The sequence below is a fragment of the Callospermophilus lateralis genome, chromosome 3, assembly GCF_048772815.1.
Source record: "Callospermophilus lateralis isolate mCalLat2 chromosome 3, mCalLat2.hap1, whole genome shotgun sequence".
Classification (NCBI taxonomy): domain Eukaryota; kingdom Metazoa; phylum Chordata; class Mammalia; order Rodentia; family Sciuridae; genus Callospermophilus; species Callospermophilus lateralis.
In genome coordinates this window covers 117,914,168-117,977,328 of record NC_135307.1, presented here as the reverse complement: position 1 = coordinate 117,977,328, position 63,161 = coordinate 117,914,168, and the positions used below count along the sequence as shown (strand labels likewise).

The following is a 63,161-nucleotide window of genomic DNA, read 5'->3' as shown; positions in this document are numbered from 1 at the left end:
GCTCAAGTGGCCGAGTTCCCGGGTCCTAAAGGCTCAAATGAGATGGATTGTCTGAGTTTTTGCTGCCCAAAGTGGGGTCCCTACACTGGCAGCACCAGCATTACTTGGGAGCCTGTTAGAAATGAAGAATGGAGCTGGACATGGTGGTCTACACCTGAATCCCAGTGACTTGGGAGGCTGAGGCAGGAGGATCACAAGTTTGAGGCCAGCCTCAGCAATTTAATGAAACCCTGTCACATAATAAATTAAAAGGAATGGGGATATAGCACAGTAAAAGAGTGTTCCTGGCTTCAATCAAAAAAAAAAAGGAAAGAAAGGGAGGAAGGAAGGAAATATTGGGCTGGGGCTGTAGCTTGGTGGTAGAGTGTTTGCCTATTGCCTAACATGTGCAAAGCCTTAGGTTTAATCCCTAGCACTACAAAAAGAAAAGAAAAAGAAATAAGAATCTCAGGCCCTACCCCAGATGGCTGAGTCAGACTGCTTTAGCAAGGTCCCCAGGTGACTGGAATACACACTGCACAGGAGAGTCTGAGATCCATCGACTGAAGCTCTCCCCTCAACCTCTAATTGGGGAAACTGAGATGGGAGAGGCAAAGACAGGACTGAGATCACACAGTGGCAGAGCTGTCCCAGGGTTTTGTCCTCCACTTCATGCTACCATCCGTCCTTCCTCACACACTGTGAAGTCTCCATGTGCCAGGCAGACTTGGGGGATAGGGTTCTGATATGGGTCCCTGTTCTAGGACCTCCATGAGGACAGTAGAAGCACAGGAGGGCAGACTGGCGGCCAAGTCCGGTCCAGCGGGGAGGGTCTGCAGGAAGCCGCCCACACCCACCCTTACCTCCCACAGTGCAGGAGCCCCCCACCACCCTGGTTTTGACCATCCCGCTGGCCCTTCCCTCCCTGGACCCTCCCTGTCTTGGACCCACCTGTCAGAGGAAAGGACAAAGGGAACTGTCCAAAGTGACCAGTCAGTGCTCATGTGTCAGGGCCTCCCCTTGGAGGAGCCTCAATAACCGGCAGAAAGGCAGGAAGAAGCTCTTATGGGCTACTGCCCAGGCCTGGTTAGGAAGGAGGGAGTGGGCCACCCAGAGTTTTCACCTGCAGAGAGTGGGAACCCAGGCTGCCACATTGACCTTTCTGTCCCAGGAAGGAAGGCCAGCTGTGACCCCTGTGGTGTGCTGCCCTGGTGCTGGGAGAGCCAGGGGCTGAGCTCCTAGAGGCCCAGCCGCCCTCCCCTTAGAGAAAACATTGTCCACTTCATCAAGACATCTAGCCTGACCCGGCCACTGCTGTGCCCTGTGCTAGGTCCACAGCAGTTTCAGTCAACACCTATTGCCAGAATATGATGCTTCCCTTCCCACAGAGGTGCCCTCCAGTCAAGAGGCTTCTGACCCCCCAGACTTTCTCTCCCAAGTTCTCATTCTGCGTACACTGGTCTCTCACCTCCCCCAGGGGTGATGTCTGGGCCCTGGATGCTACTCTGGCACCAGAACTCTGCCAGAGCCCAGATGGACCCGGCCCCAAGCTCTGGATTCTAGAGGGCAGGCTTACTCTCTACCCCTCCCACAGACTCGGGGCTCACGACTCCCTCCCTCCTCTTCTTACTGCCCACTCCTACTAGCTCAATCTGCCCCTAACCCTACAGGCAGAACATGGTCACAAATGTAGCTCACTGCATAGAAGCAAAGTTCATGAAGTGCAGCAGAAAAGGAGACAACCCAGAACCCCCTCCCCGCACCTTGCTCCTCACCCCCCTGCAGCTGCTCCCCAGAACTCCAGGTTTGAGATCCCAGTGCTGAGAGGCACCTCCTCGGCCACTAGGAAGGTTTCAAGACACCTCCACCCCCGGCCCCGGGCAACAGCCCTGCCAGTGAATTGCTCACTTCTCTCTCTGGACCTAAGTTTGGGACTCTGAGGAGCTCTGCAGGTCAGACTGAGAAGCTGCATGGAGCCCTGGGCTGACGGGGAGTAGCCCCAGGAAGACACCTGGTGCTGGACCTCCTGGGCATCCTCCATTGCCCACTTTCCCAGACCACCTTTAAGATACATGCCAGGTATGAGGAGTGGGGCTCTAGTGAGCCCCTGGGGCAGACCCTGCACTCAGCTGCCCCCCAGCTTGAGTGTTCCCTGTGGCTCAGAAGTCACCCTAGGAGGCTTAGAAGCCAGCAGGATGGGACATGATCACCCCTCACACAAAAACAACCAAACTGAACCCAGCTGATGCTGGCCTAGCTGCCTCAGTGGGAGGGGAGGCTGCCACTCTGCTGATGGGGACAGCATGGCCTCAGGGTAGCCAAGGAGGGACAGAGAGAAGAGCTCTCTGGGCCTCCAGAGGGCTGAGAATAGTCAATGCACACCTCCCTCCCTCCCCAGGCCTGGCAGAGAAAGAGCGAATGACTCCCTGGAGTGAGTCATGGGTTGGGTGGGAGATGGGAGGTGACGTCAGGGAGGAGGCATCCATTCAGCCACCAGGGGCTGTGGCGCCCCACGTGCACAGGCACACGTTTGCACAGCACTGCCACACGCAGCTGAGCACACAGTATGTGCAGACTCACGGACCCCGCAGCAAGCATGCAAACCAGACCTGCACACACACCCTCCCTGGAGCCTGCAGATAGAGCCACACACTCCTGGAGTCACCTGCTATGATCCAGGCTCGGGGGACACAGCAGTGAGCAAGACACAAATGCCAGCTTCCCTGATGGCTGCTCTCCAGAAACACATCTAAAACAATCACCCTTGTATGCTTGGGAGGCTGGGGCAGGAGGAATGCAAGTTTGAGGCCAGCCTCAGGAATTTAGCAAGGCCCCAAGCAAATTAGTAAGATCCTGTCTCAAAATAAAAAATAAAAAGGGCTGGGGGTGTGGCTCAATGGTTAAGTGCCCCTGGGTTCAACCCCTAGTATCAAAAAAGAAAAATAATAATAATAATCTTTGTCCTGGAGTATATGCAGATGACATTAGGTGATGTCTGCAGTTTTCTGGAAAACAAGGGATAAGGGGGAATAAAATATCAGCTCAGTATTGATTATCATTGGAACTGAGGAATGGGCACACAAAGACCTGTATATGTTTCTCTATCTTTATGTCTCTTTGAAACTTTCCATAGTAAGATGTTTAAAATACAAACATGTGGGGCTGGGGTTGTAGCTCAGTTGGTAGAGTGCTTGCCTAGCAAGTGTGAGGAACTGGGTTTGATCCTCAACACCACATAAAAATAAATAAATAAATAAAATGAAGGTATTGTGTCCATCTTCAACTAAAAAAAATTAAAATACACACATGTTTGTAATTGGCACTTGGTAATAAGTGAAATAAATAAAAATAAAGCAAGGTAAAGGGACAGAGGGACTGGGAAGGCTCCTTAGAGAGCATGGTCAAGGGAGACTTCTCCAAGTGACATTTAAGTAGAGTCCTGAGTTAACTGAGTTGCAAATTACATGCTCCCTGAGAGGAAGGACTTTCCAGACAGAGGGAACAGCAAATGCTAAGGTCTTCAGATGTCAGCAAACATGGCAGAGGAAACAGCAAGCAGACAAGCCTGTCTGGAGTTCCAAAACCAAAGAGGAGAGGGGTCCAAGGTGAGATCAGATCAGGGCCTTGTAGGCTGAGGGAGGAGTTTGGAGTTTGAAAGACCCCATCCTAAGTATGGAGAAACACAGTCTGATTTAGAATACGATTTTTAAAAATATTTTTTAGTTGTAGATGGACACAATATCTTTATTTTGTTTGTTTGCTTGTTTGGTTGGTTGGTTATGTGGTGCTGAGGATAGAGCCCAGTGCCTCATGCATGCAAGGCAAGTGCTCAACCACTGAGCCACAACCCCAGCCCCATAGAATATGATTTTAAAAGACCACACTCACCAGACACAGTGGCACACACCCATAATTCCAGCTAATCAGAAGACGGAGACAGGAGGATGGCAAATTTGAGGCCATCAATTTAGTGAGACCATGTCTCAAAACATTAAAAAAAAAAAAAAGGACTGAGGATGTAGCTCAATGGTGTAGTGCCCTGAGTTCAATCCTGAATACCGAAACAAAAGGTCCTACTGGACCACCAGGGGATGGGAAAGAGCAGAGAGCAGTTTAGGGGCTTCTGCACTAGACCAGGCAAGCACAGTGACAGTTTGTGCCCCAGTGGTGAAAGGGTCAGATTTGGGATCTCTCTCTCTCCCCCCAGCTTCTCTCTCTAGCCAGGGATTGAACCCAGGGACACTCTACCACTGAGCTACACCCCCAGCCCCTTTTATTTTTTATTTTGAGACAGAGTTTTGCTTAGTTGCTTAGGACCTCAGTAAGTTGCTGAGGCTGGCCTCGAACTTGTGATCCTCCTGCCTCAGCCACCCAAATTACTGATAGCACAGGTGTGCACCTGGCTTGGGATCTCTTTTGAGGCACTAACAAGCTTTGCCTATGAATGTGGTGAGGAGTAGGAGAAAAAGAAAAAAAACTAAGCATGATTCCAACGCTGGGCCAGGCTGAGAGGTGTTGCTTTTCCAAGCTGGAAAACACAGGATATGCTTGTGCTGTCAAATGACAATAGGCACCAAGTGTCACTGCAGGGAAATACACAAAGGTGGACACACGGACAGCAACCACACAGGATGCACATACTCCAGGTATGAGGCACAAACACAGACCCTATCACCGCACCTCTGCCTGCCCCTTACTCCATGGAAGCCCCAGAGCCAGAGGCCTTCCCCACTCCCTGGATCAGCCCCAGCACCCACTAGACACCCATCAGCATTTCCTAAGGGTTCTCATTGCCCCCCGTCTTGGCCCCTGGAGAAAAGATGCTCCTAACAATTCTTCATAGAGACTAGAGTCCTATTCCTGCCCCTGTTCACTGTTCCTGTCCTCCTCTGTCTAGTCCCCCCTAGAGCTTGCTCCCACACCTCTGTCTGAGACCCTACAGAAAATTATCACTCAGCCTGACATGGTGGCACACACCTATAATCCCAGCAGCTCCGGAGGCTGAAGCAGGGGGATTGTAAGTTCAAGGTCAGCTTTGGCAACACAGCAAGACCCCAGCAACTTACTGTGAACTTATCTTAACATTTTAAAAGATTTAAAAAGACTGGGGAGGTAGCTCAGTGGTAAAATCCTCCTGGGTTCCATCCCCAGTACCAAAAATAAAAAAGAAAGAAAGAAAATGATTATTCAACAAATATTTGCTCAGCATTCTCTGCGGGCCAAGCTCTCCCTTCCACCTACCGACAGAAGGGCATAGCCATCTCCTCCCAATACCTGCCACCCACCCCCACCTGTCCTGTGGCCACCTGCCCCTCTCCTTCTCCATTCTTCTCTATTCTCAACACCCCTGCTTTCACTCTGAGATAGGACAGTGGCCCTATGCTTGCTCAGTTTCACCAGCCTTGGAAAGGGGACGGCTCTGGTGCAGGCAGATCTCGGCCTGGGCCTGCCCAGGGCAGCTGCTCAATCTCACACGCTCGCCTGACTCAGGGCCTCTGAGCCACTGTCTGCTGGAGAATGTTAGCCAGAGGCATTCTTACTTTCCAGACGTTGTGGGCGATGAGATAACTCATGGTAGGCCCTTTGCCCAAGGCCCAGCACACCTCTCTGGCTTTGAGAATGCTGAACATCTGGGGCAAAGAAAGGGCTCACACTCATGAACCTGGTCACAAATGAGCACCATCACTGGAGTGGGGATGGGGGAACTGAGGCTGAGCGGTGTGACCTTGCCTTAGATCACCTGGTGACTCCATTAATGGAAGTCCTGGGTTGTGAGCCTGGATCTCTTAATTCCTGGGCATGCATTAGTGATATGTAACAGTCAGCGGCCCTATGGGCCCTTCCGCCCAAACCAATGAATCCCATGACAGCCTGGAGATTGTTTCCCATGGAGACTGTGACAGCATGGGGCAGAGCTCAAGGTCTGGGGGTGGATGAGGGCTTGGCCCCAGCCCGGCCCCCCATCCACCATCTGTGGCTTTCCAGGGGTGCCAGATTCTTGTCTCTGCAATGAGTTGAACTTGCTCTAGTTCTGCGCAAGGGTGATAATCCCAGCCACTCCTGGCTGAGCACTTACTATGTGAGCACTACCCAGCTGTTGCTTTTCATTCATGGAACCCTCCCAACAGCCACATGAACCTCCATGCTACAAATGGGCAAAAGGAAGCATGAGCAGTTAAGAACACTCCTGCAGCAAGTGCGCATGGCAGGATTTGCACTTGGCTCAGCCACTCTGTGGTCCTGCCTCTATGGTGGAGGCAAAGGAGTGGGGCCTGTTGCTATCAGTGGGAGAGCAGGGCTACGGATGGAGCCTCATACCACCCCTACCCAGGGCTCTCCTGCCAAAAGACAGCAAGGGGGGTTGGGTCAGTCCAAAAGAGGCTCCAGGGGCCTCCACACTCCAGCCATCTTCCAACTCCTGCCCCAGACATTGGCCATTTGCCTCTCAGCACAGGTGGCCCAGGCCTAACCAGTGTCCACCAGGGGCTGCAAGAGGAAGCCCAGAGAGGTCGGGAGGTCCAGGACTTATACCCCTTCCCCAGGTAGAACTCCTAAGATACAGCCAGGTACCAGATGACAAGAGGATGCCCAGGGTGTCTAAGCAGCCCAGAGCTCCCTGCACTTGTGAGGTGGCAGCTGTGGAATCATGACCACAAGCCACAGAAGGGACCACAGGCCACAGAAGGGACCTTTGCCAATAGGGAAGATGATCAGAAAGCCCAGGACACACCAAAAAGGGCCAGTGCCAAGGTCTAGCTCTGCAAGAATCAGCCTATAACGTTTGCAGCTGGGGGTGGAGGGTAGGGTGGAAAAGAAAAGGAAAAAAAGTCAAAATCAAAATCAATAAATTTTAATTAAATATCTACAAGAAAATACATTGTCGAGGGGTAAACTGAACCCCTTCATGTGGAATGAAGGCAGATTTGAATATGCGGGATTCAGCCTCTGAAATCAAAATCAGGGGGCCTTCCTAAGGTCTCCACAAGTGCCATCCCTGAAACTTACATGCAACCTGGAGGGAAGGAGGCCTCCCCAAATAATAATAATAATAATAATAATAATAATAATAATAATAATAATAAAGCCTATTACCAAAAAAGCCTATTAAATTCTGCTCTGCACCTTCAAAACTGCCCCCAAATTATTTGAGATTACTTTTCTACCATGTGTAGGTGAGGTGGGGAGCAAAAGAGAAATTTAGGGCAGACTAGAAAAATGAAGTTCTGCTCCTCACACGTGTTTCTTTCTAAACGGAGCTTTTGAGTCACTGTGGATGTCACCATGCAGTGCTGTCCTCAGTCTTTTCTCTCTGGGGACTGCTGAAACTCGCCCTACCCTCCAACCCCCCTTCACACTTTTAACAGTTGGTTCACTGGCCTCCCAATCTTCCCGACCTTCAGAGCAGAGGACCTGTCAATTAATTCGTCAATGCAGCTTTAAGGAATGGAGCCAGAGAGCTGGGTTTGAGACCAGCCCTCTGGGGCCTTGCTGAGTGATCCTAGGAGGGTCCCGTCCCCCCTCTGCCAAATCTGTCTCTGTAAGATGGAATGGAGATGCTGACCTGGGCTGGTGTGTGGGTGCAGGAGGCCACAGCCACATGAGACGCTGCTTTTTATACAAACTGGACGGCTTTGGGCTTGGGGTTTGATTAATAAAAGCAAACCAAAAGAGAAAGGTTTGAACCACACGGCTGGGTGTCGGAATCAACCCCTCTGGGGTGTGCCTGGGGGAGGTGAATTTTGATCCCACGCCCAGTCTTTTTGCCAGGACTCACCGTCTCCTCTGGCTTCAGCCCCTACTGGTGGGGAAGCAGGTTGGCGTGGGTGGGGAGCTTCGTGGACTTGGCTCCTGGAGGCCTGAGTCAGCGGGCAGGCGGGCAGGGTGGGGTGGCCCAGTCCTCACATGCTCGGGAGGACTTGACGCAGGAATGTTCCTCCCGCCCAGGCAGAGGCCCTGCCCACAGCATCCTGGCCCCTGCTCTCGTGGACACTAAGCTCAGCTCGAGTTGGAAAGATGGAAGATAGCTGGAACTGTGTTAGGAGGGTTCAGCCAGGAGCCTGCTGATCAGCCTGGCTGTGAGGTTGGCCCAGGGTGGTTAGGGCCAGGCCCCAGAGCCTGGAGCATCCCCCACCCTGGTGGATGAGGTAGCCAGCTACCAGCGTTCATTAGGCCTCAGGGTCACTGTCTCTGCAATGAGTTGAACTTGATGCTACCTGTTCATCCCAACTACACACCCAGACCTCTCAGGGTATGCGCAGAACGTGGTACTTGTAACTTCCTCTATTCTTCCTCAGAGACAACCCCCCTTCAAGGCTGCTTGTCCCTCAAAGTTCTCTTGAAACTCTGATGAGCTGGGTTAGGCGTTATGAGAAGTGGCAGAGATGCATCCAGTACAGCTACGCTTGTGTGACACCTTTACACCTTTGTTATGTCCACGTGTGACTTATGTGTATCACAGTGTAAGGACAGGACTATGCACACAGGACTGTGGTGTAGCTACATGTGACAAAGTGGTGGAGACAGAAGCTGTTAATTGCATGTGAGGCCATGGCTATGAGCATGTGGCAGGTGTGTGGAGGTGTGGCTGGGAGGTAATTCTGGGAGCAAATGGGCACACGTGTCTGTGGCCAGGTGTGGTGTGGTGGGCAGGTGGTGTGACCACATGCAGCTGTGTCTGCTTTGAGCTGTGTGTCTGCCCCTGAGTGGCTCTGTGACTGCATGGATGTGTGGGTGACCATGTGGCTCTGCCACGGGGCTGCCAGAGCCACTTGGCTCTCCCAGGCCTGGCTCTGGTCCAGTCAGTGGCATGGTCATGACACAGTGGCTCACAGCCCTCCTGTGTTCAGGAGGTGACAGGATATGGGATCTGAGGTCTGCCTCTATCCCCAACCCCCACATGAAGGCACAAAGCAGACTCCTCCTGGGTTGGGCCAAGATTGGGGATCAGGGGTCCCCCACCCCCACCCCAGGTCCTGGTAGCTGCCCAAGACAGAAAAAGAGGCCTTGTTTTCCACCCCCCTCAAAGTGAGGGAGGAAACTAGAGGCAGCTGGGCCCAGCTTAGTCTGGAACATCTGCCTGGCATGTGACTAAGGCCAGCAAGCCCTGCCACCACCAGCATGCCCCCCCAACTAGTCCCCCTGGTGTCAGGGGCTCCAGCTAGTGCAGAACAATCCCCAATCCTCCCAACACCCTAACCCAGAAACCAGAAGCGGGGCTGTGACATCCCCTGCCTCACCCACACACACCTGCGCCCCCAGAGACCTCAGGACGCCTGGAGCAGACCTGGCCCAACCCAAGTCTTCACTTCTGGTTCTTCTCCTAGGTCCAAGCCCCTCTTGAGAAGTTGCTCTGAGGATGGTAGTGTGGGAGGTGGTACCCCTCTCGACCAAGAGACACAGAGGGCAACTATTCCCCCAGGGCAGGAAGCATTAATGGGACTTTCCAGGCACTGTGGAAGATGAGGAGTACTCCACACTGCTCAGGAAGGGGACCCTTCCCAAGGCTCAGAGCCTGCTCTGCAGAAGGATACATGGAGGTCAAAGCTGAGAAGAGGTCAAGGGTGGGAAGTTCCTCAGATGGGATGGAAAATGAAGGAAGAAGGGCAGGGAGGGGAAAATTCCTCAGAAAGTCCCAGATCTGACCTAATTTTGATACAAGGCCAGGGGGACCCATTCCAGAAGTTCCTCTAAGGACACTTTGCCCTGAATGGGGAGCCCTACCCTGAGTGGAGCCACTTCCCCATTTCCCTGCCATGAGCTCTCTGGTCCCTGGCCTGGCCAAAGCCTTGCTGGTGGCCCTGACCCTGGAAGTGTGTCCTCCACCTTACCCCACCTAAGTCCCCAACGCTTCTGGAGAAGAGCCATGTTTCTCTCCTCTCTGGAGGAATAATTCCAATCCACCTTGACCAGGGAGCCCCCAGGGCATAGCTGTGGGCACTATTCAGTTTCCAACATGGAAGCCACTGCAAGGTTGAGCACCCAGGACTGATTGGAGAGGGACACAGTTTCTGAGTGTTTCCCTCCCTTCCCCTGGACAGGGGCTTTCCAGCAAGGTCAGGACATGGCTCCCTTGGGACAGAAACAACCTGGGACTATCCTGGGCAAGGCCTCCTCTGCCTTCCTCCTACAACCCTCAGCATAGAGCTTATAGCACAGTCAAACCCCTGCATAGGATCCCAACTATCTTAGATGGTGGGTGAGGTCCCAGAAGGTAGTGAGGCCAACTGGGGGTAAGGCCATCTCTTGCTCCTCCCACCAGCCAAGTCCTCCCTCACCCTTTCAACACTCTATAGTAAATTCTGTGCCAAATCTGGTCCTGTGGTTCCCAGGGACAATTCAGGTTCTACCCTTCCCCAACCCTCACCTCCTTCTAGGATCCAAACAGAAAAAGTCATGCTTCTCTCAACTTAATTGTAACAGTTTATCAAGAGAAAAAAGACAGAAAAAAACAAATGTAAGCAGCAGCAGCTATAGCAGACCATTATAGACCATGAGCTCCCGGGTGGGCAGAAGGGGTAAGGTCAGCTAACCCAACAGCTGCTGGCCCACAGCCTGGCCTTGGTCGGGGGCAGTCACCCTTGCAGGATGTAAACAGGTGGGAGACAGCCCAGCCTGACTAGGAGCAAGAACTCCCTCACAGTGAGGCTGGCCAAGAGCAGAGGGGCCTGGAACCTCTTCTGTTCTCCCCTTAGGTTTCCTACTGTGCAACGTGAAGGACTCAGGAAGAAAGTGCTGGGGGCGGGGGACAGAGACCCTGGGAGCCTCAGATCTGAGCCTGTTTGGGGTACAGAGAGTTACTGCTGGTGAAATCAAATATCTAGGAACTTTGAGACTCTCCTTTGGGAAAGTGCCACCAGGGCCTGGGAGTCCATGGCTTGTCTCAGCACCTGTAGTCCAGACAGGAAAGGATGCTACATGGTCCTCTAGCCAAGAGAAAGTTGGGGCTCAGCAGAGGGGGGAGTCAGGGGCCTGCAGGAGGGAGTTGGCCTGCAGCCCCTCCTGCAGACAATGGGATGGGACAGGAAAATCCAGGGACATATGAGCATAGGCCTTCCCTCTGCCATAGGCCAGGGTCCCCATGAAGAGGGCATCAAACTTGCTTAGGAGAAGTAAGGGAAATAAAAGCCCATGTTGGGCCTCTCCCACAAATGTCCTTCTCCCTGTTTACAGTCTGGTAGGTCCTCGTCATTCTTCAAGACATTGCTGGAATGTCATCTACCAATGGAGTCTCCTCTGACCAGCAAAATGCTGTGGTCTCTCCTGTGTGCTTCTACCTGTCACCTTACATTGACTTTGCCTATTTCTGTGTCTGATCCCCACCTTGGATGGAGACTCCTCCAGGGAACACTCGTCCTAGTTTGTGTGCCCAGGTCTGATCCAGGGCCATCGCTGGGCCATCATGGGCCTCTTGGTTATTTGCTGAATGAACGGGGGTGGTGGCCAGATGAATGTGTGCTACGGGCTCCAGAGGAAGTGGATCCTGGCTTAGCCTTTAGTGACTGACCAGCAGCCCAGGCTTTGGCCTGGAGGGTGCCCAGCTCCATTCTCTTCCCTGTCAAGTCCCATCTCTAAAGGGGGGGAAACATTCCAGGGGCACCTGTGACTCCTCCAAGACCCCTTCTCTGGGGAGGATGAAGAGGCTGCTTACCTCACCCACCCCAAGTCCCCACAGCCATTGCTGGTGCAGGGAGGTCTGAAGTGAGGTAAACGGTAGTGACCAGGCCTTAGGGTGGGGAGGGACCCAGGGCATGTGGTCAGAGGTGGTCGTACATGCGCAGGGTCTTCTCCAGCTGCTGGCCCACTCGCTGGTAGAACAGGATCTGCTGGCGCAGGTAGTTCTGCATCATGTGCTTGAAGTCGAGCTCCCGGCGCTGGTGGAAGTGGTTCATCTCGGCCTGCAGGGCAAAGCCCACCACACGGCAGCGCCTTCGAATGCCATCTGCCTCGTCTTGGGCCATGCGGCCCTCGTCGCTCATGCGCTGGCTCTCTTTCACCTTGGCAAAGGCACCTGGCAGGGCAGAGAGGACCGGCACGTTAGGGCTTGGGCCTCCTCTCTCTGCTCCCTGTGTGCTCCCTGAGCGCCATCAAAGGCAGACAACATCCTCATCTGCTTGATTCAGTCCTTATCCCTGAACTCCACCTGGCTGTTTTCATCAGGGAATTCCCTCAGCACCTCCTAACCGGGACATACCATCTTCTCTCCAAACAGCAGCTGGTCCCAAACAGTCACAGCCTCGCAAATGGATCAATTTCCAGGACTGGGAAATCCCTGACCCTCCCGATTACAGGCCTGACCATCCCACACTGACTCCTAATTCAGCCCAGGTCCCAGCTCCACCAGCAAACCTTCTCTGTGCCCTTTGACCCCCACAGGCCCTCCTGGTGACACCAAGCTCCCTGGCTTTTCCCTACCCCAGTTATTACACCCTGTAACTTCTCTGCCCACCTACCCTGGGCAGAAGTGGCTGGATCAGTTCAGGGCCTGTCTTAGCTTCTGTTCCCTAATTCCCAGAACCAGGCCTGGCCCACAGCAGATCCTGATACAGGTGTGCTGAACAGACTGATCCTGTCCCTGGGCTGCTACAGCAGTCCCCACCCTTGATCCAGCTTGTCTGTCCTGTAGTACCCCCAAATATCCCCCAAGCTGGGTACCTTCCTTGGCTCCCACTGCCTACAGATCAAGGTCCACATCTGTTCCCCTGGCCCAGGAGGCTTCTGGGAGTCAGTCTCTGTGTTCATTCCAAACTGACCCCATGTTCATTAAACCCTCCCAGCTCCTTCAGACCTCTGCCTGCTGGATCCCTATCCATAATTCAAGGCCCGGATCAGATGCCACTTCTACACCAGAGCCTTCTCCAGTACCTCCAAGCAGAATGCCTCCCCTATCTTATCTGTCCTGTCTCCCCCCATCCTGCCCATCATACTGCTGATTCTAAAACAGTACTTCAAAGGCTACCTGATATGTCTCCCCTCCAAAGAGGCTTTGCCCACTCCTCTCCCCAGCCCTTGGGAAACAGAGGAGACTATTGTAATAATCAGGTGGTAGATGGAGGAGAGGGGATAAACCTGAGCAGGAGACCCAATATGGGAGAATGTGAATGAATCAACAAGTGCTGGTTAATGAATTTCAGTTCTGAATTATAAGGTCCTTGACTAATTCTGCCTTTAAGCCAGTGGGGACAGCTACTAGGAAGAGGAGGTGGTTTGCCTTGCCTAGCACCCACTCCTCCAGGGCTGAGACAGAATCCACTGTGCAAAGAGGATAACAGAGGTGGGAACACAGCACCCTCCCTCCGGGTCCTCAAGAACATCCACCGCACACACATAGCACAATCCTTATCTACGCTTTGCTGCTTCTCCTTTAAGGAGGACTCTTGAGGACCTTCTAGACGGTATTCTTTTTATTCTCACTCAAGGTGTCCGATGCATTCAAAGTGCATTTGCTGAGCACTTACTACATCCAAGCCCAGGGCTCTACATGCTGAAAATATCTCTTGAGAGTCACCAAAGCCACTCACACGCATCAAAAAGAAATCCATAGTCCCTATCTCCTAACTTCCCAGGCCACTCCACCTTCTGTCACTCTCCCTCAACCACTTCCTGCCCCCTGTTCCATCCCAACAGCCCAGCCCTGGGCAGCAGAATAGGGATCACCCTGAGGCCCAGGAAACTGAGGTCCTGAGGGACAGGGACTTACCTAGGGGTTCCCAGACTCCTTTCTGCCCCATTAGTGGGGTGTGCTTGGCCCTCCACAGCTGGAAAGTGGACACCATTTCTGCTGCAGGGAGCCTATGTTGGACCCAGACAATGGACATAAGGATCTGAGAAGGTCCCAAGGGGTATGAGGAGCCATAAGAAGAAAGGCAGAAAATAGGGCTGAGAGTGGTGGCTCATGCCTGTAATCCCAGTGACTTGGGAGTTGAGAGAGGAGGACTGCAAAATCAAGGACTGCCTCAGCAATTTAGTGAGACCCTGTCTCAAAATTAAATAAAATAAGAAGAGGCTGAGAATGTGGCTCAGTAACAAAGTACCCCTGAGTTCAATCCCTAGGAAAGAAAGAGAAAAAGAAGAGAGGGGTTGGAGAGAGAAGGAAGGAGGGATGGGGAAAGGAGGAAGGATGAAAACAAATAGCAGGACAAAAAAAAATGGAGGTGAGCTTCAGGCAAAGGGACTTACCTGAAGGGGAGACTTGGGCGCCTGGATTCCACCTGCCTGCAAGAATTTAGGGGCAATGGAGATGCATGGGCTTTCTTGCCCATGACCTTGGTGGAAGGAAAAGTTCCTTTTGTGGATGAGAAGACTGTGACCCAAAGAGCAGGAATGAACCTATTGCAATTGCTAGATATCCATAGGCAGGCTAGGGTCAGGGGGTGGGGGCAAAGGCTGCAGGGGTGGGGACAGGCAGAGGCCCCACCCTGCTCTCTGTCACTTTCTCACCCTGTTGACTCAGTTTTGGGGCCAGGATCAGCTAAGGCTAAGGGGTTCCACCCAACAGGCTGGGAGTCAGGATCCAGGCCTGTCCAGCATCCCCTCTATTTGGGACTTGACCTGGGAATCCTCTAGGGTTGTCTCCTGCCTTGGCATGTTGGGGCCCAGGAATGGGAAGGGAGAGCTGAAGCCCACCAGCTGCACAGTCCCAGGGCCCCAAAATTATTTCCTAAGCTCCAGCCTCAAACCATCTTGCTTCAATCTCATGAAGGTAGTTACCACCTGCCCAAGTTGGGGGAAAGAGGTCTCTGAGTCCTAGTCCCAGCTGTGTCCCCTTTAGCAAACCACTGCTCTCGCCTGGGCTGCTGGTGTCCCTGCTGTCAAATGGGACAAGTCATATTAGATGTAATGCTGCTCACAACAGTATAGAACTTTACAGATTCCGCGTCTGTGAAACGGGATGCTGATAGTATGCACCCTACACAGTTCAGTTGAGGTTTAACTGAACTCATATGTGTGAATTGCTGAGGATAGTGCCTGATATGACTGAGAGCCCAGGATACTGTGCGCTGTGGTGTGCAAAATTGCTTTCCTATCCATGAACTCACAGAAAGCTGCAGCCACTGGTGGCTCATGGCAGCACTATCCTGTTTATAAAACCTAGGAGAAGCTGGATGCACTGGTGCATGCCTATAATTCCAGCAACTCTGGAGATTGAGGCAGGAGGATCACAAGTTTGAGGCAAGCCTTGACAACTTAGCTAGAACCTGTCTAAAAATAAAAATAAAAAGGGCTAGGGATGTAGCTGATAAAATGTGCCTGGGTTCAATCCCTAGTACCAAGAAGGAAAAAAAAAAAAAAAGGAAGAGAGGTAGAGAAGGATTAAATGATAGCTCAGAATCTATAAAGGCAGAACCCACCTACTTGTCTATCTCCCAGGCAAGAGCAAAGGTCACATAGTCCTGGCCATGCTATGAGCTCCTCCACTGTGGTCCTGCACTTAGGATGCCAACTGAGTTAATGCTGGAGTGCCCAGTCCACCCAAACCTCTTTCCTTCCTCTCCGCTTCTGGCTTATCTCTCTCAGCTGTCCATCTGTTGAGAACTGCTTCCTCCATCTGTCTGGCAGTGGAAACAGCCTGGGCTGGGGAGTCAGATACACCTGGGCTCCAATGCCTGCTCTGCTTATCAAATCACCTCAGTGTACCTCATCTGGAAAATGGGGGGATCACACCAGACTGCTGACTTGTGATGAGCCTCAGGACTTAGCCTGCCCTTGTTGGCTCTCAGGAGGGGACCACAGGCCCTGGCTTGCCCCAGGCAGCCACTTTCTTCTTGTGCCTCAAGATAACCTTTACTAACTAGGGTCCCCTTTCATCCCCAAACTACCCCAATTCTGATGTTAATTATATGGCGGTTGTTCCCATGGGAGATCCCTGGACTGGGCTCCGGAGTCTGGCCCAATGGGCAGACCGGGTAAATGGACCTCAGCTCAGCTCCCATTTTATTAATGTGGAGACTGAGGGGAGAAAACTTTCCAAGGTCACCTCAGAGTCAAGTTTGCCCCAATCCTGGTCTGACGCCTCACCTGGGCCTCCTCCATCTGTCTCTTCTACACACTCATCATTCATTCAGATGTCCAACAGGACAGACAGAATCCTAGGGACCCAGGACCCAATTGTCCTGCTCTGCCTGTGGGAGAGCTCCACCCACAGGGCCAGTAGAGGACCCCCCTCAGGCTGTCCCCAAAGCCTGCCCAGGTCTCTCTCTCTCTCTTTTTCTTTCCCTTTCTCTCTCTCTCTCTAATATTCTTTTAGTTGTAGTTGGACACAATATCTTTATTTGTTTATTTTTATGTGATGCTGAGGATGGAACCCAGGGCCTCACACTTGCAAGGCAAGTGCTCTACCACTGAGCCCAAGCCCCAGCCCCCCCAAGTTTCTCTCAAACCAATTCCAAGCCCTAATCTTTGACTCTCACTAGAGCCCAGGCCAGAGCCCAAAACTCAGAGTATGTCCAGGAGAGCTTACTCTGGGAGGCAGGGTGTGTGTGGTGGGGGTCTGGGTGAGGGAAGATGGGCTAAGCCTCTGCTTCAGGTTGCCTAATTGCTCCAAAGGATGATGACCCCTGACTCTTAGAAATACCTCCAGCCATTCCTCAGACATGGCTTCCCTCAGCTCGGTCTCCCTTTCTGGAGTCAAAAAGTCTGATCTGGCTTCACTCCCCACCTGCTTTGATGCAAGCCTGGGAGCCATGGGTGCCCTGGACATGGGGTTGCCCTCCTGTTCTAGCTCTGCCCTAGGCAAGTGTCCCCTGTCACTGCGTGGGAGCAGCTGTTTAATCATTGTGCCCAGCCTCCTGCTGCCCACACAGGAGCCAAGGAGCTGGTTGAACCAGCTTTCCCAGGCCCTGGTGCAGAGTGCAGCTCCACTTTTGCACAGGAAGGCGCCTGCCCTACTGGGCCCCCAGCCACAGCTACCTCCCTTGGCCTTCCCAGAGCATAGAGCCAGATCTAAGGCATCATTTTGCTTCTGAGCCAGACCCTCCCCAGAACCCCTTCCTGTCCTCTCCCTTGAAGGCCTAAAATCTCACTGTCCCCACTCCATCTTTTCTCAGGGGTAGGAAACTAAGGCCCAGAGAGGCAAAGACACTTCCCAGGGACACAAGGCAAACTAGGAATAGCCAGACTAGAATCAGGCCTTGGATCTCCTGGAGCTGAAAGGAGGAAGGAAGGTGGAGATGTGGGGTAGGGAACACACAGGAGGGAGAGGAGGAGGAGGAGGAGAAAGTTAGGGGACAGAGCATACTGGGAACTAAAGTTCTGAAAGTCAATGTCCTGCTGATAAGGAGAGCTGCTGGTTTTCCCCAGACTCTGTTGGATACTGAGGGCGAAGGGGGGTTTGCGGTCCCCCAGGCTCATCTGCCTCTGGGCCCCACCCAGAGTAAAACTCCCCACCAAGCCAGGCCTGACCTCAGGGCCTAGGGTCCAGGGGCCAATCCCACGCCCTGCACAAGTTCTTCCTGAGTTACCAAGCAGCCCCAGGGAGAACCACACCTCTCTTCTGACATGTGCCCTCCCAATTGTCCCCAAGACTCTAACACCTGCCCCCCCCTGCTGGGTCAGCCCCTGACTCACTCCTTAGAAGAGAAGCCTACCTTGGGAAGGGGGATTAGATGGGCTATGTGGACAGTGCCCTGACCCTTGCTGGTTCTCAGGAGGGGACCACAGGCCCTGTTTCTGCTCCCCAGCCCAGCCCAGAGCCCTTGTGTGACCCAGGATGAGTCATTTCCCTGGCAGTTCCTTGACATCCCCAGCAGTAACAGGCAGGGGCCCATCCTGTCCCTCCCCCAGAGAGGGGGCCATGAGAACTGAAAACATGGGCGCCTGGGAGGCAGCCAACATGAATATGTCCTTGGGGAGGTGGCAGGAAAAAAGGACAGTCCCAGCTGGTCCATGGACTCTGTGCAACCACTCTGCTGTGGACACAGGCTCTTTCATTTGCAAAATAAGGACAGAGATCCTCCTGCACAGATAGGGAGCTCTCAGATAGGGTGGAGCAGAGACATGAGAAGGCTCTGAAACTGAAAAGGTGGGTTCTGAGCTTATGAGAAGACAGGAGATAAGGAGAGAGCTGCACATTGTGCTCTTGTTATCCAGGTTTGGTTCTGGGTCCCCCTGAGCCCCTGGACTCATCAAGGGCAAGGCCTGGGGCCTGATCATCTCCGTGTTTCCAGAACCCAGCCTGATACCTTGAGGCTTCATGCATAATGAGATAAATGAGACAAAGAGAAAATGAATGAACTGACAAGAAGTTAAACATAGAATTCTGAGAGGACAGGAACCAGGCCTGTCCACAACATCCCTGTACGTAGAGAGCACCTGCTACATAGTAGATACTCAACTCATTTTTTGAGTGAATGATTGAGATCGAGACAGAAAGACTTGGTGAGCTGCTCCAGTCCATCCCTACATCCCCAGGCTCCAGCAAAGCACCAGACTCGGGGAGAGTCACCTGTCTGCATTGGGTCTTACCTTTCTGCAGGTGGATAATGTCTGGGAAGTTGGAGAGCAGGCCCTGGTAGAGAGAGAGTGTGTCGAGCATCTGGAAGAGGTCATTCTTGGGCTGCTCAGCGAACATCTCACCCACGGCTTCGTAGGTCCGACCGGTGTGAGAAATGGCACTGTTGAGGGCTTCAGAGCTAAAGGGGGGGTCCATCTGGAAGGCATGGCTGATGGCCTGGAAGGCACTGCCCAGCTTCTGGAATTCCTTGCGGAAGCCCCCCACATGCTTCCGCACCAGCTCTGACGCCACAGTGCTGAGCTGCAGGACACTGTCATCCATCTTCTTGCTGAAAGCCTTGAATGTGTCTACACGGTCCTCCACATCCTGCAGGTCCTGGTGCTCTGTGGGGATTTGGAAAGTAAGCAGGAAGCTGGCGCCCACCATCTCGTCCCTTTCTGCCCTGCGTTTGCCCATCTTCCACTGCTTGGCATCCAGGCAGCTGAGGAAATGCTGGAAGCCCTCGTACTGGGAGAGCACCGGGTGGCTGGTCATGTGGTCCATCCAGAGGATAAGACGCCGTTTCCGCTTCTCAATGAAGTCCTCCTCAAAGCGGCCTGTGGCCTGCTTCTCAGGCAGGTGGGGAACCGAGATGACAGTGAACTTGTGAAGTAGGCGGTTATAGAGCCAATCAAAGTGTTTGTAGCGCCGGTAGACTGGCGAGCCAGCATGGGTGGGTGTGAGCTTGTAGGAGATGTAGCTTTTGATGCCTTTGAACTTGGTCTGTTTCGTGGGGTCCTCCACAGAGCACGCAAATGGGTGGGGGTTGGCCTTCCACTGGGGGCCACGAGGGCCCATTTCAATAGAGTATGTCTCAGCGATCTTGGCCATCATGGGCACATCCCCCAGGATGAAGGCCTCCACTCCAGAGCGCACAAAGCAGGAGAAACGGTTGAGGTTGCGTCCCACCACACTGCCTCTCTTGGCAGATGCCAGGCTGTCCTGCCGCTCCAGGGGTGGTTTGGGCCGGAAGGCCATGTGTTGGCTGGGGTAGGCACCCGGGTAGGAGAGGTTGAGTGGGGGGTGCCCATTGGTACCCAGCCCACCAGCCCGAGGCTCCTCCACCACTGTGCATCCATCATCCCAGTCATCCCAATCATCATCATCATCATCCTCAAAGCTGCCCTGGTTTGAGAGGAAGCCACTGCCCACACCACTTCTGGCTGGGCTGGCCACACTGGGGCTGTACAAGCTCACCTGGGTGCTTGAAAAATCTGCAGGGCTGCTAGAGTTGTCAGCATGGTTGGGGCTGATGCCAGCAGGGACGATCTCCACATAAGAGGCAGGGAAGAGTCCTGTCTCACCACGACTATTCTGCCCCTGTAGCCAGCCATCCAGTGAGGTCTCACTAAAGATAACCAGGTCTTCATCCTGTTGGATGCTGATTTCCTCCTTGTTCTCACTGCGAAAGTCATACAGGGCTCGACCTTTCAGTGCCATGCTGGATAAAGAAGGAGTTGGTTCTGCCCAGACAGGGATGCTCACAAGGTCCAAGCACAAGAATGCACTCACAGCTCAATCTCTCAGCCCCTAAAGTGGGGTCTCAGCACCCACAGACTCTGTCCAGCCTCCCTCTCTTCAGAAAAATGTCCATGGCCCAGAAACTACTCTATTAAGTCTCTGGGCATATGCCTGTGAGCAGAGAGGGCTCATGTCCATAGTCTTCCTCCCCTCCCTTGGCAGCCCCTGGGGGGGGGGGGGCTCTGCTTTCCACCACAAGCAGAAAAGTCAAATGACCTCTCCAGCTCTATGAGGGCAAGAATTGGACACTTTCCACTGGAACAATGTTCTAAAATAGACAAGAACCACTCAGAAACAACCGTCCCAGAACCCCGGGGCAGGGCTCTGCAATCCCTCTGGCTCTGGGCTGCTTCTGGCTGCTCCGGCTTTGGGAGGCTCTCACATTCCTCTGCAGATCTGCCCCTTCCTCCTTCCTCCTCCTCCTCCTCCTAGGCCACTGGGTTTTCAAAAATCCAGAAAATCCAAGAGGGGCAAGGAGAAAAGCAGCAGCCTCCTGAATCGAGTCCAAGGGTGGATGTGTCCGGCCTCACAACGAGCCAGGCCGGGAAAACAAGGGCCGAGGCTTGCACAACAGGCCTCCAACTCCACGACCCTGGCGGCTCGGCCGAGCCCCGCCGGCTCCGGTCCCCACTTGTCGCCCCTCAAGTGGCCAGCCCCCACCCTGGGGAAGGAGGGGGCGCGACGGGTCGCTCAGGAGACTTCAGGCCGGTCGCTCAGTGTCCTCTTTTGTTTGCCTAATTCCTCAGCTGTTTCTGCGCCTGAAGCTGACCCCGATCTGAGTCCAAGGACCCCAGTCCCGAGGTAGCCTAGCGGAAATCCGTCCGGGAGCCCCGGAGTCACGACCCCCGTCCCCCACTCCTCGCGTGCCCCAAAACACTCAACAGTAGTTTGCAGAGGGAGCTCCAGTGAGTAGATGGCCAGGCTGGTGATCTGTCCGTCCGTCCGTCCTCCGCTCTGCCCTGCGGGGGCCCCGCTTGCACTTCTCCCGCACTCGCAGCCCCTCCAAGGCGCCGGCGAGAAGCCAGCTCCAAAACAAAACAAAACAAAAAGGCGATTCCGGGAGGTGGCGTCCCAAGGAAGGAGGGAATAGCCGAAGGGGAGGTGAGGGGTGGGGTGAGGGAGGGAGGGAGAGAGGAAAAGCAGGCTGGGGAATTGGGCAAACTCCACCGCACTTCCGCGCGTCCCGCCTGGGCAGGGACAGCCCGGCTCCGCCCTCCCGCGGGCCGAGGGCGCTGGAACCCGGCCCCGCCGAATCTTCCGCACCTCTTTCCTTGTGGCCCTCGCGCTCTGTCTAGGAGGCGAGACAGCGGGGACGATCCGGGACTTAGTGGGTTTCGAGCCGCCACCCAGCCAAGCCGCCCGCGCGGTGAAACACCTCTCGCCCCAGGGCCTTGAGCGCCGCGCGGGGGAGCTCGCCAGCCGCGGCCGCCTCGCCTCCCGGACTCCGTCACCCTCCTGCCTTTTCCGTGACGCAAGTGCAAGAAAACTCCGAAAGTTTGCAAAGCGCCGGGTGGCAACCAGGGCGGCCGAGCCGGGACGGGGTGGGGTGCCTGGAGAGCCGCGCCCGCCGAAGGGGCCTCCTTTCCTTTCTACCCCTCACTAGGGCTGCGTCCGCACCGGGCCGTGGCGCGGCTCCGGGATTGTTCTCTGGACTGGCTACCGCCTGCGCGGCAGCAGCCTGCGCGACCCAGGCGTCTGACCTGGGATACCGTCTACTGCGTGCTCCAGTTTCTTAGAACACCTCTGCTCTGGGCAACTTCTTGGGGGCTGGTTGAAGGGGAGGGGACGGCAAAACCTTACATTTAAATAAGAGACCGGGAACAAGCCTAAGACGCAGCCAGGTTCCCTGTTGCTTTGAGCTGCGGCCGGCTGGGACCAGATGCTTTGTGCTTTATCGCAGCAGCAAAGAGAAACGGTCTTGCAGAGACTTCAGAAGAGGCAAGCGTTTTGGACACTGATTCTGCTAGACACTGGGGAGCAGCAGCACTAGCAGTCCAGGTTCCTGCTAGGCACTTACAGTCTAGTTCCACTTGTCTTTAATTCATCCATTCTGTCCCATTCATTCGGTTATGGATTCAAGAAATTGAAGCCAAGGGCCATGGTGCATGACTGATCCCAGTTACTCTGGAGGCTGAGACAGGACGATTACAAGCTCGAAGCCATCCTCGGCAATTTAGTGAGGCCGTGTCTCAAAATAAAAAATAAAAAGAACTGGGATGTAATTTAGTGGTAAGGCATTTCTGGGTTCAATTCCCAGTACTGCCAAAATAATAATAATAATAACAACAACAACAATTAACTGAGTACCTACTATGTACCAGGACCTTGGGGTACACAGACAAGTAAAATATTGTCCTTACCTGCCAGAAACTCAGTTGTGTCTTGACAAGTAGAGAGATGCTCCTTGCACAGTGTGACCATTGCAACGAAAAGTGCTTTGGGGAATGGAGGCCTGTTGGGGAATGGAGGCTGTGTTCCATGGTAGAACACTTGCCTAGCATGCACAAGGTCCTGGGTTTAATCCTCAACAGCTCCCACCACCACCACCACACACACACACACACACACACACACACAAGGTGCATGGGAGGGCACCTATACTAGTCTGGGTGGAGCAAGAATCAAGAAAGCCGCAGTGCAGGTGCAGCAGTGTATACCTGTAATCCCATCAGTTTGGGAGGCTGAGGCAGGAGGATCACAAGTTCAAAGCCAGCTTCAGTAATTCAGCAAAACCCTAAGCAATTTAGTGAGACACTGTCTTTAAATAAAATATTACAAAAGGGCTGGGGATGTGGCTTAGTGATTAAGCCCTTGGATTCAATCCTATGTACAAAAAAAAGAAAAGAAAAGAAAGAAAGAAAAAAGAAAGCCTTTCTGGCCCGGCTACATAGAAGGCTGAGACTAGAGGATTCAGTTTGGGGCTAGTCTGGGCAAATTAGCAATACCCTATCTCAAAAACCAAAAATAAATAAATAGAGGGCCGGGGAATGTAGCTCAGTGATAAAGTGCTTGCCTGGTATGTATGAGGCCCTGGGTTCAATCCCTGTCTCTCTCTCTCTCTCTCTCTCTCTCTCTCACACACACACACACACATAGTGAAAGTGTTGAACTATTCTCTGAACACCAGGGATTTAACCCAAGGTCTCTCCACCTCTCTCATACACCCTTAACCTTGTAATGAAATATTTTTATCAAGTAACCTTGGTGTTGCTGAATTCCAATGATTCTCAGTTGCTCTCTTATTCAACCTCTCACTAGCATTTTAACCCCTCCTCCCTTTTGGATATACTTTCTTCCTTTTGGATATACTTTCTTCATTTGTATCAGAGAGACCATACTGTAATTGGTTTCCCTTCTATGTCATTGGTTCATCCTCTTCTCTCCAATTATTATTATTATTTTTTTTAACTTAGAGCCTTTCACTTGTTAGGCAAACACTCTGCCACTGAGCTAAATCCCCAACCCTTTTGATGTTTTTTTGTTGTTGTTTTTTTTTTTTTTTTTTTTAATGAGAGAGTGAGAAAGACAGAGAGGGAGAGAGAGAATTTCAATATTTATTTATTCATTTTTTAGTTCTCGGCAGACACAACATCTTTGTATGTGGTGCTGAGGACCCAACCCGGGCCGTACGCATGCCAGACGATCGCGCTACCACTTGAGCCACATCCCCAGCCCCCCTTTTGATGTTTTGAGACAGGGTCTTGCTGAGTTGCTTAGGGCCTCGATAAGTTGCTGAGGCTGGCCTTGAACTCAAAACCTTCCTGCCTCAGCCGCCCCAGCCACTGTGATCACAGGCAGCATGCACCACCATGTCTGGTTCTCTAATAATTATTAACACTAGAGTGACCACGATAGAGTGATCCTTTTGTATTTTCTAGTCAGTCTGTGACCATACCACCCTGAACGCCCAGCCTTGTCTCTGTCCATGCATATATTCATATTCATTCCTTTGATTATCTTATTTAGGCTCATAGCATGGAACACCATATATTTAATATATTTGCTAATGATGTCCCCCTCTCCCCCTCATCCAGTCCTTTTTTTTTGGTGGTGGTGGTACTGAATACTGAACTCAGGTGCTTTCTACCACTAAACTAAAGCCCTAGCCCCTTTTTATTTATTTATTTTTTTATTTGGAGACAGATCTACAAAGTTACATATGCTGGCCTCGGACTTGTAATCCTCCTGCCTCAGCCTCCTCAGTTGATGAGATTATAGGCAAACACCACTGCACTTGCCTTCTAGGATTCCTCTTTTTATCAGCATCTTTCTACTGCTCTCCTGGTCCCAGCTTCCTGGATCACTGGATCACTGTAGTAGCCACCTGATGGACTCTGCATTTCCATTTCTGCTTTCCTAGAATCTATTCTCACTACAGCTTTCAGAGTGATTCTTTTTAAATATGTTAGGTGTCAATTTTCTGCTCAAAACCCTACAAAGTCCTTACAAAGGCTTGGAAGCCGCTATGTTATCTGATACCCTTTAATATCCTCCTTTCCCACTCTGTTTCAGCCAAGACAGCTTTGTAATTCCTCTTCTGGCATGTCAGTTATATTTTTATCCTAATGTATTTGCACTATTTCCTCTTCCTAAAATGCTCTTCCTTCCCCTGAATATGCACAAGGACTAACTATAAAATAGAACTTTCTCAGCAAGACCTACCCTGGCATACCCTATTTAAAATTTAAACCTGCAGAGCAGAGTACTGCCTGCCTGGAATCCTGGTGACTTGGGAGGCTGAAGCAGGTGGATTCCAATTCAACCTCGGTTTCAGCAACTAGCAAGGCCCTATGCAACTTAGCAAGACCCTGTCTCAAAAAATAAAAAAAAAGAATTGGGGGTATAGGTCAATGGTTAGGCACTCCTAGGTTCAATCCTCAGTACCTAAATAAATAAATAAATGGTTGGGGATGAAGCTCCATGGTAGAACAGAACAGTAGCCTCTCATGTTAGAGGCCCTAGGTTCAATCGCCAGTACTACCAAAAATAAAAAATCTATAGTCATTTCTTATTGCAGCAGTAATGAATAATCACAAATGTAATGCCTTAAAATAATACAAATTTATCATCTTACAGTACTGGAAACTAGTATTCCAAAGTGGATCTCACTAGGCTAAAAAAATCAAGATATTGGCAGAGCTATATTCCTTCTCTGGGGAATAATCTCTTTCCTTGCCTTTTCCAGTTTCCTAGAGGTTGTCTACATCTCTTGGCTCTTGGAACACTTTCATTATCATAGTCAGCAATCTCATCAGGCTTCTGCTTCCATCATCTCCTCTGACTCTTCTGACTCCCTCCTTCACTCATAAGGACTCCTGTGACTCTTGTAATTACATGGGACCCACCAGGATAATCTCCCCATGCCAATATTGCCCCCCACTTTTTTTTGCATTTAAAATTTTCAACTGCAGGGCTGGGGTTGTGGCTCAGTGGTAGAGCGCTTGCCTAGCATGTGTGAGGCACTGGGTTCGACTCTCAGCACCATATATAAATAAATAAAATCAAGGTCCATCAACAACTAAAAAATATATTTAAAATTTTTTTTCAACTTCAAATTGCTAAAGTATTATATATATTTATGGCATACAGAGTGATGTTATGATTTATAAATACTATGTGGAATTAAGTCAAGATAATTACAATATCCATTATCTCAATAAACAGTCTTAAACATACCTGCAAAATCCTTTATGTAGTGTAAGGTAACACATTCACAGGTTCCTGGTAGACATCTTTAGGAGGTCATTATTCTACTTACCATACAATCTCATTGAAAAATAAACAAAGGACACAAAGAGGCATTTCCCAGAGTAAGAAACACATAAAGCTTTTATTCATTGAGACAATGCAAATTAAAGTCACAATGAAATACCATTACACATTGGGCCCACGGTGGTACATGCTTATAACCCACTTCAGCACCACATAAAAATAAATAAGTGAAGTAAAGGTATTGTATCCAACTACAACTAAAAAATAAAATATTAAAACAACAAACAAACAAAACAGCTGGGAATGTCGCTCAGTGGTAAAGTGCAAAAAAAAAAAAAAAAAAAAAAAAAAGAAGGAAGGAAGAAAACAGATACACACCTACACACCACATTGGCAAACATTTTAAAAACTAATAACCAAGCCTGGCACAGTGGTACATGCCTGTAATTGAAACGATTCAGGAGACTGAGGCAGGAGAATTGCAAGTTTGAGGCCAGTCTTGGCAATTAGTAAAGCCCTGTCTCAAAATAATAAATTAAAAAGGGCTATGGATGTGGCTCAGTGGTACAGAATCCTGGGTTTAGCTGAGTATGGTGGCAAAGCAGCTCAGGAGGCTTGGGAAGGAGAACAGCAGGAGTTAGGCCTGCCTCAAAACAAAACAAACAAACAAACAAACAAAAACTGGCTGGGGATGTGGCTGAGTGATTAAGTGCTTCTGGGTTAAATCCTTGGTACCAAAAAAAAAAAAAAAAAAAGGAGGACCCCTGGGTTTAAACTCCTGTACTGGAAAACAACAAACAACCTAATAATAACAACAAAAATAACCAAGCATTGATGAGAATAGGAAGCAAAGGGGATTCTTTTTTTTTTTTTTAAATACCTTTATTCTATTTATTCATTTGTATGTGGTACTGAGGATGGAACTCAGGGCCTCACATGTGCTAAGCAAGCACTCAACTGCTGAGCTATCACCCCAGTCCCAGGGAATTCTTATATATTCCCAAAGGAATATAAATTCATACAATATTTTTGGAAACAATTTGGCAATATCTACTAAGGTTAACTAGCAACTCTCCTACAATGTATACTGGAAACTACTGCATATGTGCAACATATGACATGTATAAAAATGTTAATGGCAATTTTGCTGAAAACAGTCCCTCCAAAGAAATCCAACAATAACAAAGCCAACAGGAAAATGGATTAATAAATGAGTCAAACAAAGACTATTACACAATAGGGAGAAAAGCAATTACAGCTACACATAACAAACTCCAATCAATGTCTTGTCTTCTATGAAACACTTCTGAAATATCAGGGTGCACACAAATTAAGATCTTGTTAAAATGAGATTGAGTCTCAGGAATAGGGCCTGAGAGTCTGCATTTCCAACAAGCTCTCTGTTGATCCACAGGTTACACTTTGAATAAACTCAGTCTTCAGGTGTGCGGCTCAGAGGTAGAGTGCTTGCCTAGCATGGGTAAGGTTCTGGGTTCCATCCCCAGCACCTAATATTAAATACATATGTGTGTGTGTGTGTGTATACATATATTTGTATGTATAATGATGAAAAAATTTTTAAACAAAATAATAAACACAAAATTCAGGAGAGGAGCTGGGCAGAGTGGTGCACATCTGTAACCCCAGTAACTCCGGAGGCTGAGGCAGAAGAATCACAAACTCGAGAACGGCCTGGTCATTTGAGTAAGACACTGTTTCAAATTCAAAAAAAAAAAAAAAATTAGATGGGCTGGGGATGTAGTTCAGTGGTAGAGCGCCCCTAAAAAATACCGCCAAAAAAAAAAAAAAAAAAAAAATCAGGACAGGAGATCCCGTTACCTTTGGAAGGAGAAAGAGGTTGGATTAGGTAAATGAAATGGTTCAATTGTTCTGGTGATGTTTACTTAAATATGCTGTTGAGTACACGAATATGCATTATACACGATAACTTACATGTTACATACGTATTTTCCAGCTAGCAAATACTGCATTAAAAAAAAAAAAAAAAAAAGACAATAAAAAACAAAATGATCAGAGTAGAAGCTAGATGGCGTCAGAGGCCTAGTTTAAAAGGGAGTTAGTCCCGCTGCGCTCAAATGTAATTTACATATCTAACTAGCTCAAACAGCGTTCAATACTCGGTGGCCAGAAATCCACCCAAGCTAATTCGTTTGAGGCTAGACTAAAGGGTTAGGACTTGTACTAACATTCCAAGTTTCTCAAATTCGCTGTATTTCGTGAAACCACCTGGCACTTGTTAAAAATACAGATTTCCAGTCAGGCGCAGTGGGACACGCCTGTAATCCCGGCGACTAGCTAGGTTGAATGATGATGGCGAGTTCGAATCGTGGGCAATTTAGTGAGACCGTATCTCAAAATAAAATAAGGGTTGAGGATATATCTCCCGTGGCAGAGCACCCCAGGTTCAATACCCAATACCACGGGGCTGGGGAGGGAGGAGAAAAAATTAAAAATACAGGATTTGCAGACAGTTCCGCAATAGATTCCGATCTTATGAGTGTAGGAAGTGGCCAGGGAATCCGCATGCCATAGGTTTAGTGCAGTCCAGCCCTATTTGGCAAGGAGAAACCGCTCTGCTCGCCTGGTGAAAGACCCAGCAGTCGCAGGCGGAAGGCTGACTGCTCGGTCAGCCTCCGCCGCTGGGTAGTCGTGAGCGCAGTGAACCCAACTTAAAGAGCCGGCCATCACTCCCCTCCCGCGGAATTGGCCTCCCCGGGTTTTCGGGAAAACCCTCTGCTGAGAGTCCCCAAAGAGCAGAAATCTGAGAAGAAATTGTTACTGCACTAGAGGATGCATTCTCGGTTACTATGACCCGCAAAGTCGCCTCTAGACTCTCCTTCACTACCCACCAGGGGCACTTCTCACGCCTCCCCGCGCCCGCCCGCCAACGAGAACGACACAAGAAACGCGAGATACCGATGCAAAGGTGTGGCCCAACTCTGACCAACGGGGTTGGGGGGCGTGGCTTCCAGCCTTTCTTTCATTGGCCCAGGGCCTTCAAGGAACTCGGTATTCAGGCGTCACTGCGGTAGTCGCTCAGGCATCTGAACGCGCTTTCAATTTAGCTTCTCGCTCTTTCGGCTGCCGCCATCATGGTGCGGAAGCTCAAGTTCCACGAACAGAAGCTACTGAAGCAGGTGGACTTCCTGAACTGGGAAGTCACTGACCACAACCTGCACGAGTTGCGCGTGCTGCGGCGTTACCGTCTGCAGCGGCGCGAAGACTACACCCGGTACAACCAGCTGAGCCGCGCGGTGCGCGAGCTGGCGCGGCGACTGCGCGACCTCCCCGAGCGTGACCCGTTTCGCGTGCGCGCCTCTGCCGCGCTTCTGGACAAGCTGTATGCTCTCGGTCTGGTGCCGACGCGCGGATCGCTCGAGCTCTGCGATTTCGTCACAGCCTCGTCCTTCTGTCGCCGCCGCCTTCCCACAGTGCTCCTCAAACTGCGCATGGCACAACATCTCCAGGCTGCCGTAACTTTCGTAGAGCAGGGCCACGTGCGTGTCGGCCCGGACGTGGTTACCGATCCCGCCTTCCTTGTCACTCGCAGCATGGAGGATTTTGTCACCTGGGTCGACTCCTCCAAGATCAAGAGGCACGTGCTGGAATACAATGAGGAGCGCGATGACTTTGATTTGGATGCCTAGCAGATCTCGCCGCGTCTGCCTTTTACAGATGAAAAAGTTGAAGCCTCAAACTGGAGATTCTGAATGCCTTTGCCAAGAACACCGGTCTTGGGTTCTTAAAAACTTGGCTTCTTAATTGCAGGTCACAGAAGCGGGAGTGGGGAGGTTTCTTCCTGTTTTCCAGGACATTTTCTTAGAACTTGGATCACTGACTATTAAATAACCACCTTGGGAGACAGTGGGGATTGTTAGCTGTTTTTGCCTGAAGCATTGTGTAAAAGCTGTAACGCTGCCCTCTCCTCCCTTTCCTTTATCATTTTGTACTAGGAATATTTGGTTCAATTTATTTAACTCAAGTATTTGTTCCCGATCGTCATTAACCTGTGTACATATGGAGAGTTTGGGCTCAAGTTCGCATAAAATGGGTAAGACTTTTCACTTGTAATCCCAGCTACTCTGGAGGTTGAGGCAGGAGGATCATAAGTTGGAGGTCAGCCTGGGGGCTAGGACAAATTAAAAAAAAAAAAATGCTTGCCTAGAATTTGCTAAACCCTGGGTTCAATCCCCAGTCAGGCAAAAGAAAAGACTTTAGTGTTGAAGAGTTCCTTTCCTCCTGTAAAGAAACACTTTCCCTAGTACCAATAAATGGCCCAGCCACTTTGTAAATGCAACTTTTCTTATGGTTTTCTTACATTGGGATGACCTTATCTATAGATCTTCCTGTCCCAAGAATCCAGAGGGGTAGAATCACCAGTGGTCCATCTGTGGGTGGGGTCTGCAATGGGCCACATGTGGAGCTGCAGGATGTTGTACAGGACTGGACAAATTTGCTGCTTTACCAATCGGTTCCTTGGAATGAATGTTTTGGGAGAGCTCTTCTCTGCAGGACTTCCTGTTGATATCCCAGCCCCAGGAAATCTTTGTTTTAGAGGGCTGAAGCTTTACTTTGCCTAAGGAAATAATCACCCTGTGGGTGACATGGCCATCTAGCGGTTAGAAGTGGCCCAATAGGTTCCTGGGAACATGTTCTTAGGAGGGATAGAGCTGTGCTTAGCCATCCCGTGTGCTCAGTCCCCTCCCCTCAAAAAAAAATGGAGTGGTAGAAAATTAAAAAGAAGAGTAGAGAGCATACCAGATTTTACCCTGGACTTCAAAAAGGAGAATAAATAGAATGCTGAGGCTGGTAGGTGGGCTTTACAGTGCCTCCACTTTTCAGATGAAGGAATTGCAGCAGAGATTGGTCAAAATATTAGATTGTATGGCCATAAGTGTCAGACTGGAATCATAATCTTTTATAAGAGACTATCAATGGGATTGGGGATGTAGTTCAGTGGCAGAGTGCTTGCTAAGCATGCAAGAGGCCCTGGGCTACACTGCAAACAAACAGAAAAAGAGCCTATCAGTGTCAGAACAACTGGTCCTTAGGAGTGAGTCAGTTTAAAGAGTCTCTAAACTTGAGTTTCCAAGTCAGCACAGAAAACCAGCAGCATTAGGCAATGTGATTGATCTCACCAAATTGCTGTTTTAAAGGGCTGAGGCAGATGTAAGCATTAAACTGGGAAGGCTTCAGGGAAAAGGTGGTGTTCAAGTTATTCTTCCCCAGAACTCTACAAGCTGTATGTTATCCATATTCTCAATTTGTGAAAAAACTGGGACAAGAATTTATCCCAGGCTGGAGGTCATGTCCAGGCTCATGTGACTCCAAAGGCCGTAATTTTTTTTTTTTTTTAAAGAGGGAGAGAGAATTTTATTTTATTTTATTTTTTTAAAGAGAGAGAGAGAGAGAATTTTTTTTTATATTTATTTTTTAGTTCTTGACGGACACAACATCTTTGTTTTGTATGTGGTGCTGAGGATCCAACCGGGGCCGCGCACATGCCAGGCAAGTGCGCTACCGCTTGAGCCACATCCCCAGCCGGAGAGAGAATTTTAATATTTATTTTTTAGTTTTCGGCGGACACAACATCTTTGTATGTGGTGCTGAGGATCGAACCCTGGCCGCAGGCATGCCAGGTGAGTGTGTTGCCGCTTGAGCCACATCCCCAGCCCCAAGGCCATATTTTTTTCAGTGCTGTCCCTTTATTGTAAGAAAATCTGACTCCTCAGCTCTAGTAGCTGAATACAGTCTCTGCCCATTTGAAGGAGCATTCTCAGAACTTCCAGGCTTATGGATCTTATGGAGGGAGAGAAAGGTGGCTCTTAGAAGGTAGGCCCTCCAGTGACTACACCTTGGGAGTAGTTGGAGCCTGCATCATGACCCAAGCAGATAAAACATCTATAAATTCTCTTGAAGTAAACTGGGTCCAGGGATTGAGATGATAGGAAATATAATGGCTGGCCGCCTATACATGGGTCATCTCTGGGTTCCTTGTTATTCTCACACTCAGAACTTCCAGAAGGTTCAACACAGCCAGTGAAACCAGGCCTTGTGCTATATCTCAAGGTCCTACCGTTAAGAAGCATGATCATAATATTTTCAATAGCCACTGACCACTTACTCTAACTGATGTGTATCAAAAGAATGTTACCCTGCCAAAACAGAGGCCTGCCCTTTGCTTCTAGGAGGTCATTTCTTGTCCCTTTGCATGTCATGTTTAATGGGAGTGTTTTTGTTTGCCTGGGAACCTTGGTTGGACCAGTGAGTAATTACTGAAGGGTGAGCGCTTTGTGTCATGGATCAGATCTCCTGAGTAGCTGGAAACTGGAAAATTCAAAGTAATATTTTTTATTATAATCAAGTGATAATGTACTTTGTGAATTTTCTAGTTGTTTTTGTATTATGGTTAAGCATACATATCATATAATTTACCATTGGGAAAATAAAAGGAAAATTACAATGAAAACATTGAAAGAGCTTTGGAAATTGAGTCTGGAGGCCATTAGGACACTGGACAATTCCAACCGCTGCCTGGAACATGATCTTCGATCACTTCTACCCTTTGTAAGCATCTGGAACAACCAAAATGAGGAGGCTATACAGCTACATAGTACCCAGAGCTCAAAACGAAAATCAAGAGATTATCAGCTAGAGTGGTGCACCATGGCACACGGTGTAATCCCAGTGACTGGGTAGGCAGGAGGATCACAAGTTTGAGGCCAGCCTCACCAACTTAGTGAGATGCTGTTTTAAAACATAAAAAGGGGACTGGGATTGTGGCTCAGTGGTAGAGCGCTTGCCTAGGCACTAGGTTCGATTCTAAGCACCACGTATAAATAAGTTAATAAATAAAATAATGGCCCATTGACAATTAAAAAAAAAAAAAGAACATAAAAAGGGCCAGGCATGGTGGCACACGCCTGTAATCCCAGGGGCTTGGGAGGCTGAGATAAGAGAATCAGGAGTTCAAAGCCATCCTCAGCAAATGGAAGGCACTAAGCAACTCAGTGAGGCCCTGTCTCTAAATAAAATTCAAAATAGGGCTGGAGATGTGGCTCAGTGGTCGAGTACCCCTGAGTTCAATCCCCAGTACCAAAAACAAACAAAGGGCTGGGGATGTAGCTCAGGGGTAGGGCACTTGCCTAGAGTGTGTGAGGACCTGGATTAAATTCTGCCTCTGCACCACCCCCCTCAAAAAAAAATCACAAGAGTGTTACCAACCAGGCATTATGGCACATGCCTGTGATCTCAGCTACTCTTGAAGCTAAGACAGGAGGATTGCAAGTTTGAGGTCATGCATGGGTAACTAAGGGCTGGGGATGTAGGTCAGTGGGAGAGTGCCCCTGCGTTCAATTCCAGTACTGGGGGCAGCGGGGAGTTACTAGACTCATCACTTATGGACATTTCCATTCTGTTTAAACTTTTTTTTTTTTTTTTTCCGGTGCTGGGGATTGAATCCAAAGGTTTTAACCACTGAGCCCGATTCCCAGCCCCCTTTTTTTTTATATATATATAGTATATATATTTTTAAAGTTTAATCTTAAAACTGGGAGCTTTTTTTTTTTTTTTTTTTTTTTTTAGTTGTAGATAAACATAATGCCTTTATTTTGTTTGTTTATTTTTATGTGGTGCTGAGGATCAAACCCAGTGCCTCACGCATGCTAGGCAAGCACTCTGCCATTGAGCTACAGCCCCAGCCCTATATTTTTTTTTGAGACAGGATCTCATTAAGTTGTTCAGGGCCTCACTAAGTTGCCAAGTCTGGCTTTGAATTCATGATCTTCCTGCCTCTGCCTCCCCAGTTGTTGGAATTATAGGCATGTGCTACCATGCCTGGTTTACACTTTTCTTTTTTTACTTTGTAACTGGGTCTCTGGACTGGAACTTTCCATCATGTATCTATGTCACAAATCCTGTGGACTGTTTGGCTTTGGCTGCCTAGAACATAGCGATTATGGAGACAGAACATATTGTGTGTCAAAATTATCTTGTACTCTCTCAGGCCCTTTAGAAAAATAGACATTTTAATTTGTTATTATTTTTAGTTGTAGATGGACACAATACCTTTATTTATGTGGTGCTGAGGATCAAACCCAGTGCCCCACGTATGAGAGGCAAGTGCTCTACCACTGAGCCACAACCCCAACCCTTATTTTTTAATTTTTTTTTTTTTTTAGTTGCAGATGGACACCATGCCTTTATTTTATTTATTTATTTTTATATGAGGATCAAACCCAGTGCCCCTCACATGCTAGGCAAATACTCTGCCACAGAGCTACAACCCCAGCCCGCTGTTTTACTTTTAACCTTTATATCTGACTTAACATTCTCTCAACTATTATTATTATTTTTTTTTAAAGAGAGAGTGAGAGAGAAAGGGGGAGAGAGAGAGAGAGAATTTTTAATATTTATTTTTCAGTTTTCGGCGGACACAACATCTTTGTTTGTATGTGGTGCTGAGGATCGAACCCGGGCCGCACGCATGCCAGGCGAGCGCGCTACAGCTTGAGCCACATCCCCAGCCCTCTCTCAACTATTAGTAAACCTTTCATAATCTGTGTGTGTGTTGGTCCATCTGTTTGGTACTGGAAATATAATCCACGGTGCTTTAATATTCAGGTACATCCCCAGCCCTTTTTTATTTTGGGATGGGGTCTCATGAAATTGTTGAGGATGCCCTGGAATTTGTGATCCTCCTGCCTCAGTCTCCATAGTCACTGGAGAGGAAGGACCACTGGCTTCCACCAACTCTAAAGCTAAGAATGCCAGAAAATAACATCTGGGCCAGGCATGGTGGTTCAGGTTTGTAATCCCAGCTTCTAGAGAGGCTGAGGGAGGAGGACTCCAAATTGAAGGCCAGTATTAACATTTTTTTGTACTGGGGAATGAACCCAGGGATGCTTTATCACTGAGCTACATTCCCAGCCCTTTTTATTTTTTGAGACAGGGTCTTGCTTAGGGCCTCACTAAATTGCTGAGGCTGGTTTTGAACTTGTGATCTTCCTGCCTCAGCCTCTGAAGCCACAGGGGATCACTATGCCAGCCTCCACAATTTGATGAAAAAATTTTAAAAAGGTCAGGGGATGTAGCACAGTAACAAAGCACCCCAAGGCTTAATCCCCGTACCCAAACAACCAACCATGAAACATAGAGATTTAGTTAGGCTGTGCTTTATTAGAAATTCGTCAACCTTAATTTCCTCTGCATTTATCCTCAGAATGAGGAGGTAAAAACAGTTACCAGGAAGTTGCTTTTAATTTTGAAGGGCATCTGCTTCAGAACTGAGGATTGAAGACTGGGGCTCAGACATGCTAGGCAAGGGCTCTACCACTTAGGTACATGCCCAGCCCTTTTTTAAAATTTTATTTTGATGCTGGTGCATGCCTGTAATCTTAGCAACTCTGGGAAGCTGAGGCAGGAGAATCACAAGTTCAAAGCCAGCTTCAGCAATTTAGTGAGACTCTAACAATTTAGTGAGACTGTGCCTCAAAATAAAAAATTAAAAGGACTGGGGATGAGGCTCAGTGGTTAAGCACCCCTGGGTTTAATCCCTGTTTCCCCCCCAAAAAAAAATTTTTTTAAAAATATTTTTTTAGATATTGATGAACCTTTATTTTATTCATTTTATTTTTATGTGGTGCTGAGAATCGAACCCAGTGCCTCACACATGCTAGGCAAGCACTCTGCCACTGAGCCACAACCCCAGCCCATCCAAAAATTTTTTTAATTTGAATTTTTTTGTGGTACTAGAGTTTGAACCCAGGACCACATGGGTTAGGCAAGCATTATCCCACTAAGATACATCCCTGGCCCCAAAAGTTCTAAATTTTGATAAAGCCCAACTTATCTATTTTTCTTTTGTTACCTGTGTTCATAGTATTATACACAAAATATCTTTGCTAAACCAGTGTCATAAGGATTTTCTTCTAAATATTTCATGGTTTAAGCGCTTACATTTAGGTTCTGGTTGTTTTTTCATAAAACTCAGAATAGTTTTAGATTTACAGAAAAATTAATGAAAGAATACAGTACAATGTTTCCATAAACCCCATACCCAATTTCATTTTTATTGTTACTAGGGCTGGGGATATGGCTCAGTTTGTACAGTGTTTGCCTCGAATACACAAGGTCTTGGGTTTGATTCCTTGCACCACAAAAATAAAACATAAAACCAATTTCCCCTGTTACTAACATCTAGCTCATTATGGTACATTTATCACAATAGACCAGCTACTGGTGATATAATGTTAACTAAAGTCCAAACTTCAAGGGCTGGGGATGTGGCTCAGTGGTCTAGTGCCCCTGAATTCAATCCTCGGTATCACCCCCCCCCCAAAAAAAAGTCCAAGCTTCATTCAAATTTCCTTTGTTTTTATCTAATTTTTTTTTTTTCTTTTTTTCTGTTCCAGGATTCCTCCCAGGACAAATGCTACTTTAGATTTAGTTGTCCTGTTTCTTTAGGCTCTCTTAGCTCTGAGTTTCTCAAACTTTTCTTGTTTTTGATGACCTGGAGAGTTTGTTTCATTTTTACAAGACTGGGGACTGAGTACAGTGCTACTCTATCGCTGAGCCAATCTGCAGCCCTCTTTACTTATTTATTCATTTTATGTTTTTAATTTTTTTTTTTTTTTTTTTTAGTATTGGGCTAGAGCTGTAGCTTAGCAGGAGAGCACTTGCCTGTGATGTGTGAAGCCCTGAATTCTTTTGCATATAAATAAGCAAAAGATCCATTGACAACTAAAAACAACAACAACAAAAAATATTACCGGGGTTTAAACCCAAGGGAACTTTGAATTTGAGCTACATCCCAGCCCCCCCACTTCACTTTTTGAGACAGGATTTTCCTAAATTGCTTAGGATTTTGCTAAATTGCTGAGGCTGATCCTGAACTTGTGATCCTCCTACCTCAGCCTCCAAGTGGCTGGGAATACAGGCATGCACCACCACACCCAGCTTCTTCAGGTAGTTTGTAAACTGCCTCTCACCGGGATTGGGTATTTTGTGATTTTCATTCTGTTTTTTTGTTGTTGGGTACTGGGGACTGAACTCAGGGGCACTCAGCCTCTGAGCCACTGGGATTACAGGCCTGTGCCATTGCACCTGGCTGTGATTTTCATTCTTATTCTTTTTTTTTGGTACTAGGGATTGAATTTAGGGGCACTCAGCCACAGAGCCACATCCCCAGCCCTATTTTTGTATTTTATTTAGAGATAGATGATAAACCCAACTTAATTCCCTCTTAAGATTGGGATCCATCTCATCACAAAGGCATGAAAAATTAATTTCAGCTTTTCTATAAATTACTGAGATTTCTAAACTTGCTTGGAATGCCTGCCTGTGCCTTGAACTCACCCAGGCCTGGTTTTCCCTGACCAGATAACAACCCTCTCTGAAACCTTAGTGGCGCCTCATAAATTCTGATGTTGGGATCTAAATTTACTCCCTAAGTGCTGAACCATTTAGTCCATTAACCTACTACCTGCCTTTGTATTATGCTTGTCAAAATCCTGTTATCTGTAGGTTCTCAAGACACCCCTGTTTTGCAACTTTTTGTGCCATAAAACTGAGCTTCTAGAGCCTGAGGACTGTCTTCTGTTCCCACGGATTTTGGGAGAGGGACAGTCCTGGCCACTCGGAATAACAAGCTTGCTTTAATTTGATTTAAATTGGAGTTGGAGGTCTTTTCTTTGTGTCGTGGTTTAACAACAGGGTCTCACTGAGTTATTTGTACCTCACTTTTGCTAAGGCTGGCTTTGCCATCCTCCTGCCTTAGCCTCCTGAGCCACTGTGATCTTCATTCTTATCTAACCTGTTGTTGCTAATCAGGTCAGGGCCTGGTCACCTGGGTGTGTCTAGGTCCACACTGTCCTGGGCTCCCAGCATTGTTCACTGGAGCTGTTATCTAAAGTTCTTCATCTCTGCCCCTGCTTTGATCTCTAGTCAGGCTAAATTAAGGAATATGAAGTTTATTGTTTTCTCTTTCCACAAATTTTCTCCATCACTACTCTAAATGGAAAAGCAATTACAGTTGAAACAAACAAGTATAAATAAGTACAATTTAAACAGAACATGTTAGCTGGGCACAGTGTGGCATGCCTAAAATCCCAGCTACTTGGGAGGTTGAGGCAGGAAGTTCAGCCTGGGCAATATAGTGAGACCCTGTCTCAAAGTAAAAGGGCTGGAGGTATAGCTCAGTGGTAGAGCACTTGCCTAGCATACATGAGGCTCTAGGTTCAATCCCTAGTATGAAAGAAAAAGTCTTGATGTAGGTAGGACTCACTTAAGTATACCAAGGTTGGAAAAAGGGGAAGGGATCTGACAGTTATTTTGCCAGATTCTGGACTATATATTTTACATTTATCATCTCATCTAGTCCTTAGAAAAAGGAAAAGATCATCATCCCGTTTTATACATTTAAAGATTGAAACTAAGGGAAGTGAAGTTCCCTGCTCAAGCACTCACAGTTGATTGATGTATTATCTGTGTCTTTCCCCTTTCATTGAGGTCAGGGGCCATGCCTAGACTCCATAGTTTAGAAATACTAATTATTTAGTATTAATCAAATTAAGTATAATATTTAATCAAATAGTAATCAAATATAAATTTAATACTTATTCATCAAATGAGAAAACATCCTTCACTTGTCCCTACTAGAGCGATTTCTGTGCTGGCACTAGTATTACATTTTTTCCCCCTGGTACTGGGGATTGAACCCAGTTAGCATTTTACCACTGAGCTACATTCACATCCCTTTTATTTTATATTCTGGGACAAGGTCTCACTAAATTGCTTAGGGCTTCACTAAATTGTTGAGGCTGGCCTTGAACTTGCAATCCTCCTGCCTCAGCCTCCCCAGTTGCTGAATTATAGACATGCACCACTGTACCCAGCCCAGGGCTGCTTTCCCATTGAGCTACATTTTAATTTTTAAATTTTGAGATAGGATCTCACTAAATCTGGCCTTGAACTTGTGATTTTCCTGCCTCACACCTGAAGAATAGCTGGAATTATAGGCATGAGCCACTGTGCCCAGTTTGGCCTAATAAAACTTTGACTATTAGTGGACTCTCTAGAATGTAGGCTTTTTTGAAACAGGAAAGAACCAAGTCATCTCTTTGTCCTCACTGTCCAGCAGAGGGCCTGGAACTCAAGATACATGATAAATATGTATAATGAAAGAAGAAAGGGAGGTGGAAACTGAGGGAGGGAAGAAATGCAAAGTTTGGCTGTACAGTTCATTTATTTTCTTTTTTTTTTTTTTAAAGAGAGAGTGAGAGAGGAGAGAGAGAGAATTTTTTAATATATATATATATATATATATATATATATATATATATATATATATATATTTTTTTTTTTTTTTTAGTTTTCGGCGGACACAACATCTTTGTTTGTATGTGGCGCTGAGAATCGAACCCGGGCCGCATGCATGCCAGGCAAGCGCGCTACCACTTGAGCCACATCCCCAGCCCTCAGTTCATTTCTTTCTGAACATAAATATTCTGCATCTTTAAGAATGGACACACAAGAATGGCAAAATTTTTTATTTGTTCTTTTTAGTTACACATGACAGAATGCATTTTGACATGTTACACATACATGGAGTATAAGTTCCCATTCTTGTGGTTGTATATGATATGGAGTTGTTTTTTTTTTTTTATGATACGGAGTTTCACTGGCCATATACTCATATATGAACATAGGAAAGTTATGTCCAATTCATTCTACTATTTTTCCTATTCTCATTTCTACTGTCATTTCTTCATTCCCCTTAGTGTAATCCAATGAACTTCAATTCTTCCCTTCCCCTTCCTTTATTGTGAGTTAGCACCTGCATATCAGAGAGAACATTTGGCCTTCAATTTTTTTTTTGTGGGGGGTGATTGGTTTATTCCATTTAGCATGATAGTCTCTGGTTCCATCCTTTTACTGGAAAATATCATCATTTCATTTTTCTTTATGGCTGAGTAATATTTCATTGTGTATATATACCACATTTTCTTTTAAAAATGTTTTTTGTAGTTGTAGATAGACATCATGCCTTTATTTTTTTATGTGGTGCTAAGGATTGAATTCAGTGCCTCACACAGGTTAGGCAAGCGCTCTGCCACTGAGCTGTAGCCCCAGCCCCTATATACCACATTTTCTTTGCCTGAGAATGGCAAATTTTAAAAGAAAACATGATCCTCTGCTAGCTGATAATGGCTACACTTGACTGTGCCAGGTTTGTGCTGCCTCAGGTATTCTTCACAACAACCCAATACTGTTGTTCTTATGACTTATTTATGTTTAGTATTGGGGTTTGAATCCAGAATTATTATAGCACTGAACTACATCCCTTACCCTTTTTGAATAATTAAAAAAAATTAAATGTCTTTTTGAGACAGGTTATGGCTAAATTGCCAAGGCTTATCCTAGAACTCAAAATCCTCCTGCTTCAGCCTCCCAAGTTTCTGGGATCACAGGCATGTGACACTGTGAAATCAGATGCTATCTCTTCCACCACTGAATTTGTGATTTAGGAGGGAGAGGTGGTAGTGTAACGGGGTTCACTTGATGCTGTATTTTTTTCTTTTTCCTAAACCTCCCTGATCTTCTTTTCCCTAAACTTCTCCTCCCTGATCTTCTCCTTCTTGATCTCACCTCCCTAATTGCATTTTCTTTGAATCACCTCTATAAAAGCCCCATTCGTAGGGATGGGCAGAATCACAGCCTTTGGGACAGGAGTCCCCTGTGTTTCTCCTTTGCTAGCAAAGCAATCTTCTTTTTTCTCAAGACCTTGGTGTTTTTTTTTTTTTTTTTTTTTTGTGAGAGAGAGGGAGATTTTTTTAATATTTGTTTTTTAGTTTTTCAGTGGACACAAGATCTTTTTATTTTACTTTTATGTGGTGCAGAGGATTAAACCCAGCGCCCCGCGCATGCCAGGTGAGAGTGCTACCACTTGAGCTCCATCCCTAGCCCCTTAAGACCTTGTTTTTTTAATTTATTTTTTAGTTATAGGTGGACACATATTTATATGTGCTGCTGGGGATCAAACCCAGTGCCTTACGCATAGTAGGTGAGCACTTTACCTCTGAGCCACAGCCCCAACCCCAAGACCTTGTTTTCATTATTGGATTGGCCTCAAGGATGAGGACAGAGCTTTCGGTTACAGTAGAGAAACTGAGAATTTTCAATTCTAACAAGTTTCCATGTGATTTTTGGCACCTCTGGAAGGAAACAACACTTTAAAAAGCACACGCCCACCTGGGCTCAGTGGTGCACCCCTGTAATCCCAGTGATTTGGGAGGACAAGGTAGGAGGATTGCAAGTTCAAAGCCAGTCTAAGCAACTTAGGCAGGCCCTAAGCAACTTAGTGTGACTCTTGTCTCAGAATAAAATATATAAAGGGCTGGGGATGTGGCTCAGTGGTTAAGCGCCCCTGGGTTCAATCCCTAATACCAAAAGAAAAGAAAAGCACAAGCCTAGCTGGTTATGGTGATGCATGCCTGTTATTTCAGGCACTCAGGAGGCTAAGGCAAGAGGATCTGAAGTTCCAGGCCAGCCTTGGCTGTTTATTATTTATTGGTACTGGGGATTGAACCCAAGGCTACTTTACCACTGAGTTACATCCTCAGCCCTTTTTTTAAGTTTTATTTTTTAAATATTTTTTTACTTGTCAATGGACCTTTATCTTTTCATTTATACATGGTGCTGAGAATTGAACCCAGTGCTTCACATGTACTAGGCAAGTGCTCTACCATTGAGCCACAACCCTAGCCCTTTTTACTTTTTGAGGCAGCATCTTCCTCAGGGTCTCACTGAATTGCTTAGGTCTCACCAAGTTTCTGAGGCTGTTCTTAAGCTTGTGATTCTCCTGTCATAGCCTCCCTGGTCGCTGGAATTACAGGCATGCACCACCATAAGCCTGGGCAATTTAGTAACACCCTCAGCAACTCAGACCTTGTCTGGGAATGAAAAATAAAAAGAACTGGGGATGTGGCTCATTGTTAAAAAGCTCCCTCAGGTTCAACAGAAAGAAAGAGAGAGAAAGAGAAGCATGGGCCTTGTGCCTAGTCCAGAGCTTGGCATGGAGACATGGAGAATCAATCACCTAAGTGCTGGATCAAAAAGAAAAAACAAAGCAACACAACCAAAATTGCTCAATTATCTTCCAACAACTGAGGGACAGGGGTTGGAGGGAAGGCCATACTGCCTTCTTGCTTGGGCACTTGGGATATATACCTCTTCTGTCTCCTTTCCCTGATAGGAAGAGGCTGGGTCAGATGTCCCTAGTTTCTGCTCTGAAAGTTTCTTTAGAGAGGAGAAGAGACAGCACTTAGCTGTGTGTGATGGAGTATATACTATAATCTCAGCTACTCAGGAGGGCAAGGCAGGAAGATCCCAAGTTCCAGGCCAGCCTCCTCAACTTAGTGAGATTCTGTCTCAAAATGAAAAATAAAAAGGGCTGGGGATGTAGCGTAGTAGTAAGCTGCCTTTGCTTCAATCCCCAGCACCAGAAAACAAAACCACACAGGTGTATGCGTATGTGGACAACCTTGTGAAGGTGAGATCCTAATGGCTAGAGTTGGGGAGCCATAGTTTCAGGCAGAACAGCCCTTTTTGGAACACCCACCAACTCCAAATGAGCCCTTGGGCTGGCTGCTGTTTCTTTACTTTCAGGGATATGGGCAGTGATTCAGCTGGGTACCAGTGAAGGACCAGAGCCTTTCTGGACCTTGGCCGTGCATTCAGGAACTTCTTTCAACTTCAGTCTATTTTGCTTCAATGTTAGGGGTCTTTTTTCTTTTCTGTGCAGTTCTGACCACTAGTTGTAACCTCTATGGTTATAAGTAGGAAATGGTGGTTCTGGGACAAACAGACACTGCAACATCAAATTTCCTTAATGCAGGCAGGCCCTGGGCTTTTCTTTTATGTCAGTCCCACAAATTAAGCAATTATCAGTTTTTATTTTGCTATATAAAATAAATAATCTTTGTTAAGCCTAGATCGTGAAAGTCAAGTGTTCACCTACATATATAATCTGAGGTCTCAAAGATTAGTCTTCCAGGGTCCCCAATTTCCTTTAGCACCAAAATTGTGTTATGTACGTAAAATATATGCCCACCGGGTTCACATCTTGATATTCCTTATAAGTCGTATCTTGGTATTCCTTAGATTCAAAATATGCCAGCTTCCCCCACCCTCTTTGAGATATTGAGAATGGAACTTGGAGACTGAACCCAAGGCTCCAAACATCCTAGGTAAACACTCTACCACTGAACTACACTCCCTAGCCCTTTTGATTTGGAGACAGGGTGACTACGTTGCCCAGAATGGCCCTGAATTTGCAGGATAGGATTGACTAGCCTCAGCCTCCTGAGTAGAAGGAATGTTACTATTGTATATAATAGGCACTCTATTCTCTATATTAAAACATCCAGCAAATTCTAATATTTGGTTCAAGAGCTGTGGCTTTGGCTAAGGTACTTAACCTCTCTGTTTTGATGATTGAATGAACTAATGCCTATAAAACACGGTATCCGGCTCAATGTCAGCATTCAATAAATAGCTATTCATGTTTTTTTATTTTACATCTCATTAAGTTAGTGCTACCCTGCAGAAACTGCATCCAAGTTGAGGGGGTCTCCTAAATCTCGGCTGCTTGGCCCCACACCTTGCACCAATTCAATCATTCTTTCATGGAGGGTCTATTGAGTCCGTGCCTTGTGCTGGATGCTGACTCCTTAAACAGGAATCAAGCCACGTTACCAAGCCCACAGCCGAGTACGAAGGAGAAATTCCCAAACCCAGCAAACAGGGTTTACTTTCAGGGATATGGGCAGTGATCCAGGCAATTGCTGGTGTTGGGAGGGCGAACGCGGAGGGGACGTTTAATAGTCCAAGACCTGGGATGTCAGACGGGGCCATCCAGACAACGAGCACTGCCCGAGTGAGAGCAATGCACAGAAGAGGCAGCAGGCTGAGCAGACTGAGCAGATCCGGGAAGGCGGCAGGACCCAGGGAGTGGAGGGCGTTGAATGCCCGGCCACGAGGTCGCCGCTCCTCCTATTGGCGAAAGAGGCTGGGAGGAGCTTGTGCCCAGGAGTGGGGTCTTGCCTTTGTCAAGCCATCTTGCTGGGGAGGGCCGGGACGCGCAACGCAAAAACAGGACCCAGCTCTGAGTGACCGGAAAAGCCCGAGACCTTCAGGCGGAAGTAACGGCCCGCAGCGAACCAACTCCCGGCGTGCGCCACGGTGGGAGGAGCCGGAAACTCCAGGCGCAAAGAACGTGGGCCTAGCGGCGCGACGGCAGCCGAAGGGGCGGGCCCGACCCTTTCAGGACTGCTGATTGGCCTGTCCCTGGAGAGGGTGGTGGCAGCGGCGGCGCGTGCAACTGTCGCCTCAGTCCGGTGAGTGCTGAGTTCGAGTTCGTGTCTCGCCGGTTCTCGAGTTGCGCCTTATCATCCGTCTAAGGCTCCTCTGGCCTGTCCCGCTCTCCGGCTCCCTGGACGGCCCTTGGAGGGGCAGAGCCAGGCCGGGGCCTCCCCTTTGGCGCGTTTCCGCAATTATGTACAGGCTATCCGGCCAGAACCCCTGAGGGACATTTTTGTAGGGGAGGGGCGAACCATGCAAGGCCTAGATGACCCCATCGCTAGAGAAGGGCATTGCAGGGCGGTGGCGGGGATTACGGCCGAGTGGAGCAGATAAAATCACTGGGCAGGAGCCCGGCACGTGGGGGTAGGGAGAGACGGAGGACACGTGGAGGCATCAGGGATTAGGAGGGGGACAGGAAGTGGGCCTGGGCCTGGGCCTGGGCGGGTCGGATCTTGGGGAGTTAGGAGTGGAAACTAGTGGAGGATGAGTCCACGTGGGACGCAGTCTGAACACTTGTGGACGGAACCTTCCGTGGAATAGGCTCAAAGAATAAGAGCCAGCAAGGATGCCCTTAACAGGAAGGTGCAGGGATTTTGTGGTTCTTGGCAAAGCGGGAGCTAACATCAAGCATGAAGCCAGGCGCGGTGGCACACGCCTTTAATTCAGCGGAAGTTGAGGCAGGAGGATCTTGAATTAAGAGTCAGCCTCAACAACAGCAAGGCACTAAGCAACTCAGTGAGACCCTGTCCCCCCCCCCCCCCCGCAAAAAAACCAAAATTGGGCTGGAGATGTGGGCAGTGGTCAAGTGCCCCTGAGTTCAATCCCACTACCACCACCACCACTACAAACAACAAAAGAATGAAAAGGCCTATTGAAGATGCTTTGGGGAGCTGGGGCTGTGGCTCAGTGGTGGAGTGCTTGCCTAGCATGTGTGAGGCACTGGGTTCGATTCTCAACACCACATACAAATAATTAAAGGTCCATCAACAACTAAAAAAAAAAATGCTTTGGATTAGGTCTTTCATTAATTTTTTTGCGTGCTACTCCTCAGTAAATTCAGGGCCTGATTCATCCTCAGCAAGCACTACCACTTAGCTACACCCCCCATTTTGAGATAATGTCTTGATAGGCTGACCTCAGACTTGCATCCTTCTGCCTTAGCTTCCTCAGTTGCTGAGATTACAGGAATGTGCCACTGCTTCCAGCTGAATTTGGCCATTACTTTAAGACCCAAAGATAATTTTTAAAGAATTATTATTTTTTTTTCAGTACTGGATATTGAACTCTATAATTTGGTAGATTCATTCCCCCATTACCTACCCTTTTCCTCCTGGTCCCCTTTTATTCTATTGATCTTCCTTTGATTATTTATTTATTTTTTTTTCAAAGTGAAAAAGTAGGGTTTTTTTTCAAAGTAAGAAGAAGAAAACAGCTCTCGCCAGTCATTAGGGAACCTGATAGCAGGTTGACAATTCAAGGTTAATGTAGCAACCAGATAGCCCTTTGATTTACAAGAGCTTCTCCCTACCTTTCCCCCCTTATTTTTAAGTTCTAGCTTCCACACATGAGATAAAACATAACCATGGGGGTTGGGGTTGTGGTTCAGCGGTAGAGCGGTAGAGCGGTAGAGCACTTGATTAGCACGGATGAGGTCCTGGGTTCGATCCTCAGCACCACATAAAAATAATTAAATAGATTAAAGATATTGTATTCAACTACAACTAAAAAAATAAATATTTTTTAAAAATATAACCATCGACTTTCTGAGTTTGGCTTACTTAAATTCTTAAATTCTATCCATTTTCCTGCAAATGACATATTTCATTCTTTTTTTTTTTTTTTTTTTTTTGTACCTGGGATTGAACCCAGCAGCACTTCCTCAGCCCTTTTTAAGAATTTTATTTAGAGACAGGGGTTGCTTAGGTCCTCACTAAATTGCTGAGGCTGACTTTGAACTCAAGCAAACTTCCTGTTTCAGGCTCCCCAGCTGCTGGGATTACAGATGCGCCACCATGCCTGGCTCCCATTTCATTCTTATTTATGGCTGAATAAGAATCCACTGTGTAGCTGGGTGCTATGGCCCATGCCTGTAATCCCTATAATCGCAGCTGCTTAGGAGAATTGTGAGAATCACTGCTGAAACAGGAGAATTGTGAGTTCAAAGCCAGCCTCATCAACTGTGAGGTACTAAGCAACTCAGTATAGATCCTGTCTCTAAATAAAATACAAGAAATAGGGCTGGGGATGTGCCTCAGTAGTTGAATGCCTCTAAGTTTGATCCCCAGTACCCACTCCCCCCAAAAAAATCCACTGTGTATATCTACCACATTTTCTTTGTCCATTCATCTGTTGATGGACACCTAGGGTAGTTATATAATTTGGTGTTGTGGATTGTGCTGCTTAAACATGGATATGTGGGCTGGGGGTATAATTTAATTGGTAGAGTGCTTGCCTCACATGCATAAGGCTCTGGGCTTAATCCCTAGCACCACACACACACACACACACACACGCAAAAACCCAAACAACAACAACAAAACCCATGAATATGCATGCATTGCTATAGTATGTTGACTTTTATTCTTTAGGAAAAATACTGAGGAGTGGTACCACTGAGTCATATGGTGATTCCATTTCTAGTCCTATGAAGAATCTCCGTGCTTATTCCCATAGTCCCGTAAGCACACTGTTTTTTTTTTTTTTTTTTGGGGGGGAGGTACTGGGAATTGAATTGTGGAGCACTTTAGCCACTGAACCACATCCCCAGCCTTTTTCTTTATATTTTTATTTTAAGATAGGATTTCACTAAGTTGCTGAAGCTGGCTTTTAACTCATGATCCTCCTGCTGCAGCTTGCTGAGCTGCTGGGATTACAGGCGCATGCCATTATGCCTATCATTCTCAACCGCAATTTTTAAAAATTTCCTTTAAAAGAAATCAACCAGGCATAGTGGTACATGCCTGTGAGTCCTAGTGACTCTGGAAGTTAAAGAAGGAAGATTGCAAATTCGAGGCCAGCCTCAGCAATTTAGTGAGGCCCAAAGCAGCTTAGTGAGACACTGTCTCAAATATAAAAAGGACTGGGGATGGAGCTTAGTAGTAAAGAGCCCCTGGGTTCAATCCCCAGTACCACCCCACCCCAGTCAAATGCTTCAAATTAAGAAAGATAAAATCTGATATCAAGTGTCCAGTAGAAAGTATCTCATTGGAATCTGATGGGATGACACACTAATCCCAGACACTAGAGAGTCTAAGGCAGGAGTATCTCAAGTTTGAGGCTAGGTTGGGCAGTTTAGCAAGGCACTATCTCAAAAAATGAAGAACTTGGGATGTAGTTCAGTGGTAGTGCTCCACTGGGTTCAATCCCCAGGACAGAGGAAAAAGAAAACAAAAACAATTCAATGGCCAAGTGGAAATGTATGGAGTCTTATTTATTTATTTATATTTATTTTTTGTGGTACTGGGGATTGAACCCAGGGCCTTGTGCATGCTAGGCAAGCACTCTACCAGCTGAGCTATATCCCCAGCCCCTGGAGTTTTATTTTTTACTATGGAACTTCTGGAATGAGCTTGTTCATTTTGGTGCTGAAAGCAGTGGGACCTGGTATGGGTGGTTTAGTATTGGTGGTACTCTCTGATTTGCACCAGAACTGAAGGGTGGGACCAGTTCAGCTGTGTGAATCAGGTTTCTCCCAAATGTTCCTGTTTTCTTATAGTCTGAGGCATGCCTTTAACCTTTGGTGAGCTCCTAGTCCACCCAGTAAGCACTTCATTCATAGGAATTTGAATAAAAAGTGAATTTACTTCTTTTACTTTTCTTTTTTAAAAACATTTTAAAAATTTTTTCATACTAGGTATAGGTACAACTATAATCCCAGGGACGCTTTACCATTGAGCCACATCCCCATCCCTTTTTACTTATTTTGAGACAGCATCTTGCTCAGTTGCTTAGTACCTCACCAAATTGCTAGGCTGGCCTCGAACCTGCAATTCACCTGTTTTAGCCTTCTGAGTATCTGGGATTGCTGGCCTATGTCAGCACGCCCAGCATTTTACCTCTTCTTCTCCACTTCCATCCTGTAGGGCCCATGTGGGTAGTCTTGTCTCCCATGTGACATACACTCCCTCTTTCCCTATTGTACCATGAGTAAATTCTTTGTACTAGAGTAGCTAGTATTCTCTTTTAGGCAACCTTCCACACCCTAACCCTTTTTCAAGTGAGTCTCACATAGGTAACCCTGAAACCTGAAACCATTCAGCCCCTCAAAAACAAAACTATAAAATGACAAAGTAACTGTTAAGTTTGGTTTTTTTTGGCTTCCCCTGTCTTCCTCTAGGGGCGCCAGAACATGTTTCTTCTGGAGCTAAATTTCCTGAAAATGAGTTGGCATTTATTTGGGTTGGAAATGTTCAGTGGTAGAGCATTTGCCTGGCCCAACTGAGGCCCTGGATTTGATCCCCAGAACTGGGGGGAAAAAAAAAAAAAGCAAAACAAAAAGACATTTATTACATAATTAGCCAGTTGCATAAAATTTATATTGACAATGTTATTGAATGATGGCCATTTAGAACTACTCAGGAAAAAATTAGAAGCTTGGTCACATAACTAGATGTCCAGTGGTAAAGAATGAACAACAAGTTGAGTGTGGTGGTGCACAACTATAATCCCAGAGACTTGGGAAGCTGAGGCAGAAGAATTGCAAATTTGAGGCCATCCTCAGCAACTTAGGCCCTAGGCAGTTTAGTGAGACCCTATCTCAAAATACAACTGGGGATGTAACTCAGTTGTAGAGTGCCCTTGAGTTTGGTTCTCAATTAAAAAAAAAAAAATGAATGACAGTTCATGGTTATGAGAAACAAAGGGATGATTTGATGATGGAATAAATTTTTTTAAATTTATTTTTTAGATGTAGTTGGACATAATACCTTTATTTATTCATTTTTTGTGGTGCCTCACACACACTAGGTGAGCGCTCTACCACTGAGCCACAATCCCAGCCCCATGATGGAATAAGTTTGCTTAGTGATTTATATTAGGTTTATGCATTCAGAGCTATCATGATCATTATCAAAATATCATTAGAAAATAACATTGTTAATGCTGATGTGTAACTCATTTACCTTTTAACTTCCTTTTTTTCACTATGGAAAAAATTGTGATTTTAGATGAAGTGGTGTATTTTGGGAAGGTAGCCATCATATTACATCACAACTGCCTGTATACCCAGGATGATATGAATGAATGAACCATTTTCTTTTTCTTTTTTTTTTTTTTTAATAGAGAAGATGGAAGAGCTGAGTCAAGCCCTGGCTAGTAGCTTTTCTGTGTCTCAAGATCTGAACAGCACAGCTGCCCCTCACCCCCGCCTATCCCAATACAAGTCCAAATACAGTTCCTTGGAGCAAAGTGAGCGGCGCCGCCGGTTACTGGAACTGCAGAAATTGTAAGGATGCTTTAACTCCTTGGCTTCTTTCTTCATTCTGGGAGCTGAGAATGATTCAGGGGTGTCTAGGCTTGTCTCTACAGAACCCTTTCAAAAATAGACTATTTGTAGATTGATCTTTCTGCCAACAGATTTGGGAGGGTAAATCCAGGCAGAGTTAGGTATCCTTAATGTTCAGATTTTAGGAAAAAAAGAGGAAGTAGGAAGAGACTAAAACTTGAAAGAAAAGCTCAATTATTTGGTTAAATTTTGCTGTTTTTCCTGGCAACAGTATGGAGCTTTGCAATTTAGGGACTTATGAAAGCCACACCTAGACTTCCACTCCCCACATTCTCGGGGCTGCTTATGTGTGGCTTCTCCTACGCTCTGAATTCTGGTATTGGTGTGGTCTTCCTGTCTGCATTTACCCCAAATGTTCTGTGGAGCCCTTGGGAGTTCAAGACAAACAATTCCTTAGGGAATCTGAGGAAATGTCTTCCATACTCTTAATTGTAAGTGCCAAAATGAACAAACAGGGGAAGAGAGCAGAATAGAAGTGTTCGAGGTTGGGCTGTTCTGAAGATAGGACCTGTATTTTATTCTCAGTGTGGTGTGTGCCTCTTCTGGATCATAAATTAAGCAATTAGGGACTGGGAGAAACTATTAACTACTGCAGTTTCCATAGAGTCTGTATTTTGTCCAGTGCTGCATCCCTGGATGTGTTTGACAGAGATGGTTCCCTATGTCTCCTCAGTTGCTTGCAGATTACATTCCGAGATCACACCTATTTTCCTCTCCTCTTTTCTTCCTTCCTCCCTGTCTGTCTCTGTTTCTCTCTTTCTTGGGTTCCATCCCATATCTCATTATCTATGTACAAATATTCCAAAATCTGAAACATTTCTGGTCCCAAGCATTTCAGTAAGGGATACTCACCTGGATTTGTTTATTGTTCCTCCTCAATTAAAATACAAGCATGGAAGTATAGGCAGGGCTCTGTCCTCATCTGTTCCTGGAAATGCAAGAAATGGAAATGTACCCTCCCAGCTGATGAAGTCCAGGTAGAGGGGGAGGAGAGCGGGGCTAGAATATAAGAGTAAGAACCAGCAACTGGCTGGCTGTGAGAACTGGGTGGGGAAGCCCAGCCTCACTTCACTCTAGACCATTTGCTTTCTTCCTCTGTGGGTCCACCTAGCACCAATGTCAGCCTGAGTCTGAGTTTCCCTTTTGGTGGGCAGCACAGAAGGAAGCCCCTGACTGAAGAACAGAGTCAAAAATTAGAGGAGACAGCTGAAGATTTGAAGGATCATCCAGAGAACAAGGCACAGAAGTATGGGGACTAACATGGCAGGCCTGGAGCCCAGAACTAGTTTCATGTCCCTCTTTGTGGCCCACTCTAGCACACCAGGAAGAAATAATCCTCCCCTTTTTGAATTTTACTTTATTATTTTAGAGTAGGAAATATATTCATTCATGTAGTTCAAAGTTTGTAGAAAAATACATGTTGAAAAACCTCCCTCCCTATTTTGTCCCCTAGTTGCCCAGTTTCTTTTCTGAACTATTAGTTTTCTTTCCAAAGATATTCTGTGTAGATATGAGCAAGTGTGTTTGATTGTATGTATAAATATTTTTTTTAATTTTAATTTTTTACAATGCTGGAGATTGAACTTCATGCATGCTAGGCAGGTACTCTACCACTGAGCTATACCCACTATTATTATCAATATTACTTATTATTATTTTTGGTACCAGGGATTGACTTAGGGACACTTAATCACCGAGTCACATCCCCAGCCCTTTTTCATATTTTATTAGAGACAGAGTCTTGCTGAGTTGCTTAGGGCCTCACTGAGTTGGTGGACTGTCTTTGAGCTAGAGGTCCTCCTGCCTTAGACTCCCGAGTCACTGGGATTACAGGCAGGCAGCACTGTGCCTGGCTTATTATTATTTTATATTATATATGTGTGTGTGTGGGGGGGTGGGTGTTGTAGAGGGACACAATACCTTTATTTTATTTATTTTTATTTTTATGTGGTGCTGAGGATTGAACCCAGTGCCTCACACATACAAGGCAGACGCTCCACCACTTAGCTACATCCCCAGCCCCACCCCTATTATTTTTAAAATACAAGTAGTAGTGTACTCTACACTATTGTATATTTATTTAATAATTTTTTTTGAGAACTTCTATATCAGTTCATAAAATGCCATATCATCCCCTTTTATGGTGCCAGGTATTCCATTGGTTGTTGGTTTACATGTAACCTAGTCACTTCCCTACTGATGGGCATCTGGGTAGTTTCCTTCTTTTGTGATTATAAACAATGCCTAGGAAATAACCACAGATATACATCCTTTCACACATGTAGGAATATATCTGCTGTCTTTTGTTCTTGAAATAAAAGACCATTGTGCTTTCATATGTTCTCTCAGGTATGCAAATTCGAATGAATGGGCATGAACATGTGAATTTAAGAAGAAACCATCTGGGTGCTATTGTGCATGTATGTAATTCCAGGGACTCAGCAGGCTGAGGCAGGAGGATTGCAAGGCCAGCCTGGGCAGTTTAGTGACACCCTGTCTCAAAATTTAAAAAGACCAGGAAAAAAAAAAAAGAGAGAGAGGAGTAAGAAGAAACCAGGTAACCAGTTGGGTGCTATTGTGGTTGCACATTGCAAGTTCAAAGCCAGCCTCAGCAACTTAGTGAGACCCTGTCTCAAAAATAAAAAATAGGTTGGCTGCAGTGGCTTACACCTGTAATCCCAGTGGCTGAGGCAGGAGGATTGTGAGTTCAAATCCACCTTCAGCAAAAACAAGGCTCTAAGCAACTCAGTGAGACCCTGTTCCTAAATAAAATACAAAATAGGGCTGCGGGTGTGGCTCAGTGGTTGAGTACCTCTGAGTTTAATTCCCAGTATCAAAATAATAAATAAATACTAGAAATGAGGCTTAAGGCTCAATGGTAAAGTGCTTGTGTGGGGCTGGGTTGAATTCCCAGTACTGTTTAAAAAAAGAAAAATAGGAAAAGAAGAAAACAGTTATGCTGGTTCACTGCTTCAGTGGTTTAATTCTTACATTGCTATGAGGAAATCAAGTTTAGGAGGTACATTTCCAAATCAATTTAAAACACTTAGGTTCCAGAAATTGCTTTTTCTAGCCTCATAATTTCCCAACCTTTCTAGAACATATAGTTAAAATAATAATAATAATAATAATAATAAAGTAAAGTAAAAGATAAAATTGTAAACTAAGTGGCTCTTCTTTTTTTTCCCCCAAATATTTACTTTTTAATTGTAGTTGGACACAATACCTTTACTTTATTTATTTACATGTGATGCTGATGATTGAACCCAGGGCCTCACATGTACTAGGTGAGCGCTTTGTTGCTGAGCCACAACCCCAGCACTTAAGCGGCTCTTTTTGAAAGTTGGAAACTGAAGAGAGGCCTGGCTTCTCCTCTGAAAGCTGTGTAAAGTGGAAATCCCCAGAAGCTGTCCTGTTTTAGATTTCTCACTGCATCTCATTGTTTCCTCTCTCTCATCCTAGGGCCTTTGGAAACAGTGTCTGCCAGGCAGGAAATGTCAGTTCTCACCTGGGGTGGGTGGTGTGAGGGTGGGCTCAGCCTATACAATTAGTGAACGTTGCAAATTTCTTTAAATATCTTACTTTTTCCATTCTTCGGAAACTCAGAGGAAGGCTGTGTCTGTTCAGAGGGGTTCCCTATTTAGGATCTATGAGGAGGCAGCCATTAGTTTGGCTTTGCAAAGGAAATTCCATATTTTTTACTCCCACCAAAATCCCCAAGTTGCTCCCAAATCTGGAGCCTTTGAATTAAATGAAATCTTTTTCATTATAGGATGTTTCTGTCTAAAATGTAACAGCTTATTTATTTATTTATTTTGGTGGACACAATATCTTTATTTTATTTTTATGTGGTGCTGAGAATCGAAGCCAGTGCCTCACGCGTGCTAGGCGAGCACGCTACCACTTGAGCCACATCCCTAGCTCCTCCTTTTTATTTTTGATTAACACATATTAATTATACATTCTACTGGCATTCAGTGTGATATTTTCACACATGTGTGTAGCATGCACTGATCACGCCCAACCTCTTTTTTTTTATTTGTTCATTTTAGTTATATACGACAGTAGAATGTATTTTGATGTATCATACATATGTGGAGTATAACTTCCCATTTTTGTGGTTGTACATGGTACACTGGTCATGTATTCATATATGAACATAGGAAAGTTACGTCCGATTTTATTCTACTGTCTTTCCCATTTCTATCCCCCCTCCTTTTCCCCCACTCTCCTGTCCAATCCCATGAATCTCCACTCCTCCGTCCTCCTTTGTGAGTTAGCATCCACATAACATGGATTGGTTTATTTCACTTAGCATGATATTCTCTGGTTCCATCCATTTATCAGCAAATGCTATGATTTCATTCTTCTTTATGGCTGAATAATATTCCGTTGTGTAAATATACCACATTTTTTTTTTTCTTTAATATTTATTTTTTTTAGTTGTATTTGGACACAATATCCTTATTTATTTATTTTTATGTGGTGCCGAGGATCAAACCCAGGGTCTCACACGTGCTAGGGGAGCGCTCTACCACGCACTTATCACAATTCCAGCCCCCCACATTTTCTTTTTCCATTAATCTATTGAAGGGCACCTAGGGTGGTTCCATAGCTATTGTGAATTGAGCTGCTGTGAACATTGATGTGGCTGTGTCATTACAGTATGCTGATTTTAAATCCTTTGAGCCTATGCCTTTTTTTCATTCCAGGAAGCGGCTGGATTATGTGAACCATGTCAGGAGACTGGCTGAAGATGATTGGACAGGGGTGGAGAGTGAGGAAGAAGACAAGAAAGATGATGAAGAAATGGACATTGACACTGGCAAGAAGTTACCAAAACGTTATGCGAATCAAGTGCGTGGTCCAGAGATGATTAGACCCACCTTGTCCCACTTCCTGTACAATGCAGTCAAAGCCCACTGAAATAAATGCTACCATAAAGAGAGGGGAGTGAGCCCAGCTTGGTAGTGCATGCCTGTGATACCAGCAACTTGGGAGGCTGAGGCAGGAGGATTACAAATTTTGAGGCCAGCCTGGCAACTTAAAAGACCCTGTCTCAAAAAATAAAAAGAGGTAGGAATATAACTCATGGTATAGTGCCCCTGGCTTGAGTCCCCAGGACCAAAACATAATAGTAATACACAAATAAATAAATAAGATAAAATCAAGTACCTTATTCATCCCTGAGGTGTAGCCTCTGGATCATAATAGTTATGAAACTGGAAGGAGATGGGTAAAGTAAGGAAAGGAAGAGGGCCCTACCACCTTGGTCCAGGAAATGAGATAGTAAGCCCTGCACTGATGTAGGTGATAGCACTGAGGAGAGAAGCTGAGTCCCAAGTAAGTGGCTTCCATCCAGTCAGTTGTGCAGGAGACTGGCTCAATTACTGTGAGCACCCGGGTAGAAGTCCCCTCTGCTGGCTTTTCTGTTATTTTACTTGTATATGTATTGTGCATGTAGGACATGAACGCTTTGTCCTCGTAACATTTGAGCAGCAACCCCTGCTTATAATGGCATTTTTTGTGTTCCCAGTTGATGCTCTCTGAGTGGTTAATTGATGTCCCTTCAGATTTGGGACAAGAATGGATTGTGGTGGTGTGCCCTGTTGGAAAAAGAGCCCTTATTGTGGCCTCCAGGGTGAGTAGCTGCCTCCTACTCTCTGTTAGCCGGCCTGGTGTATGGTGGGAGGGATTTTTTGTGCTTCATTTTTCTCATCTGCTCTGGCAGTTGTGCCTGGAATGGGGCTTGAAATGCTTTCCTGCCGGAAGGATATGTTGAGAGCCATCTTGGACCAATTACACCCCTGCACAATGAGGAAGCAAGAGGGTAAGGAGACCTGGATGCCTGACAAGAATGGTTGCTTTCTCCCCACAGGGTTCTACCAGTGCCTATACCAAGAGTGGCTACTGTGTCAACAGGTTTTCTTCCCTTCTGCCAGGAGGCAACAGGAGAAACTCAACAAATGCAAAAGGTACCTACATAAGATGCCTGCTTACTAAGTAATTTTTTTTTTTTGAACCCAGGATTGAACTCAGGGGCACTTAAACATAGAGCCACATCCCAGTCCTATTTTGTATTTTATTTAGAGACAGGGTCTCACTGAGTTGCTTAGTGCCTCACTTTTGCAGAGGCTGACTCTGACTTGTAATTCTCTTGTCTCAGCCTCCTAAGCCACCAGGATTACAGGCATGTGCCATTTTGCTCAGCTTGTTTACTAAGTTTTATATTCAATTCAAGACAGTGTCTGTTGCTTGGCTAGTTGTTAAGGACTCACTTTGAAAGCATACTTAAAACTACACATAGACACTGTACTGATCCCTGAACTCAGGCTCTCCCATTCAAAGTCATTCCTCCTCAGTTGTAGAAGAGATACAGCCCTGAGTCCTACTGGGCAGTAAATCTCTGAGTTAAGGTCAGCATGCCTTTGGATTTCCATTAAAAGATGACAGATGCAGATTTTGGGGTAAAGATCCTGAGAGAATGTCATGTATCATGGTACAATCACTGCTGGGCTTCTCTTCTGAATTCCCTTTCTCCTTTATCATTGACCCAACCTTATCTTCTCCTGCCTGGCCTAGCTGACCAGGCTAAGATAAAGGTAAATAACTTGTCCATGGCTATAGTTTAGCCCTTGACTTCCCTCTGTGACCATCTTATCTCCTTAATTGGATTATAAATTCCTTAAAGGGGAGACTATTTATAGTTAAATTATGACAAAGCATCAGAAACTTAAAAAAGTTATTGTAAGCTGGCTCAGTGGCACACACCTGTAATCCCATCTTCTTTCTAAGGCAGGTTTGAGGCCAATTTGGGCAACTTAGTGAGACCCTGTCTCAAAATCAAATGAAAAAATAAAAAATAAAAGAGTTAGAGACATAGCAAACTAATACTGCAAGGCCTTGGGCTCAGTCCCCAGTAATGGAAAACAAACAAACAAACAAAACAAGTAGTTGTAAACCAGGTATGTATTACCATTTACTAATATATCTACTTGGGAGTCTGAGGCAGGAAGATAACTTGAGCTCAGGAGTTTGAAACCAACCTGACAACATAGTGAGACCCCTCTCAAAAAAAAAAAAAAAAAAAAAAGTATAAATTAAACTAAAATGGAAGATAAATTTGAGGCCAGCCTCAGAGATTCACCAAGACCCAGTTTCAAAATAAAAATAAAAAGGGTTAGGAATGTAGCTCAGTGGTAAATTTTCCCTGGGTTCAGTCTCTAGTACCAAATAATTAAAAGTTGAGAATTCCCACTTGAGTGAAGCATTGTCTTGATTCCTTTTGACCTATGTATCCATGTCACCCTTAACCCATTAAGATCCTAAGTTTTCAATTCTATATAGGATGATGAACTTAATGGGTTAAGGTGTACCAGGTAGCCAGAAGGGGCCGTGAAGAATGCTTTCCCTAACGAATTGTTAGTTCTAGTGCTGACTTGTTGCAAGCACTGAGTATTTATTTAGAATGGGGTTCCCTAGATTGTGGTGGAGTGGAACCCTGACTTTCTGCCTTTTGTCTCCAGAGTATACCATTTTGGATTGCATTTACAGTGAGGTGAATCAGACCTACTATGTTCTAGATGTGATGTGCTGGCGAGGACACCCTTTTTATGACTGCCAGGTAAGGATTGATACTCCCCTCATGTTTTTTTCTGTCTTTTCCTCTCCAGGAAAGTGGCTCAGCGTGTGGCTTTGATACGTGACCAACTTCTTGGTGTGTACAGGATGTGGTATATCAAGAACATTATCTAATGCTCCCTGCATTTCTTAGTGTTTAAATTAGCTTAGTTTTGAAAAAGAAATAGGAGGAACTAAGGGAAGGATAGCAGTTCTTGCAAGGAGGAAAAACAACAGAAGTGTAGGCTGGGCCTGTAGCTGCTGAGGCCACCCCCTCACCTCTCTCCAGAGAATAGGAGGGTGACTGTAGGGAAGACTGTGGAGCAAGGAAGATGCCACCTTGTGGAGATGGGACCAGGAAGAGAGGGTGGAATGCAAGTCACCATCAAATAGACCCCTGCAAACTCCACTCCTTCACCAACCATATCCTGACCCTGAAGATGCCAGGGTCTCCGTGATATAGAAAGCCTCAAATCTCAAAGGCTCTAGCTCTACAAGGACAGCTTTCCAAGTGAGAAGAGGCTCACTACTCCCCCTCTAGTTTCACCTTCCCCAACATTTTCTCACTTTGGTGCTTCTTGTGGTGACTGCTGCAGTGATCAGAGTGAGGCTGGATGTGCACTAAGCCTCATGGCTGTTAACATCACGCTCTGTGTTGTCTCTGTTGTATAGTAGTACTCTTTTGCTCCTTGTTAATTAGTTTTTCATATTAGTACTCAATATGTGGACTTTAGACCAGGCATATCAGAAAGTTGTTAGAAATGCACATTCTCAAACCTACAGAACCATCAGGTGGGAGTGGGCCTGTAAGTTTTAACCAGCCTCCAGGTGATCTTCATGAAGGCTCAAGTGTGAGAATCACATTGTTACCATAGGCTGTTTCTTTCCATAGGCATTATCTCACAGTAGGTTTCCAAATCTTGCCAGGTGGTGCCAGAATTCTCAAATGATCCTTAAACATTTGCAGTTAGGATTTGTTGTTTTGTTTTGTTTTTGTGGTGTTGGGATTACAACCCAGGTCCTTGTGTATGCAAGGCAAGCACTCTACCAACTGAGCTATATCCCAGCCCCTAGCAATTAGGATATATATTGCTAAACACTTTGTGGCATTAATGCATTAAATCCCTTGCAGTAATCTGTAAGGCAAGTACTACTATTATCCTTGTGTAGATATGAAAAACTGAGATCCTCAGGTGTTAGGTACCTTGCCCAAATACAGAGGCAAGATTACACCTATGAATGTAAATTCGGTCCAGCACATGTCTTCCTTTAATTCTGTTGGAGGATGTTTCATCACAGCCTACAAATTTGGTAACTAAAACCACCTGTATTTTTATAATATAAAGAAAAAATGCCTAGTGTAGTTCACTTGTGGAGTGCCTCTGGGTTTAGTCCCCAGTTCCACCAGGGAAAAAAAATGGCTGTATGTGTATTTTCTCTGTGTATCTGGGCAAGTGACTTAACTTCTCTTATCCTCAAGAGTCCTCACCTATAAAATGGAGATAATGTGATACAACTCCCAGAGGGTGATTGAAGATTAATTATATTATGTGTATAGAGCCCTTTGCATGAAGCCTGACAGAAAGTAGGCCTTCAGTGATAAATGTTGGCTTTGTTGCTATTAATAGTCCTGTTGAGTTTTAAGGAAGAAAATATTGAAAGATTTGATAATCTTCTTACTGACCTTATGGTTTTAAATGAAAGGGGGATAATGACAGAAGGGAATAGGTCTTTGTAAGTCAAGTGGCTATTTAGATTTGGGTGCCCCCCCCACACACACTTAAAGAGTTTGAAATGATGGGCTGGGGTTGTGGCTCAGTGGTGGAATGCTTGCCTGGCATGTGTGAGGCACTGGGTTCGATCCTCAGCACCACATTAAAATAAAGATATTGTGTCCACCTAAAAACTAAAAAATAAGAATTAAAAAAAAAAAAAGTTTGAGATGACCAGTATTTCGTCTTTCTATGTCCCTTTTCTGTGCAGACTGATTTCCGATTCTACTGGATGCATTCAAAATTGCCAGAAGAAGAAGGACTGGGCGAGAAAACCACACTCAATCCTGTAAGACTTAGTGTTAGGATCAGAGGGTTCTTTATAGGGATAAGGATTGATCTGTTATCTAAATATAATCATTCTAAATGAAATGATCTTTTTTCCTACTTTTTTTTTTTCCTTTTGATTCCAGGGATTGAACCCAGGGTGCTTAATCACTGAGCCATATCTCCAAATCTTTTTTCCTTTTTTTTTTTGAGATAGGGTCTCACTAAGTTGCTGAGACTGGCTTTGAACTTGGGATCCTCCAGCCTCAATCTCCCAAACCATTGGGATTACAAGCATGTGCTACCATACCCATCTTTTCCACATTTTTTTTTTTTTAAATAAGAGGCTCTGAACTCTTTTTTAAAAATATCTTTATTTTATTTATTTATTATTATGTGGTGCTGAGGATCGAATCCATTGCCTCACATATCTGAGGCAAGTGCTCAACCACCGAGCCACAACCCCAGCCTCCCCGGCTCCAGTCTGTGTAGTTTTGATTTGCATTTCCCTAATTGCTATTGATGTTGAATATCATATATTTGTTTGCCATTTGTATTTCTTCTTCTGAGAAGTGTCTGTTTAATTCATTTGGCCTTTTATTAATTGGGTTATTTTTTGGTGTAAAATGTTTTGAGTTCTTTATATATTCTAGATATTAATTCTCCGTTAGAAGTCTAGGGAGCATAAGCTGGGTTGTAGCTCAGAGTAGAGTGCTTGCCTTGAATGTGGAAGGCCCTGGGTTTAATCCTCAGCACCACATAAAAAGTAAAAATAAAAAAAATAAAGGTATTGTGTCCATCTACAACTAAAAAGTATTTTTTAAAAAAAGTGTAGGGAGCAAAGATTTCTCTTCACATTCCTAATTCTCTCTCCACATTGAAATGATCTTTTTTGAGTCAGCATGGTACAATGAGAAGAGTATGGACTTAACAGTCATCCAGATTTGAATTCCATTTGTGTTTTTAATAATTACTAGGGTAAGAGCCGAGGTGTAGCTTAGTTTTAGAGCATTTACCTAGCATGCACATGTCCCTGGGTTGGATCCCCAGCACTACAAAAACAAAACAAATCAACCCAGACCTTATCATAGACCAGTTCAGTAAGAATTTCAGGGTATGACTTACCTGAGATATATATATGTATTTTTTTTTTGGCCAGTAATGGGCATTGAATCCAGGGGAGCTCTCCTAGACCTTTTTATTTTGAAATGGTTTCTCTAAGTTGCCCAGACTGTTTTCAAATAGGCGATCCTCCTAGTCAGCCTCTGGAGTTGCTGAGATTACAGGTATGTACCACCATTGCCTGGCTTGCATTAATAATTTTTAAAAGCTCCCTTGATTCTCCACCTCCTTCCTCCCTCCCAGATGATTGTTGTGTATAATGGAAGGTTGGGAACCTTTGAGGGAAGGTGGTTGGGAGCAGATAGGGAAAGATGAGACTGAAACTTCTTTTTTTGTGTATTGCTGAGGATTGAACTCAGGGCCTTGTGCATGTGAGGCAAGCACTCTACCTACTGAGATATGCCCCCAGCCCCTGAAAACTTTTTTGATAGAGTTTTTCTATTACTATAACCAATCGCATTTGTAACTTATACTATTTGTTTTAATTTATATTTCAGTTTAAATTTGTGGGACTGAAGAATTTTCCTTGTACCCCTGAGAGTCTGTGTAAGGTGCTATCTATGGATTTCCCCTTTGAGGTAATGAGACCATTGTCATTATTGCTTTCATGATTGTAGGGTACAGAGAGACTTAGTTACATGAGATCTTAAGATATCTTTTGCTGTGTCAGAGCATTAGAACAGTGCTGAAAATGGATTCCTGGGAAAGGATGTTCTTGCTGCCCTTTAGAGCTTGAGTTCCACCCCTGCTAGATAATCTGAATGCCAGAGCCAGAGCTGCATTAAAGGACAGATCATCCAACTCCCTCTGAGAAATTGAGGTCCGTAGAGTAGCAAAGTTTTCCATTCCTAGGTCCTTCTATGTGCCTCTTCCTGCTACAAGCATAAGAAATAGGCCTCTTGTTTGACTGCCATAGTAGTCATAAAGTAAAAGGTCATCTGTGACTGACCCAAACAAATGTTTGAATCTCTAATCCTCTTTTGGCCAAAGTATAAATGGCACTACTTTCTGAGCAGTGGTGTGAGAGCAGGGTGACCAAATCATCCAATTTTAACAGCACTCACCCTGTTACATCTCTGAATATTTCCTGACCCCAGAAGCTCCTTGGTCCTGGGCAGTCTTTTTTCATCTTTAGAAACTATAGTTACCCACTCCAGGCTCAAGCAAAATTTCCTTTTCCCATCACACCATTTAAAATTCTGCCTACTCACCCCAAGTATTTGCTTGAACTGTCTATAATTTTACAAAAGGATCACAGCTTCCTGAACGAGGAAATGGCACAGGCTGAGTTGCCTTCATTTCTGGAAGTCAATTAAGAAGGTGATAGGAACACTATCTTTATTTATATCCCTTATACCCTAGTGACAATAAATGCTTTTTAGAGATGAGTCACTGAATCATGGAAAAGAAAATATGGGTCTGTAGGAGGTCTTCCCGTTGAGAAAACTGAGTTTCCCAGAATATGGCTTGCAAACATTTTAGGGGGAGGTTTAGGCAGCTGACAGTATCTGGGGAAGCAGGGCTTCTACATAGCCTAGTCCCTGTGCTCAGCAGTTCTGCACTTCAGAGGACATATCTAGTTTCCCTTACTTTGTTCATGGGGGCCTCAGCCTGAACACAGAGACTGTGGAGTAGTGCAAAGTATCTGGAATTTGGATACAGAGGACCTGGGCTCAAGTTGAATTTCTGCTTTATACTCACCGTGTGTTTCAGGGAGACCCTCAGAACTCCCCAAGCCCTAGTAGCTTTCTCTCAAATACTCTTGGTGGGTAAGAGGGTGAAATAGTGGATAGGAAATCATTCTGTAAATAGGAAAAATGCTGTTTTATGTTTTGCTTTTCTAAATTTTAGCTTTTAGACCATTTCTTTATTCAGAGAAACTGCACATGTTAGAAGCAAGAACTCTTTTCCTCTGAATGCAGTAAATGTACACAAGAGCTGCCTCTGTGTGTCTAGGCTCTCTTGGAAGAGAGGTGTGGCCCCAGATGTCATTGTGATCCCCAATTTCCCCTCTTTTAGGTAGATGGACTTCTCTTCTACCACAAGCAGACCCACTATAGCCCTGGAAGCACTCCCTTGGTGGGCTGGCTGCGCCCATACATGGTGTCAGATGTTCTTGGTGTGGCTGTGCCGGCTGGACCACTAACCACCAAGCCAGAATATGCTGGGCACCAGCTCCAGCAAATTATTGAGCACAAGAGGAGCCAGAAGGAGGGCATGAAGGAACTTCCACACAAGACCTCTGAGAATGGGCACTATGAGCTTGAACACCTGTCCACTCCCAAGCTGAAGGGTCCTTCCCATAGCCCAGACCACCCTGGAAGTCTCATGGAAAACTAAAGAAGGCAGCTTCCTTTAGGTCACAAGATGGGTCTTAGCCCCAGAAGGAAGACTGGAGAAGAAGACAGTGACAATAACTGGTGATTTCTTTTTAGAATGGAATTTCCAAAGGTCAGTCCATCTGGAAGCAGCTTATCTCCTATCTGAAATGCAGGCTCAAACAGCAGAGGAGGGCCCAGGTTGGGTGGATTTAGATTGGTTTGAACAGCTTCTACTGTGATTAAACATATCTCAGATCCACAGTGTAAATATATATAATTCTTCTTTTTTTTTTAATATTTATTTTATTTTAGTTATCGGCGGATACAACATCTTTGTTTGTATGTGGTGCTGAGGATCGAACCCGGGCCACACGCATGCCAGGCGAGCGCGCTACCACTTGAGCCACATCCCCAGCCCCAGTATATATATAATTCTTAAGAAAGAACTTGTTTGTGATTCTTAAATTTTAGACAGC

General features: G+C 46.2%; 3 protein-coding genes and 1 non-coding gene across 6 annotated transcripts; 2 read left to right on the top strand and 2 right to left on the bottom strand.

Annotated features, from left to right (window-relative positions):
- Positions 1-9,430: 9,430 nt before the first annotated feature.
- Positions 9,431-21,406, bottom strand: Snx33 (sorting nexin 33). The gene is made up of 2 exons (XM_076851132.2): positions 18,439-21,406; positions 9,431-11,986 (listed from the first exon to the last, which is right to left on the bottom strand). The coding sequence occupies exons 1-2, from the start codon at positions 19,904-19,906 to the stop codon at positions 11,733-11,735; spliced, it is 1,722 nt and encodes a 573-aa protein (XP_076707247.1). The 5' UTR covers positions 19,907-21,406; the 3' UTR covers positions 9,431-11,732.
- A 7,320-nt stretch (positions 21,407-28,726) lies between these two features.
- Positions 28,727-32,189, top strand: Imp3 (IMP U3 small nucleolar ribonucleoprotein 3). The gene has a single exon (XM_076851131.2). The coding sequence runs from the start codon at positions 28,813-28,815 to the stop codon at positions 29,365-29,367; it is 555 nt and encodes a 184-aa protein (XP_076707246.1). The 5' UTR covers positions 28,727-28,812; the 3' UTR covers positions 29,368-32,189.
- An 11,671-nt stretch (positions 32,190-43,860) lies between these two features.
- Snupn (snurportin 1) lies at positions 43,861-62,919 on the top strand. Of its 3 annotated transcripts, XM_076848701.2 has the most exons (10): positions 43,865-44,115; positions 46,669-46,757; positions 49,361-49,523; positions 54,296-54,440; positions 55,120-55,224; positions 55,462-55,558; positions 57,110-57,207; positions 59,187-59,264; positions 60,862-60,942; positions 62,384-62,919. In XM_076848701.2, exons 3-10 carry the CDS (start codon positions 49,366-49,368, stop codon positions 62,702-62,704), a joined length of 1,083 nt encoding a protein of 360 aa, XP_076704816.1. In that variant the 5' UTR covers positions 43,865-44,115; positions 46,669-46,757; positions 49,361-49,365; the 3' UTR covers positions 62,705-62,919. The 3 variants fall into 3 exon arrangements, with proteins under 3 accessions (XP_076704817.1, XP_076704816.1, XP_076704815.1); XM_076848700.2 differs by lacking the exon at positions 46,669-46,757 and having other exon boundaries at positions 43,868-44,115; XM_076848702.2 differs by lacking the exons at positions 46,669-46,757; positions 55,120-55,224 and having other exon boundaries at positions 43,861-44,115.
- Trnaa-agc (transfer RNA alanine (anticodon AGC)) lies at positions 47,532-47,605 on the bottom strand. The gene has a single exon. It is a non-coding gene; the product is annotated as a tRNA-Ala (tRNA).
- Positions 62,920-63,161: the final 242 nt, after the last annotated feature.

What these genes read in the sequence shown, in the direction of transcription:
- Snx33 (XM_076851132.2), bottom strand. Translation starts at nt 19,906, where the DNA reads ATGGCACTGAAAGGTCGAGCCCTGTATGACTTTCGCAGTGAGAACAAG. An exon ending in CATTATCCACCTGCAGAAAG is followed by an intron (nt 11,987 to 18,438) that starts GTAAGACCCAAT and finishes CTGCCCTGCCAG; the next exon opens with GTGCCTTTGCCAAGGTGAAA.
- Imp3 (XM_076851131.2), top strand. Translation starts at nt 28,813, where the DNA reads ATGGTGCGGAAGCTCAAGTTCCACGAACAGAAGCTACTGAAGCAGGTG.
- Snupn (XM_076848701.2), top strand. Translation starts at nt 49,366, where the DNA reads ATGGAAGAGCTGAGTCAAGCCCTGGCTAGTAGCTTTTCTGTGTCTCAA. An exon ending in CAAAACGTTATGCGAATCAA is followed by an intron (nt 54,441 to 55,119) that starts GTGCGTGGTCCA and finishes TTGTGTTCCCAG; the next exon opens with TTGATGCTCTCTGAGTGGTT. An exon ending in ACCCTTTTTATGACTGCCAG is followed by an intron (nt 57,208 to 59,186) that starts GTAAGGATTGAT and finishes TTTTCTGTGCAG; the next exon opens with ACTGATTTCCGATTCTACTG.